This window comes from Archocentrus centrarchus, chromosome 24 (genome assembly GCF_007364275.1).
Source record: "Archocentrus centrarchus isolate MPI-CPG fArcCen1 chromosome 24, fArcCen1, whole genome shotgun sequence".
NCBI classification, from domain to species: Eukaryota; Metazoa; Chordata; class Actinopteri; order Cichliformes; family Cichlidae; genus Archocentrus; species Archocentrus centrarchus.
In genome coordinates, this window is record NC_044369.1 from 11,846,379 (window position 1) to 11,911,506 (window position 65,128).

At 39.8% G+C, this 65,128-nt stretch overlaps 2 protein-coding genes across 3 annotated transcripts; both read right to left on the bottom strand.

Annotated features, from left to right (window-relative positions):
• Positions 1 to 22,355: 22,355 nt before the first annotated feature.
• On the bottom strand, positions 22,356 to 26,206 carry hlx1 (H2.0-like homeo box 1 (Drosophila)). Of its 2 annotated transcripts, XM_030721854.1 has the most exons (4): positions 25,558 to 26,206; positions 24,881 to 25,060; positions 24,533 to 24,717; positions 22,356 to 23,294 (listed from the first exon to the last, which is right to left on the bottom strand). In XM_030721854.1, exons 1-4 carry the CDS (start codon positions 26,003 to 26,005, stop codon positions 22,965 to 22,967), a joined length of 1,143 nt encoding a protein of 380 aa, XP_030577714.1. In that variant the 5' UTR covers positions 26,006 to 26,206; the 3' UTR covers positions 22,356 to 22,964. The 2 variants fall into 2 exon arrangements, with proteins under 2 accessions (XP_030577714.1, XP_030577715.1); XM_030721855.1 differs by lacking the exon at positions 24,881 to 25,060.
• A 12,602-nt stretch (positions 26,207 to 38,808) lies between these two features.
• slc35f6 (solute carrier family 35 member F6) lies at positions 38,809 to 46,698 on the bottom strand. Its single transcript, XM_030721712.1, has 6 exons — positions 46,474 to 46,698; positions 43,409 to 43,481; positions 42,551 to 42,722; positions 40,929 to 41,144; positions 40,652 to 40,762; positions 38,809 to 40,041 (listed from the first exon to the last, which is right to left on the bottom strand). The coding sequence occupies exons 1-6, from the start codon at positions 46,548 to 46,550 to the stop codon at positions 39,557 to 39,559; spliced, it is 1,134 nt and encodes a 377-aa protein (XP_030577572.1). The 5' UTR covers positions 46,551 to 46,698; the 3' UTR covers positions 38,809 to 39,556.
• Positions 46,699 to 65,128: the final 18,430 nt, after the last annotated feature.

Below are 65,128 nucleotides of genomic sequence, written 5' to 3' on the forward strand. Positions count from 1 at the left end.
CAAGGATAATTTTTTGCATTAATCTGAAGCAACCTGGGCTACTCGAAGGTTTGTTGATGGAAAATAAGCCCGAAGGAACTTTATGGGAAAACAAGCTAATAAATAAGGTTTGTACTGTTTTACAATGTATCTTAAACACCAGCACTGGAAGATGTATGAGGATGTATTGGCGTTAGCGCCACACAATGCCCAAGGCAAGTCCATGTTCGGTATCCAGAGTTTCACAAAAACTATTAATGCCCCGGCCACAAAATTAAAATAGACTAAATGCTGATTTTTTTTATTTTTATTTTTTATTGTAACCAGTCAGTGTTATATATATTATATATTTTATAAAATATTTCTCAACAGAGATCTAAGTGATGCTTCTGTTCTCCTTATTCCTAACTGGCCAAAAACACTCACATCTGCAGATAATCAATACACCAAGTATGCGCAAGTCTTAAATTCTATTGAACAGATAATCTTATTGATAGTTTCTGCTCTGTGTGTCAGTGCTGGAAAGTACTTTTACTCAAGTTAAGCTGTTCACGTTTTTATTCAAAGCTCTGCTATATTTCAAATATGGTATTATTATTATTTTTTAATCCCACTACATTTAATAATAGCATCGGTATCGCTATATTTACTTAAATCACAGATCACAATGTGCAGCTTTCACTCGGGTTTAATAAATTTAATCCAAGAACAACAACAAAGATGTCACGGCATGACTAGCTGGCGCTATGTTGACTAGGTAAAGTAAAAATTGATTTATGTACCACGTTTCAAGATAAACGTCACATGGTGCCTCACTGCAAAATGCTTAAAACAAAGACAAAAAACGTTACCTAAAAGCAACTTTAAAAAGATGAGTTTTTAGCTTCTTTTTTTTTTTAAAGAGACCACCTAATCCACAGATCTCAAGCTCAGCAGGCGAGAGTCTGGGGGTCACCTTTGCACATGCTCTGTCTCCCTTAATTCTCAACCTGGTGTGCTGCACAACCAGCAGGCCCTGATCACATGACCTCGGGAACCAGTTGTCTGCTCTAAACATAAAAAAGTGGGAAAAAATGGAGTTGAAGCAGTGTGGTGGTATAAAATTAATCTCCACCCATTAGATTGCATCATAACCCAGTTAGGAAACTCTAAGCTCTTCAGTCATTCTTGTCATGTGATCACCAACATCAGAGTGAGTGACCCAAAAAACCTGGACCACCAGAAATTCTCTCAGCTATGGGGTCCTCTCTCTTTTCCTCTGGAAAGAGCCCCCCCCCCCCCCCCCCCCCCCCCCACCCCCCCAGAGCTGAGGTTTTCCGTTTAGCTTAGCATCTGAATTTCACTTTGCTGCCATCAGGCATGCGCCATACAGTTACCTGCTACTTTATTTTTACCCCTAAGCTTCATGCAGCACTGCTTCTCATAAAGTGGGCTTGGGACAGTTGAGAAGTAGATAGCACTCTTCTTCTTCTCTTCTCTTTTCTTCTTCTATCTTCTTCTTCTTCTTTCTTCTTCTTCACTCTTAATTTGCTGGATGAGAAGTTGTCAGAGTTATGGATAGCAGTTTCCATGGAAGGCAGTAGTAAAAGCCCTGGGCACTTTATCAAGCTAATATAATGTTAAACATCTGTGTATTAAAGTGTGGGTGGGTTGAGTCGTCGAATTATCCTCAAAATGCCATAAATTACATAGTATTGCAAATGTACAAAACAAAACAATCCGAACCCTTAAAATAATGAGAGGCCTTGATTGTGAACTGTCTAAGAAACTTTATGAGCAGGATAGGAGAAAGTCCATCTGGCTGTATTTAATGTCAGCCTTTCCGCCTCATTAAAAGATGTCCTATAAGCTCTTGACAACCTAGGACAGGGCAACCCATAAAACAAACCAGCTCACAGGTTTCAGCCAATATTAACGCTTGAAAAAGTAACTGTGTAAACAAATTACCTCGGCGAGAGCAGAGGAGGGGGGGTTTGTGTACTGCAGAGCTTGAGAGATTAACGTGACTAAAAGCTTGTGACGTCTCAAGTGTTTGAGGCATTATCTGTGAAGTTGCTCGATAAGCTGATGGAGATTGCTGTAATGCATCAGGCAAGGCCTCAGTGCCCATGGTGGTATTAAAAAAATAAGTCTACAAAGTAACCCAACAAGTGCTTGTGAAAATGCAAAGCTGCGTGCAAAAAACAATAGGTTTAGGTTAGTATTCTGCTTCTTCCTCTTTTGGGAGATGATTTTGATAGTGTGTCTAGTGTCATGATGATAGGATAGGGATCATGATGTAAACATCTTAAGAAAATGCTTATGAATTTTTTTGTACCAGCAGAGAAAGAAAGAAGTGTTTGAAAAATGGCATTTAAGTGCTTAAAACTACATGTTAATGTTAAGAATCAGAATAAAGCTGTCGTTATATTAGTTTATCAGGTATTAGATTGTCATGCTCAAGTGCACTTAATGATGCAGCAGTAGAATTTTAACTGCTTTATTCTGGTATTAAATTTCAATGCATCATATATTTATAAGTTGAAGCTTTTCTTCAAGTCTATGGGAAAAATTAACAGCACACCAATAGTGGTTTTGGTGTTTGATAAGTAAACTGATTTTTATTGTTGTATCTGTCAAAGTCAATATTGATTTTACTTGCATAATAAAATTGAACAGTTAGCGGCTCATACTGTAGTGTTTCACATTGTAAACAATGGGCTTGTGTCAAGGCGGACATCAGCATAAAAAAAAATCTGCTAAATCAAAACTTGCGGATAGGACCTGCTGTGGTGACCCCTTGTGAATAAGGTAGCTTTTTAAATTTACCCAGGTTAGATCAGCACAACTGGCTTTATTTTGACCAACCAATCAAGAATCCCCAATTACCAAGACTTGGATTTCAAGCTGCTGTGCAAACTCCAAAGGCCAAATGCACAAGGTTACAAACAAAAAGTTTCTTAGCCAGTACCTGTAGGCAGGAAATCATCCAACCCTTAATGTCATCTACTTGTACTGTTAGCGTGAGTTTCCCAGTTTTGGAGACACCGAGTGAATCAATATCTGCCTTATCTTGAATAAAATGGAACTAAATGGTGCTGGCCTTGTTGTGCTCAAGGTGCAAAAAATACGAAGGCTTGAAAAGTGGCTGAGAATGGTAGCAGCTCTATATGACATGTGCCAAAAAGAATGTACGCTTTGGTATGAGCTGAGTCATCAGCGGACATGGGCTGGCAGTGAAGTCCACTAATCTGTTGGAACTGCTAGATGAGTTTGACAGAACGAACCCATGCTCAGTTTGAAAAGGTCAGCAGCAGTATCTCTTTCCAGAAATCATGATGCAGTTGCTTGGAAAAAAAATCCACTAAACTTGTTGTGAGTAGTTTCATGGAGGAACTTTTTTTTTCCTCTCTACGTCTACTTACTAAAAGCGGTGTGCTGTTGGGTAATTACAGTTCATCTTAGGGGTTTTCATTGATGTTAACATCCTGCCATAAGCCTGAGGTGCTCCTCACAGGTGAACGCATTCTTTGATCTTCGCTGGTTAGGTAAAACCCATGCTCAGTGTGACGGCAGCCTTGTCTGGATAAAGAATCCGGCATATAAAAATAAGATTTACTGGATGAAAAAAAAACAAAAAAAAAACAGTGATAGTAACTAAATTTGTACCAGTTCTGAAGTTTTTAAATTTTAGATCTACTGATGTCTACTTTATGTCATGTTTGCTTTAAAAAAAAAATCAGGTATGTGAAAAATAACCCTTTTGTCATTGGATATTTTACCCATGTGTAACCCGTATATTATGTTAAAGCTATCGTGTGAAAGAGAAAGTTTTCACAGGGCTCCGTGCAGTCCTGTGAAAAAACAAGTACACCCCGTAATTCAGTAGCTTGTAGAACACCTTTAGATGCAATTACTTGAAGTATTCATTGTGCATATGACTTATTATAACTATCAGTCTCTCACATCGACACGTCTGGACTTTGGGCCATTGCAACACCTTGATTTTCTTTTTGAGGCATTATGTTGTAGATGTGCTGCTGTACTCGAGCTCATTGTCCTGTTCTTTGACCCAGTTTCAGCCAAGCTTCAGCTGTTGGACAGATGACCTCACATTTGACTCTAGAATATTTTCATGGTTGACTCAATGAGTGCAAGGTACCAAGGTCCTGTGGGTACAAAACAGACCAAATCACCACCGTGTGTTGCAGTTGATATGAATTGTTTGTGCTGATATGCTGTGATTTGTTTTGCTCCTAACATGGTGCTGTGCATTATGGCCAAACATCTCCAATTTGGTCTCATTTGTCCTGAGGACAAAGTCTACAAATCTTGTTCAGACTCAGCTTTGCAAAGCTAAGCCATGCTGCCATGTTCGTTTTAGAGAGAAGAGGCTTTCTCCTGGAAACCCCTCCAAACAAGCCATACTTATTCAAGCTTGAACTGAGGCCTGTATGAGTATGACATGTAGCTCTTGGGGATTTTTGCAGTTTTTTTGAGCATTTCACGCCTTGGGGTTCATTTGCTGGGACATCCACTCCTGATTGCAGCATGGTGTTATTACGCACCTGCATGCTCTAGACCAGCAAACTGCCAAAACTCTTGCTTTTATAGAAGTGCTCACACTTGCAGATGATCAGTTAATCAAGTGCATTTGGTCAGCAGCACCTGGCTGCTACTTATTCTCTCGATTCCTGTGGAAACGGTTAGAGTGTACTTAGTTTAGGACTGCATAGAGACCTGTGAAAACTTTCTGATTCACATGGTTGTGGACACAGATCTTTAATTAGATTAGTGTTTATAGTTTAAAGCTTTGTCTGTGACATCTGAACCATAGTTACACAGTCACGAGTCATTGTACACAGTTCCTATACTGTCACTGGAGCTGGAGCTGCCCACGGAAAACACTTATTCAGGAGGAATTTTCTGGATTAGTCATCGGTTTTTGCACTAAAATACTTTACATGAGGCAACAGTATGATGACTTAAGTGTGTTTCACTGCTGACATTTCATATAACACCCTAGTTGTATTTGCACATAGCATTATAATATCTTAGATCTTAATTAATGTTTTATGGCCTCTGCTGCACTCAGAGGTGTTAGCTTTTGGCTGGAGTGCATCAAACAAAATAGCCCAAAAAATGTGTTCATCATCAATGGAGCATTTTATTCAGTAACTACGGGAGCGAGTGTCGAGGTATGTTTGTTCCATCAAACGCTGATTTATGAGATCGGCTGGATCCCTTTTTCCTAAATGAGCTCTGAATCATCGGCATGAGAGATGACTTCCTCCTGAGACTAGCAAAATATTATTGCATGGTACAAAGCTTTAATTTGATACCAGGCCAAAATGTTTCCAGCCGCCCCCATCATTTTAATCCAATTCTCTGGAATAACCAGTATCAAGTCTTTTATTTATAGCCTTTTATTCCAAACACGGATGGGATTTTTTTTCCCTGAGTATTAGAGGAGAGTGTGGCTGAAGTTGCTATGGAGAAACAGTCAAATGCACATTAACTGACCACAGTGCCAAGGCAGAGTTTATGTCTGATATACTGCATGTGAAATTTAAATCACCAAAACAATCCCCAGAATATTTATCTGAGTGATCTAGATTCCCTTCCTCACACATCATATTAAGCTTCAGTAAATACACCACCAGTGTGTAAATCAAGTGCTTTTTTCTGAATACTTTGTGCTCAGGACTTTTCTGCAGCTGCACATGTACCAAACATGTTCACCAGCACTGAAATCCGACCCTCTTGTACAGAAGCTGTCGCCACATTTCCAAAAAAGCCACATTATTGAGTGCTTTTTTAACATGGTCGCAGTTTCCAAGCATCTTTGCTTTGCTTTCAAAACTGAGCCCTTGCCAGCAGTTGGGAGTGGAAGAAGAAGAAGAAAAAAAAGAGACATCTCAAGTTAAATTTAAAGATGTGTTTCTCTTGGAAGGCAGGCTGCGCTGCCATAAACCAAGGGAGACATTTTCATGCTCCACATTTTTCATGGTTTCTCTCTGAGTTTCCTCCCTTCCTTTCTCACTCCACCTTGGCTCCACAGTTACCTACTGCTGCACTGGCTGCAGACCGCAGCCAGCGGGGCACTGTGGGGTGGCCCATTCCTCCCTCTCAGCCTGAAAAGAAGCCTTCCCCACTGCATCCACTAAAAAGTTCTCCCGGTTGTCCTTGGATGGCTCACTCAGAGGAGAATCTCTCAGAGAATCTGCCACCTGGACAGCATTACTTAGGCTCTCTTTCACCACCCTTCTTAAATAATACACTGCCTCCACACTCTGAGCTGATGGCCAACAGTAATCAGTTACAAGCTAAAAGTCCTCTGACCTACCCTGCTTTTTAGGTGGCCATCAAGGAACTGTTTTATTGCAGACTGCAGACTGTTGTCTCGAGCCAACGTTGTGTGGTATAGGCTGTAATTTGTAAAGGGTGCAGAGGTTTGGTATTAATTAGGGCTGTGAAATGGCAGTGGTTCGACCGCCTGCCCGTTTCCATAGAGGCTGAATGCACTGAGTGATGTACACAGTGGGAGGGGGATTATGGCCGAGCACTGGCTGCCCACTGAGAGGCAAACACAAAAGAGAGGATGTAAAAAGCATTTTCATTTCACTGGACCTGTCATCAGCAGCAAATTTTCACTCTGCTGCCTGAAACCGGGCTGAACTGCCTGTGGCTTTTAGACTAACCATGAGCTGGGTCCCAGCATCAGATAGAGTTGACGTTATGTGTGTGCAAATGAGAGAGTTGCTTGCATATTCAACCTCAGCTCTAGCTTTCAGGAGGATGACATTATTATTTCTATTGGTGATGAGAATATCATATTATGAGGTTGAATTTTAGGGCTTAGTACAAATTTCAAAGGAGACACTTCAAAAGGGATTAGACACAAAGTTGAAGCTGGTTCAACTAAAAGAACAACTTCTCTTTCTTACAACTTTAGTAATTCAGATAAATGAAAATATATTAAGTATAAATAACAAAGCTCAGTCTTGAGAAACTAAGTTACTGCTCTACTGTTCGTATGAAATTTCAAGCTGACATTCAGTTATGAATTTTTTTTCCTTTTTTTTAGTATGTACAAAATGTTAGTTTGATCCCAAAAGCAGTTGATGTGGAGTGTACATAAGCTGTTCCAGCATGCAAGCACATGATGAGAGGATTTTTACAAAATAAAGGACCTCAGAGTCCAGAATGAATGGGGCCCTATGGAGCTGTAGCACCAACGTGTTCGTGGGTAATTTTTTAAAGCAAGTGTTTCAATGTGTTTGGAGACAAAGTTAGAGAGGGAAGGCTGAGATGGTTTGGACATGTGCAGAAGAGGGGTAGTGGATACACTGGACAAAGAATGTTGAATATGGAGCTGCCAGGCAAAACAGGAAGACCACAGAGGAGGTTCCTGGATATAATGACGAAGGACATGGAGAGGGTTGGTGTGACAAAGGAGGATGCTAGGGATAGGGTGAGATGGAGGCAGATGATCCACTGTGGGAACCCTAAAGGAAGCAGCTGGAAGAAGAAGAAGAAGAATGTTTCAATCTGTATGTTCAATTGAAAAACCCTTTGTGTAAATAGAGCACAATGAGCCGCTTGATTTTGAACATCAAACAAGCAGCAGAAGAGAAATCCTCGAAGAAGCCCCTGAAAACAGCCACCTTGAAACCCCCCCACCAGCTGCTACTCTGCTCTTAACGATGGTTGTAGTTATTGTTTAGAAACATATGCTGATGGGGAAGAATGTCCTGTTCTAAATCCTTAGCTGATCAGTCAATATATATTAACAGAATGCCAGCATTTTATGGTTACACTTCACTGTAAGAGAAACCAAAGGGAATCAGTACTGTTCCATTTAAACTCAGATGTTTAATCAATACTATATATAGTATAGCAAAACTAAACTAACATATGGGCTTTTGTCTAGAAGCAGGTGTAAGTAATTATTTTGTTGTTTAGCTCCATTCACTCCAATGTGTACCCCTTTGGTGAATTACAGCAAGTTTCAGTATAATTAATAAGAGCTTAAGAGGCACTGCATAAATCCTCTCCAGTCCTGTTTTGAGGCTTTGACTTGAGCATTTTGGTCGCTCATAAGCAAGCGATAAATTGGACTGAGAAACCAAGGACACTGCAACTTGTTAAACTCAAAGTATCCACAACCTGCTTTGCCTTCCTTTCTGATCTTGCTTGCCATCAGAAAGAATGTGTCTGACGATGAGCACAGGACACTGTGCCGACAAAATGCAATGCAGTAGTCATGCACATAGAAGACAATAGTGAATGGGGACAAGGTAGAGTCACATACCATTAATAGCACTTACAACTTTAATGTATATGTAAGGCTCTACTTTACTAGCTCTAAATGTTCAGCATTAGTTCACCTCAAAATGAGTCTGGGAGGTTACTATGGGTTACCCAGCCTCCAAATGGCACCTTGCCTCTCAGGAAGTGAAGCTGCATAGGGTGTCCAAATTGATACACCCAAGCAATTGCTGCTGTTTTGATGTAAAATATGTTGAAAGGTACACATGCTGACAATTTTGTGCACACACTGTGATTTCACACATTTTCAGTAAGTTCTCATTGGATTGTTTTCCTACGTTTGTTTTGGTGTCATTGACTCACTGGAGTATTTCCAATTATATTATTTTATTTTTTTTCATTGCTTGTTTTTATTTTGTGAATAAAATGTTAAGTTTATCTATTTGCTGGAATAGGGGCATGCAGGATTTTGACTCTAGAGATGGGTAATTTGCATGAAGAAGCCCATCCATGGGATTCTACTAATTTTAGTTAAAGTTAGAAGAAAATTAGGTTTTTCTTGTATGATGCTTTACATTGTATAGCATGAACAAGACATGTTGTACTCGCAGCTGAGTTCACCTGCATGGCCTCTCAGAAGATAAATGTTAAGTCTGCTGAGTATAGTCTGAGGTTTACTTATTTCCCCTTTTCGGTGCTTATCGTGGCTTGCAGATGCAGTTTTATAGAGAACAGCTAAAACGAAACACCAGTCAGTGAATACCAAGACCAACTGTATATCCCCTATTGCTGATCTCAAATGACTAACAGGGTTTTTGTCTCTTCACTGAATAAATGACAAGTCACCACATGTTCTCTATTTATCAAATCAGATGTTATCATTTAAAAGGAGCACAAATGTTCCTTAACCTTTATTTAACCATGAGGGGTGAAGCAGCGCTACTTTTAAATGGAAGCATGAGTTGATGGTAAAGAGCAGCATACCAACAAAGAGCTAGTTTCATCATTAAAATATTTTCAAAACCGCTTTTAAATCAGGAGTGTTTACATTTGCGGGAGAGGCGGCAAGCCTGCAGTATTTAGACCACCCCGGGGACCAATCACAATCAGGCATGTCACTTGCCTCATTGCTCATGCTGCTTTTATCTGATATTGCCCCCCTCATTATCTGACTGCTGCAGCATTAGACCTGGTTGCACTCCATTATAAATACATGCGAGTGTGTGTGTGTCTTTGATGTCAACACTCTGGAGCACACAGTTTGGACTGATACTGACTGATTATCAAGGAATTCCTCTTCACAACTCTGCTTGTTAAGGGGAGGAGAGGGCAAGAGTGGGAAAATAAATAAAACGTCACTTGGGTTTGTCTTGTTCTTGTTCCAAAATAAACAGAGAACTGCTGGGGCTTTCGGGTTTGCTGAGTTTTAAACAGCTCCTTTGATCAAAACAATTTGGATAGAGAAAAGCGCCACAAACTCGTCACCAGAGCAACCAGAGAGGAGACATGCAAGTGAGAGTGAACAGGTGATTTATAGAAATCGCTGCTCAGTTTCACATCCTTTATTCCCACTTCCTTTTAACAGATTTAGCAGACAGATTCAGATGCGGGTGAGAGAACATAATTACTGTCCTTATTTGTGTTTGTGCGGTTCCAGTAAAGCCATTTCTGATGCACTTACAGAAACTTTCATTTATACTGGTTTAATAAGCATAACATAGGCAAAGCTTTCATGCAAGCCAATCAGGTCACTGTGACTTTCTTGTTCTGCTATGTGTGTGCGTGTGTGTCTGTGCGTAATGTTTGCACATATTTAAGTGCACGAACAAGAGTGTGAGTACGAGCCCTGTAACCCATATGCGCAAGGGGTGAGAGTTCAGTTCCTGCAGGGTTTGTTTAGGAATATATGACACTGCGCAGCTGGCCTAATCATCTGTGCATATCTGACTATAAAACTTTACTGAGCGTCGCCAGAGCCAGCTGCCTTTATCAGTGAGAGATGGAGTTATTCCCACTACGGGCATATGGAGGCCTCAACCCCAGATCTGCTGCTCCTCTCCCAGCGGTCCTCATCAGGAACTGCTCTGCTTGGTCTACTGTACATTAAGATAGCTGTTAGTGCTAATACACGTCCAGAAAAATCAACTTCAGAAAAAGTGTACTCAAGCTAAGGAAAAAAAAACACCCACATCTCACCAAGACATAAAGGTTGTTAGTAAGTGGTGTGTCTAAAAAAACTGTGATTTGTGTTTATGTTTTCACTTCCACTGACTGCTTGTGTCTGTTGCTCCATCTGGCATTTAACTGCTGCATGAAAAGCTTCAAGAAGGTATTACAAAAAAACGTTTATAGATGTGTCTTACCATACAGGATTGTGCATTTGTGCACACAGTGAATCAATTTGAAACCCAACAAACAGTCACATTTCTGTAATCACAACTTTCGGATGTTTTTTTTTTTTCCCCACCATTTTCATTTACTAACACAAACCTTTATGTCTTGGTGAGATGTGGGTGTTTTTTTTTTCCTTAGCTTGAGTACACTTTTTCTGAAGTTGATTTTTCTGGACGTGTATTAGCACTAACAGCTATCTTAATGTACAGTAGACCAAGCAGAGCAGTTCCTGATGAGGACCGCTGGGAGAGGAGCAGCAGATCTGGGGTTGAGGCCTCCATATGCCCGTAGTGGGAATAACTCCATCTCTCACTGATAAAGGCAGCTGGCTCTGGCGACGCTCAGTAAAGTTTTATAGTCAGATATGCACAGATGATTAGGCCAGCTGCGCAGTGTCATATATTCCTAAACAAACCCTGCAGGAACTGAACTCTCACCCCTTGCGCATATGGGTTACAGGGCTCGTACTCACACTCTTGTTCGTGCACTTAAATATGTGCAAACATTACGCACAGACACACACGCACACACATAGCAGAACAAGAAAGTCACAGTGACCTGATTGGCTTGCATGAAAGCTTTGCCTATGTTATGCTTATTAAACCAGTATAAATGAAAGTTTCTGTAAGTGCATCAGAAATGGCTTTACTGGAACCGCACAAACACAAATAAGGACAGTAATTATGTTCTCTCACCCGCATCTGAATCTGTCTGCTAAATCTGTTAAAAGGAAGTGGGAATAAAGGATGTGAAACTGAGCAGCGATTTCTATAAATCACCTGTTCACTCTCACTTGCATGTCTCCTCTCTGGTTGCTCTGGTGACGAGTTTGTGGCGCTTTTCTCTATCCAAATTGTTTTGATCAAAGGAGCTGTTTAAAACTCAGCAAACCCGAAAGCCCCAGCAGTTCTCTGTTTATTTTGGAACAAGAACAAGACAAACCCAAGTGACGTTTTATTTATTTTCCCACTCTTGCCCTCTCCTCCCCTTAACAAGCAGAGTTGTGAAGAGGAATTCCTTGATAATCAGTCAGTATCAGTCCAAACTGTGTGTTCTCCAGAGTGTTGACATCAAAGACACACACACACTCGCATGTATTTATAATGGAGTGCAACCAGGTCTAATGCTGCAGCAGTCAGATAATGAGGGGGGCAATATCAGATAAAAGCAGCATGAGCAATGAGGCAAGTGACATGCCTGATTGTGATTGGTCCCCGGGGTGGTCTAAATACTGCAGGCTTGCCGCCTCTCCCGCAAATGTAAACACTCCTGATTTAAAAGCGGTTTTGAAAATATTTTAATGATGAAACTAGCTCTTTGTTGGTATGCTGCTCTTTACCATCAACTCATGCTTCCATTTAAAAGTAGCGCTGCTTCACCCCTCATGGTTAAATAAAGGTTAAGGAACATTTGTGCTCCTTTTAAATGATAACATCTGATTTGATAAATAGAGAACATGTGGTGACTTGTCATTTATTCAGTGAAGAGACAAAAACCCTGTTAGTCATTTGAGATCAGCAATAGGGGATATACAGTTGGTCTTGGTATTCACTGACTGGTGTTTCGTTTTAGCTGTTCTCTATAAAACTGCATCTGCGAGCCACGATAAGCACCGAAAAGGGGAAATAAGTAAACCTCAGACTATACTCAGCAGACTTAACATTTATCTTCTGAGAGGCCATGCAGGTGAACTCAGCTGCGAGTACAACATGTCTTGTTCATGCTATACAATGTAAAGCATCATACAAGAAAAACCTAATTTTCTTCTAACTTTAACTAAAATTAGTAGAATCCCATGGATGGGCTTCTTCATGCAAATTACCCATCTCTAGAGTCAAAATCCTGCATGCCCCTATTGCAGCAAATAGATAAACTTAACATTTTATTCACAAAATAAAAACAAGCAATGAAAAAAAATAAAATAATATAATTGGAAATACTCCAGTGAGTCAATGACACCAAAACAAACGTAGGAAAACAATCCAATGAGAACTTACTGAAAATGTGTGAAATCACAGTGTGTGCACAAAATTGTCAGCATGTGTACCTTTCAACATATTTTACATCAATAAACAGCAGCAATTGCTTGGGTGTATCAATTTGGACACCCTATGCAGCTTCACTTCCTGAGAGGCAAGGTGCCATTTGGAGGCTGGGTAACCCATAGTAACCTCCCAGACTCATTTTGAGGTGAACTAATGCTGAACATTTAGAGCTAGTAAAGTAGAGCCTTACATATACATTAAAGTTGTAAGTGCTATTAATGGTATGTGACTCTACCTTGTCCCCATTCACTATTGTCTTCTATGTGCATGACTACTGCATTGCATTTTGTCGGCACAGTGTCCTGTGCTCATCGTCAGACACATTCTTTCTGATGGCAAGCAAGATCAGAAAGGAAGGCAAAGCAGGTTGTGGATACTTTGAGTTTAACAAGTTGCAGTGTCCTTGGTTTCTCAGTCCAATTTATCGCTTGCTTATGAGCGACCAAAATGCTCAAGTCAAAGCCTCAAAACAGGACTGGAGAGGATTTATGCAGTGCCTCTTAAGCTCTTATTAATTATACTGAAACTTGCTGTAATTCACCAAAGGGGTACACATTGGAGTGAATGGAGCTAAACAACAAAATAATTACTTACACCTGCTTCTAGACAAAAGCCCATATGTTAGTTTAGTTTTGCTATACTATATATAGTATTGATTAAACATCTGAGTTTAAATGGAACAGTACTGATTCCCTTTGGTTTCTCTTACAGTGAAGTGTAACCATAAAATGCTGGCATTCTGTTAATATATATTGACTGATCAGCTAAGGATTTAGAACAGGACATTCTTCCCCATCAGCATATGTTTCTAAACAATAACTACAACCATCGTTAAGAGCAGAGTAGCAGCTGGTGGGGGGGTTTCAAGGTGGCTGTTTTCAGGGGCTTCTTCGAGGATTTCTCTTCTGCTGCTTGTTTGATGTTCAAAATCAAGCGGCTCATTGTGCTCTAATATTTACACAAAGGGTTTTTCAATTGAACATACAGATTGAAACATTCTTCTTCTTCTTCTTCCAGCTGCTTCCTTTAGGGTTCCCACAGTGGATCATCTGCCTCCATCTCACCCTATCCCTAGCATCCTCCTTTGTCACACCAACCCTCTCCATGTCCTTCGTCATTATATCCAGGAACCTCCTCTGTGGTCTTCCTGTTTTGCCTGGCAGCTCCATATTCAACATTCTTTGTCCAGTGTATCCACTACCCCTCTTCTGCACATGTCCAAACCATCTCAGCCTTCCCTCTCTAACTTTGTCTCCAAACACATTGAAACACTTGCTTTAAAAAATTACCCACGAACACGTTGGTGCTACAGCTCCATAGGGCCCCATTCATTCTGGACTCTGAGGTCCTTTATTTTGTAAAAATCCTCTCATCATGTGCTTGCATGCTGGAACAGCTTATGTACACTCCACATCAACTGCTTTTGGGATCAAACTAACATTTTGTACATACTAAAAAAAAGGAAAAAAAAATTCATAACTGAATGTCAGCTTGAAATTTCATACGAACAGTAGAGCAGTAACTTAGTTTCTCAAGACTGAGCTTTGTTATTTATACTTAATATATTTTCATTTATCTGAATTACTAAAGTTGTAAGAAAGAGAAGTTGTTCTTTTAGTTGAACCAGCTTCAACTTTGTGTCTAATCCCTTTTGAAGTGTCTCCTTTGAAATTTGTACTAAGCCCTAAAATTCAACCTCATAATATGATATTCTCATCACCAATAGAAATAATAATGTCATCCTCCTGAAAGCTAGAGCTGAGGTTGAATATGCAAGCAACTCTCTCATTTGCACACACATAACGTCAACTCTATCTGATGCTGGGACCCAGCTCATGGTTAGTCTAAAAGCCACAGGCAGTTCAGCCCGGTTTCAGGCAGCAGAGTGAAAATTTGCTGCTGATGACAGGTCCAGTGAAATGAAAATGCTTTTTACATCCTCTCTTTTGTGTTTGCCTCTCAGTGGGCAGCCAGTGCTCGGCCATAATCCCCCTCCCACTGTGTACATCACTCAGTGCATTCAGCCTCTATGGAAACGGGCAGGCGGTCGAACCACTGCCATTTCACAGCCCTAATTAATACCAAACCTCTGCACCCTTTACAAATTACAGCCTATACCACACAACGTTGGCTCGAGACAACAGTCTGCAGTCTGCAATAAAACAGTTCCTTGATGGCCACCTAAAAAGCAGGGTAGGTCAGAGGACTTTTAGCTTGTAACTGATTACTGTTGGCCATCAGCTCAGAGTGTGGAGGCAGTGTATTATTTAAGAAGGGTGGTGAAAGAGAGCCTAAGTAATGCTGTCCAGGTGGCAGATTCTCTGAGAGATTCTCCTCTGAGTGAGCCATCCAAGGACAACCGGGAGAACTTTTTAGTGGATGCAGTGGGGAAGGCTTCTTTTCAGGCTGAGAGGGAGGAATGGGCCACCCCACAGTGCCCCGCTGGCTGCGGTCTGCAGCCAGTGCAGCAGTAGGTAACTGTGGAGCCAAGGTGGAGTGAGAAAGGAAGGGAGGAAACTCAGAGAGAAACCATGAAAAATGTGGAGCATGAAAATGTCTCCCTTGGTTTATGGCAGCGCAGCCTGCCTTCCAAGAGAAACACATCTTTAAATTTAACTTGAGATGTCTCTTTTTTTTCTTCTTCTTCTTCCACTCCCAACTGCTGGCAAGGGCTCAGTTTTGAAAGCAAAGCAAAGATGCTTGGAAACTGCGACCATGTTAAAAAAGCACTCAATAATGTGGCTTTTTTGGAAATGTGGCGACAGCTTCTGTACAAGAGGGTCGGATTTCAGTGCTGGTGAACATGTTTGGTACATGTGCAGCTGCAGAAAAGTCCTGAGCACAAAGTATTCAGAAAAAAGCACTTGATTTACACACTGGTGGTGTATTTACTGAAGCTTAATATGATGTGTGAGGAAGGGAATCTAGATCACTCAGATAAATATTCTGGGGATTGTTTTTGGTGATTTAAATTTCACATGCAGTATATCAGACATAAACTCTGCCTTGGCACTGTGGTCAGTTAATGTGCATTTGACTGTTTCTCCATAGCAACTTCAGCCACACTCTCCTCTAATACTCAGGGAAAAAAAATCCCATCCGTGTTTGGAATAAAAGGCTATAAATAAAAGACTTGATACTGGTTATTCCAGAGAATTGGATTAAAATGATGGGGGCGGCTGGAAACATTTTGGCCTGGTATCAAATTAAAGCTTTGTACCATGCAATAATATTTTGCTAGTCTCAGGAGGAAGTCATCTCTCATGCCGATGATTCAGAGCTCATTTAGGAAAAAGGGATCCAGCCGATCTCATAAATCAGCGTTTGATGGAACAAACATACCTCGACACTCGCTCCCGTAGTTACTGAATAAAATGCTCCATTGATGATGAACACATTTTTTGGGCTATTTTGTTTGATGCACTCCAGCCAAAAGCTAACACCTCTGAGTGCAGCAGAGGCCATAAAACATTAATTAAGATCTAAGATATTATAATGCTATGTGCAAATACAACTAGGGTGTTATATGAAATGTCAGCAGTGAAACACACTTAAGTCATCATACTGTTGCCTCATGTAAAGTATTTTAGTGCAAAAACCGATGACTAATCCAGAAAATTCCTCCTGAATAAGTGTTTTCCGTGGGCAGCTCCAGCTCCAGTGACAGTATAGGAACTGTGTACAATGACTCGTGACTGTGTAACTATGGTTCAGATGTCACAGACAAAGCTTTAAACTATAAACACTAATCTAATTAAAGATCTGTGTCCACAACCATGTGAATCAGAAAGTTTTCACAGGTCTCTATGCAGTCCTAAACTAAGTACACTCTAACCGTTTCCACAGGAATCGAGAGAATAAGTAGCAGCCAGGTGCTGCTGACCAAATGCACTTGATTAACTGATCATCTGCAAGTGTGAGCACTTCTATAAAAGCAAGAGTTTTGGCAGTTTGCTGGTCTAGAGCATGCAGGTGCGTAATAACACCATGCTGCAATCAGGAGTGGATGTCCCAGCAAATGAACCCCAAGGCGTGAAATGCTCAAAAAAACTGCAAAAATCCCCAAGAGCTACATGTCATACTCATACAGGCCTCAGTTCAAGCTTGAATAAGTATGGCTTGTTTGGAGGGGTTTCCAGGAGAAAGCCTCTTCTCTCTAAAACGAACATGGCAGCATGGCTTAGCTTTGCAAAGCTGAGTCTGAACAAGATTTGTAGACTTTGTCCTCAGGACAAATGAGACCAAATTGGAGATGTTTGGCCATAATGCACAGCACCATGTTAGGAGCAAAACAAATCACAGCATATCAGCACAAACAATTCATATCAACTGCAACACACGGTGGTGATTTGGTCTCGTTTTGTACCCACAGGACCTTGGTACCTTGCAGTCATTGAGTCAACCATGAAAATATTCTAGAGTCAAATGTGAGGTCGTCTGTCCAACAGCTGAAGCTTGGCTGAAACTGGGTCAAAGAACAGGACAATGAGCTCGAGTACAGCAGCACATCTACAACATAATGCCTCAAAAAGAAAATCAAGGTGTTGCAATGGCCCAAAGTCCAGACGTGTCGATGTGAGAGACTGATAGTTATAATAAGTCATATGCACAATGAATACTTCAAGTAATTGCATCTAAAGGTGTTCTACAAGCTACTGAATTACGGGGTGTACTTGTTTTTTCACAGGACTGCACGGAGCCCTGTGAAAACTTTCTCTTTCACACGATAGCTTTAACATAATATACGGGTTACACATGGGTAAAATATCCAATGACAAAAGGGTTATTTTTCACATACCTGATTTTTTTTTTAAAGCAAACATGACATAAAGTAGACATCAGTAGATCTAAAATTTAAAAACTTCAGAACTGGTACAAATTTAGTTACTATCACTGTTTTTTTTTTTGTTTTTTTTTCATCCAGTAAATCTTATTTTTATATGCCGGATTCTTTATCCAGACAAGGCTGCCGTCACACTGAGCATGGGTTTTACCTAACCAGCGAAGATCAAAGAATGCGTTCACCTGTGAGGAGCACCTCAGGCTTATGGCAGGATGTTAACATCAATGAAAACCCCTAAGATGAACTGTAATTACCCAACAGCACACCGCTTTTAGTAAGTAGACGTAGAGAGGAAAAAAAAAGTTCCTCCATGAAACTACTCACAACAAGTTTAGTGGATTTTTTTTCCAAGCAACTGCATCATGATTTCTGGAAAGAGATACTGCTGCTGACCTTTTCAAACTGAGCATGGGTTCGTTCTGTCAAACTCATCTAGCAGTTCCAACAGATTAGTGGACTTCACTGCCAGCCCATGTCCGCTGATGACTCAGCTCATACCAAAGCGTACATTCTTTTTGGCACATGTCATATAGAGCTGCTACCATTCTCAGCCACTTTTCAAGCCTTCGTATTTTTTGCACCTTGAGCACAACAAGGCCAGCACCATTTAGTTCCATTTTATTCAAGATAAGGCAGATATTGATTCACTCGGTGTCTCCAAAACTGGGAAACTCACGCTAACAGTACAAGTAGATGACATTAAGGGTTGGATGATTTCCTGCCTACAGGTACTGGCTAAGAAACTTTTTGTTTGTAACCTTGTGCATTTGGCCTTTGGAGTTTGCACAGCAGCTTGAAATCCAAGTCTTGGTAATTGGGGATTCTTGATTGGTTGGTCAAAATAAAGCCAGTTGTGCTGATCTAACCTGGGTAAATTTTAAAAAGCTACCTTATTCACAAGGGGTCACCACAGCAGGTAGCTCCGCATGTTTGATTTAGCAGATTTTTTTTTATGCTGGATGTCCTTCTTGACACAAGCCCACATTGTTTAGCAAATGTGTAAACCACTACAGTATGGAGCCGCTAAACTGGTTCAATTTTATTATGCAAGTAAAATCAATAATTGACTTTGACCAGATACAACAATAAAATACAGTTTACTTATCAAACACCCAAAACCAACTATTGTGTGTGCTGTGTAATTTTTCCCATAGACTTGAAGAAAAGCTTCAACTTATAAAATATATGATGCATTGAAATTTAATAACCAGAATAAAGCAGTTAAAATTCTACTGCTGCATCATTAGAGTGCAACTTGAGCATGACAATCTAATAACCTGATAAACTAATATAACTGACAGCTTTTATTCTGATTCTTAACATTAACATGTAGTTTTAGCACTTAAATGCCATTTTTCAACACTTCTTCTTTCTCTGCTGGTACAAAAAAATTCATAAGCATTTTCTTAAGATGTTTACATCATGATCCCTATCCTTATCATCATGACAACTAGACACACTATCAAAATCATCTCCCAAAAGAGGAAGAAGCAGAAATACTAACCTAAACCTATATGTTTTTTGCACGCAGCTTTGCAGTTTCACAAGCACTTGTTGGGTTACTTTGTAGACTTATTTTTTTAATACCACCATGGGCACTGAGGCCTTGCCTGATGCATTACAGCAATCTCCATCAGCTTATCGAGCAACTTCACAGATAATGCCTCAAAGCACTTGAGACGTCACAGCTTTTAGTCACGTTAATCTCTCAAGCTCTGCAGACACAAACCCCCCCTCCTCTGCTCTCGCCGAGGTAATTTGTTGTACACAGTTACTTTTTCAAAGCGTTAAATATTGGCTGAAACCTGTGAGGCTGGTTTGTTTTATGGGTTGCCCTGTCCTAGGGTTGTCAAGAGGGACGTATAGGACAGCTTTTAATGGAGGCGGAAAGGCTGACATTAAATACAGGCCAGATGGACTTTCTCCTATCCTGCTCATAAAAGTTCTTAGGACAGTTCACAAATCAAGGCCTCTCAGTATTATGTTAAGGGTTCGGATTGTTATTGTTATTGTACATTTGCAAATACTAATGTAATTTATGGCATTTTGAGGATAATTCGAGACTCAACCCACCCAGACATTTAATACACGAGTGTTTAACAGTTAATATTAGCTTGATAAAGTGCCCAGGGCTTTTACTGCCTTCCATGGAAACTGGCTATCATAACTCTGACAACTTCTCATCCAGCAAGAATTAAGAGTGAAGAAGAAGAAGAAGAAGAAGAAGAAGAAGAAGAAGAAGAAGAAGAAGAAGAAGAAGAAGAAGAAGAAGAAGAAGAGTGCTATCTACTTCTCAACTGTCCCAAGCCCAACTTTATGAGAAGCAGTGCTGCATGAAGCTTAGGGGTAAAAATAAAGTAGCAGGTATACTGTATGGCGCAGGCCTGATGGCAGCAAAGTGAAATTCAAGATGCTAAGCTAAAACGGAAAAACCTCAGCTCTGGGGGGGGGGGGGGGGGGGGGGGGGGGGGGGGCTCTTTCCAGAGGAAAAGAGAGAGGACCCCATAGCTGAGAGAATTTCTGGTGGTCCAGGTTTTTTGGGTCACTCACTCTGATGTTGGTGATCACATGACAAGAATGACTGAAGAGCTTAGAGTTTCCTAACTGGGTTATGATGCAATCTAATGGGTGGAGATTAATTTTATACCACCACACTGCTTCAACTCCATTTTTTCCCACTTTTTTATGTTTAGAGCAGACAACTGGTTCCCGAGGTCATGTGATCAGGGCCTGCTGGTTGTGCAGCACACCAGGTTGAGAATTAAGGGAGACAGAGCATGTGCAAAGGTGACCCCCAGACTCTCGCCTGCTGAGCTTGAGATCTGTGGATTAGGTGGTCTCTTTAAAAAAAAAAAGAAGCTAAAAACTCATCTTTTTAAAGTTGCTTTTAGGTAACGTTTTTTGTCTTTGTTTTAAGCATTTTGCAGTGAGGCACCATGTGACGTTTATCTTGAAACGTGGTACATAAATCAATTTTTACTTTACCTAGTCAACATAGCGCCAGCTAGTCATGCCGTGACATCTTTGTTGTTGTTCTTGGATTAAATTTATTAAACCCGAGTGAAAGCTGCACATTGTGATCTGTGATTTAAGTAAATATAGCGATACCGATGCTATTATTAAATGTAGTGGGATTAAAAAATAATAATAATACCATATTTGAAATATAGCAGAGCTTTGAATAAAAACGTGAACAGCTTAACTTGAGTAAAAGTACTTTCCAGCACTGACACACAGAGCAGAAACTATCAATAAGATTATCTGTTCAATAGAATTTAAGACTTGCGCATACTTGGTGTATTGATTATCTGCAGATGTGAGTGTTTTTGGCCAGTTAGGAATAAGGAGAACAGAAGCATCACTTAGATCTCTGTTGAGAAATATTTTATAAAATATATAAATATATATAACACTGACTGGTTACAATAAAAAATAAAAAATAAAAAAAATCAGCATTTAGTCTATTTTAATTTTGTGGCCGGGGCATTAATAGTTTTTGTGAAACTCTGGATACCGAACATGGACTTGCCTTGGGCATTGTGTGGCGCTAACGCCAATACATCCTCATACATCTTCCAGTGCTGGTGTTTAAGATACATTGTAAAACAGTACAAACCTTATTTATTAGCTTGTTTTCCCATAAAGTTCCTTCGGGCTTATTTTCCATCAACAAACCTTCGAGTAGCCCAGGTTGCTTCAGATTAATGCAAAAAATTATCCTTGCTGTGCAAGACGCACGACACTGGAGCGCTTAAATATATTTATACTCACATTAATAAACAACAGCGTGACTCAAACTGTCATCTTACACAATCATTGCGCTGGCCTGCAGCTGGCCTGGAAAACACTTACACAGGAGGAATTTTCTGGAAAAGGCAGCAGCTTTTTTTTGCACCAGAATACATTACATGACTCTGACAGCTATGATGACCACACAAAAATGAATACTGATCTTTGTTAGGATATTTAAATAGAGTTTAAACCTGCAGAATGAGGAACAAAGAGTTCGAGGAGATGTCACTGGGTTTTAGTCAGAATTTATGAGCGCCTTATAAAACAGAATTACTCCTACAGACACAGATTAGACATAATAGACATGTAAGGGGGAGGCTGTGTCATGACATCATGCTATTAAACGTCCTTTAACCAGTGTTAACTGTCCTTTCTGTGTAAGGCTCAATCACTACAGTATTCTCATACGTTGGAGTATGAGCGGCATCATTTATTCGTCAGATCTGATGTGGAAAGTGACTGTAGATGCAGGTGATGAGCAGATGTTGATTGTATCTGTCTGGATGGATAAAATAAGCTCATTCAGGTCGTCGCTCTTATCTGGAGCCAGTAAATGTATACAAACTGTAAATTACCCTCTGGGTGTCTCACCCGTTTTCTGCGCTGCTAGAATTACAGCGTCCCGAGAAGCGAAACGCGCTTCCAGGAAGCTAAACACGTTCACGGTAGATTTATGACGACCATTCAAGATGTAAAAATAATTATGTTTTAAGACAAATGTTAGATTTGAAATGTTTAAACAATAATAAGTTCATTTGGTATTTGAAAATAATAAAAAATAAATGCCCTGCATATTTATTATTTTGAACAGCAGCTACTATTTACCCTCATATTTTTTAAAGATATTGTTGCCAGTTTACGTGCATGAACTTCTTCTTTCACTTGTTTAATTGCTGCTTTTTAAAAAATGTTCTAGTCCAAATGCAAATAAAAAATATTTTTGCATCAGTTTAAAGCAAAATTGTAGCCAAGCATGCCTCGCACAGAATTCCAACCGACCAATATTGTGACAATAATAATAATAATAATAATTAGTAATAATAATAATACGATTTCAAGGTAAGAAAACATTTTATTTACAACATTTTCAGTGCAACTTATTAACAAAATAGCAAAACTATATATATAAAAATACATGAACACTGCCGTGATGTTCTGAGATCTCATTTTTAACGTGAAACGAGTGGTTCATAACCTAAAATTAAACTCACAACCCCGTATTTCCTTCACATGAGGAAAACATCATGCACACTGAAGCTCTTGAGAGGAAAACGACAATAAGCAGACGCTGGAAGAGGCCGGAAGTCTGCCTTTAAAAAAAAAAAAAAAAAAAAAAAAAGAAAGAAACACTTTAGATGTGCTGTGGTTTTATTATAAGGCTAGACCAAAAGGAAATAAAATCTAGTAAAACTCACAGCATAATCTGGAGCATGCTGGGTGCATTTGGGCTAAAAATAATTTGACATGATTAACAAATAAAACTGTCTATTTCCTTCACGTGTTTCCAGGAATTGAACCGACCTTTCAAGTTTAGCTTCTCCACAGCATCAGGAACTGATACTGCCTCCTCAGTGTCTGAACCTCACTGTCGTTCTTCTGTCAAAAATAATAAAATCTCCTTCTTTTACTCATTGTTCGTGACCTAAATAAGCGCGCAGTCCTCATATTAGCACCTGTGATACCGCCGTGTCTGTGACTATAGCCGCTGCGTCCGCGCCGCTCGCCGGCGCGCTCCCGCTCATGATCACGCTGGTCTTGTTGTGCTCAGAAATGTCCAAGTGTCCATCAGCGCTTTCCTCCTCGGCCTCGTCGGATTCACACTCGCTCCTGCCTTCGCTCTCACACTCAGACTCCAGCTGCTCTTTGGGCTCCCTGCCGCCGGAATCGGACAGATTTTTCTCCCCCTTCTCGTCCTTCTCCTTGTCCTTCTGGGCCTGCGCCTCTTTGGAGTGTCTCCACTTCATGCGTCTGTTCTGAAACCAAACCTTTACCTGAAAACAAACAGTCAAGCAGTGTTAAACTGTCTTCTCCTTCTCTCAAATATTCCTTAAACTTTCATATAAGCTGGGGCAGCATTTCACGAGTTAAACGGGAGTTGTTGCAGGAAACTCTCTTTTCTTTCCTCTCTTGTTGATAATGAAAATTAGGGTGCAGTCAATACACTTCAAAGCAAACCACTGCCCAGTAACATTTCACTTAACCAGGTGAATCCCACATGTACTGCTCTTACAAGATAGCAGTCCAAAAGCAACACTATAAAAAAAAAACTATAACAGATGACAAAATGTTAGAACTCCAAGAGAACCCTAATATAAAATATATCCTCAAATGTGGTATAATTTAAAAAAAAGAAAGAAAGAAAGAAATATGAGAATGTGTTTCTATCTTAGTTTGTAGCATTAATGTTCCTTGGTCAGATTAAAGTCTCCAAACAAAAAACATGTGGTGAGGTGTTACTCAAGATATGGTGAGGTTTTGGCACCTGGTAGGAGGCCTCTTAGCCAATCAGGTTGCACCATACTGTACAGTAACAATGGGGCCTGAGGTGGAGGGTCACAGCTTGTTTGGGCTTTAGTTTTATTATTCATCTCAATTTTTGGTCCTGTATATAAATCTATGTGGGAACCAAGGTAAAAAAAAATAAAAGTGCTGTTTCATGAAAACAATATTTTGGGAGATTATGAATGTATACACAGAAGCACAATGTTCGCTTCACACCTTCATTAGTGTAGGCCACTGTGGGTAAAATACCCACAGTGAGAAACAAACACTGTGGGTATTTTACATTATGTGTGCAATGATTTCGAGGGCAGGGAAGGCAGCTTTTAGAACAGGGGAATTAGGAATAAACATAAAATAGAGGTTAGTTTGTCAGGGCAATTGTATGGGTTCATAACTCCTGGCTATCTCGTTTGTTTGTTTTTTATGATTTTTTTTTAATGATTCATCACAACAAGCCATTACCTTGACTTCTCCATATTAAAAGAAAACCTTGCATGACATAGAATAAATAATCAAAATACCACTTCACCCTATAAACATGACTATACACAGATAAACCTTTAAGATAAGGCAGGTTTAAATGAGCTGATGGTAAAAATAATAATCTGCAGATCTGTCTCCAAGGAAAATAAAAATAATAAAAAAAATAAAAAATAAAAAAAGGGGAAACAACATCTAAAACAGGCCAGTGCAGGCCTCATTCTCCTAAGTTAACACTGCATCTCACCTGAGCGTCTGTCAGTCCCAGCATGGCAGCCAGCTGCTTTCTGTCTGGCTTGGTGACATACTTCTGTATTTCAAATCTCTTCTCCAGTCCTTTTCTCTGCAGGTTTGAAAACACTGCCCTGGACCATGACCTCTTCCTCTTGTACGTCTGGGGCATCGTGTCTTTTGTGAGGACAGCATATGGACCTAAAAGGGAAAATAAAAGCGAGAGAGAGAGACAAAACACGATGAAGTTGAAGCAAATAAAGGCCAACAATCATAATGAACATTCTCAGCAGGTGTCTCACACATTAAAATAGAGATATAAGATATTTCTCGATCTGCTACAGTCCTACAGTGTGATTTCTACCTGGGAAGGTGTCCTGAAACTGATGCTGGCCTGATTGTCTGCTGCTGCTGCCTAGTGAACTCATCATGGAAGATGCGTCGCTCATCCCGGGGTCTATGGAGGAGAAGAACTCGCTGGCTGGAGGCTGAATGGGGACGTGGATGCCTGACTGACGGTTCAAGCTAACGATGGATGCGAGATCTGTTACAGAGCGAGAGATGAGGGGCTTCAGTCAGCACACAGTTATCGCAGAGACACACACTCACATCTCCGCTCTTTTTTGGTGGGTCAAGTTTAAAATAAATGGGGGACTTTTCTGACTTCATAGACCGGATTTGGTTTGGTTAAGTACTTCATAACAATCTTCCAGCTGCATTGCTGCTGTTTGTAGCTGATCCTGACCTCTGACCTCTTGTTAGGGGGCAAGAGAGGAGAAAATTTCCCCAAAGGACTCGTTAAAACGAGACTATTTGCGCTCTGACTATGTGACCAATCTGTCAGTGTTATAAAGTGGAGCAGGTTGCTTCTGGTTTCAGTTTCTAAACTTTGGATGTGATTTTGTGTTGTCTTGTTGTAGAACTATATGGTAGCATACAAGTGTTTTAGGAAATAAACATACCCCTTTTTTGTTGTTAAACCTTCTCTATAAATATATCCTCTAAAATGTAAATTGAATGGAATAAAACCTCTCCGCTCACCTCTTAGTGACGACTTTTCTTTGCACTTTGGATCAAAGTCTGTAGACAATATCCGATCAATTCCAAATTTGAGGTCTTTGCTTGAAGGCGGGGGGGCTTGTTGGGAGTTAAATGCCGTTCTGGGAACTGAGGTTAGTTGTAGTCCGTGTCTGTGGTAGGGAGACGCCGGATTCACCCTGGCACCGTACACTGACGGCTCCGGCGCAACAGGAGAAGGGCGCAGCGGAGAGTTGCCCGAGTGCCCCTGCTGCGCGCGGTGGTGGTGGTGTCCCATGTGCACCATAAGGGCCGACGATCCCGGGATGTTCTCCGCATCTCCAGCCTGCAAAATGTCTGCTATGCAAAACGAGGGTTTCTTCATGGTATCCACAGCGAAGCCCCCTGCGCAGTACGCAGACCAGAGGCTAAAGTTTGATGCATAAAACGGATTGAGCCCGGCCGTGTACATCCCGGAGCTTCTAACGCGTCGTGTTCTTACTCAGAAGTGGGTATAAAAGGACAGGCATGTAAAAAAGCACGGGCAGCGTTTTAGGAGGACAGATGATCGTGCTCTTTGTGTAAGTGCCAAATCGCTCTCTCAACTCTGAAATCCTAACCCTGCAGTTCCACTCTGAAGTTCCTCCGCTGACACTGATTGGTCGCTGTCTGAGCCAATGGATGTTTTGCATTTGCTCACATCACGCCCTTGTAAATGAGGATGATGTGTAACACAGTCTCTCTCTCTCTCACACACACACATGACCGGGGACTCTTTGGAGCAATTTTGATCCTTAGATGATGGATTGATCACTTAAAGAGAACCTCCTCCTCACTCATATCACCACACATTACACACAGGGACTGTCATGTTAATTTCGATTCTTCTTCGTGGAAAATGACGTGGACTTTAAATATAGTTCTGTTTTTTAACAAAGTGAGCTTGAAATGAAATCGAAACATTGGCCACGCAGTGATGCAAAATTACTATCAAATAATGAACTGTCAGCTCTTAAAGTCCCGGGCCCAGGAGAGTCTCTATTAGCTCCGTCTCATCCTGTTTTTGATGGGCTGTGATTCGCATTAAATGAGCGGATGTGCCTGCGAGATTTGCACCCAAAATAGAACATGTTTTAGTATTTTAGGATACAGCAGAAATCCTTATTTCTTCCGGAGCAGAGGGGGGGAAACTTTATAATGACTGTTAGAACTTCCCTTTTTCAATATTTGTGCAACTTTATCTCAACCTGCAAGTTGCACGGTGACGCAAATCCGTCCCCATGCTCATAATAAACAGAGGAAATCTATTCCCCTCTAAAACGAAAACACAATTAACTTCAGAGGCGATACTTCATCCGCAAGGCCCCTCAAGATTCACACACGCTGGGTCCTGGCCAATAAGATTTTATAATCAAGGACTTCACTTGCCCTTATTATAATTTATCCTGCAGCTTCGGTGCGGCTTGGTTATCCCAAATACAGACTTTTAACATCTCTGATGATAACATTGTTTTTGTAAGTGTGACTTTGTGCGCTTTCTGTATTTTAAGTTTAAATAAACTCCCCTTCACTTTCTTCTCCTCTGGTGCTGCCGTGTCTTGATACTGTTTTCGGGTCCCCTCCTCCTTCCTCAAACACTCCGATCGCATGTTTCTCTTGCATGTGTTGAAACAATGGCTTCTGAAGCTCGCGTTCATTTAGTCTTGATTCGTGCGGGCGGAAGGGCCAATGACCCTGACTGCCTGCTATCATGATGTTTTCGAGTGACACTTTTCCGGGTTAAAATTAGAAATGACATTTAACGTTTGCCCTCCACCGTGCAGTCAAAACAATCCAGGGAAGAGGATGTAGCAGACGCAGCACGCCTCGAGTTATTTCAGGTGCAGCTGATGAGCTTTGCGGTGGGAAGTTTATAAGAAAACAGGCCTCAGATCGGCCTTTGCGCACAGTCGTTGTCACTGCGTAAATTATGAGTGGCAGGGAGAGGGTGGAAACGACCAAACTCATTTTAGCCCAATCAAGTTTGATAGCTCGGGAGAGACTGCTGCTTTGAAAATATAATTTCTGGTGCACATTTATAAGTCAATCCCCAATAAATAATAAGAAATTGTAGAAAATAATTTTGAGAGTAAGAAAGCCGCGTGCAGAGGCACGGAGAGAAAAAGATTTTGAAGACATGAGTCTAAGAGCTTTTCATGCCAAACAGATTTTCATCTAAGCGATTATTAAAGTTCTTAAAGAGACGGTACCGGTGTTCACCTTCCGAGGGTGAACACGGAATAATAAGTAAACTACAAGCGTCCACAAATGACTCATTTGTTCCATGAGACATCAGTGAAATGTGTGAAATCATGGTTTGTTTGTTTCTTCCAGGACCTTGCTGGATACAGTTATTCACCTTTATTGCCCTTTTCTCGGTGAGGCTGAATAAACGATGGCAGGTGGGATCCCAGTGCCAGCGACTCCTGTCTCTGGTTACGGGACTGTGAGTACATGAGACTTGCATCTGTCTTGGAAAAAAGGAAAATTCACAGTGTGATTAGGTTTTTCTGTCTGGACACAGAATATATCATCCAAAGTTCGTGTGTGTCACCGCTTAGTCAAACGGTAGAGGTTGGGACTGTCTTTTTTTTCCCACTATTAGTGTCTCTTCACAGTCACGCACTGTACTCCAAACCGCATACTTCAGTATAGGACGCAGCTACTTTTATTTTATTGAACAGTTAGGAATAGGCCTACTTTACAGTCTAGGAATTTATGTTAACGATGATGATCCTATAAATAAAAATATTCAATATTTAATCAACCTCTTTGATTTGTACCCTCTAATAAAACAAATAAATAAAAACTCGAAACATTTACTATGCTTTATTTAAATAACAATGTTACGCTTAAAGAGGTCAAACTCACCCATATTTATTAGATTTCTTGAGGATAACTTTGTTTTTTCTTCTTTCTTATCCCATAAATCATCTCTCAGTCAGTCACCCTAAATCCTCACTCATAATTTCAGTTGCGTGCGGTCTTGGCTGGGCCTCACCCTTGGGTGTAGGTTTTATGAGTGATTTCACTGTGTGCATGCAGTGTTATGGGTTAACATGAACTCTGGGTGTTGCAGGGATATGGGCATTTGATGTGTTTGCATCCTTCTAAGGGTGGTGCGTGCATTTTTGGGCTATAGAACTATGCGTGCGGCAGCTGTGAAACAAAGCTCGTCGTTTTACTTGTATTTTCTGTGGCTGCGTTTTGCTTTCAGGTCTTTGACAGATAACGAATTATCACATAACACATAATACAACAGTCTGTGGATTGCTTTTCTGCAGTGTGCATAAAGTTCGATTTTTTTTTTTGACTACATTAATATATGATACTGCTTCTGTGCTCATAAATAGAGTTCCTTTACTTATAATGGGAGTTTATTATTATTATTATTATTATTATTATTATTATTAAGAAGTAGTATTGTACTACAATAAAGGTTTTGAAGACCTCTCCCATCACTGCTAAAATCTCCTCAAACTTTGAGCTTATTTTAAAAAGTCCAAGAAACGTGGTGATCATTTTCCATGAATCACTAAGAGCTCACTGCCTATTAAAAGACCAATAAAATATGTTGGCGGATTAAAACTCTAATGAGGGCTTAGCTGAATAATCAGCTGCAGAGTGTAATCAGAGCTTAAACAAACAACATGAACCACAAGATGTCGAAGCGTTTATGAGTCACATGCTCGCTGTGGGTGAAAACAAAAGCCGTGCAATCGTGCACTGTTGACTACCTGAAGTTTAAAGCGTCCGACGGAGCCCATTGTTGTCGCCTGATTGCTCGCTCTGTGTTTTTCAGGAAGTCTTATCAGGCGGAGGAAAACTGAATGAGCACCACGCACCGTAGCTCTGCAGGATCACATGCTGCTGGACAGAATTAAACGATTTCCATTATTACACTGAGAATTATTGCTCCCCTCTCATAAGGCTCTAGCTCAGGCCAAGATTACTATTTCTGGCAATGTTTGCCTCAGGAAGGAACTTTCGCAGATTTAATGGGACCTGGGCCATTGTACACAGCCTTCTGTATGGCACACTGCCAGCATTTCCACAGAGAGAAAAAAGAACTTAGGGATATGTCTAAAGTCAATTCAAAACAAGCCCGTCCCGTTTGTGTGACCCTGAACACATCCCGTGTATTTCAGACGTGAACTCTATTCCAGGTTGAAATGAATGGTTTCTAATTTGCATGCAGGAGGTTAAATGTCAAAGTGACAACAACCGCTGTCTGCTTTTTTTTTTTTTTTTTAATGAAACAGGACTGACTGTATGTTCAGTTACAGCCGCTGTTCGTCATAGAAAACATGATTATGGACAAAAGTATTTAATTTCTTTTTTAAATTTAGTAATAAGTAGCAGTAAAATGCATTCAAAATTAAGTATCAAAAACAAAGGTACTCTTCAGGCAGAAAAAAAATGGTTAATTTGTATTAGCTATCATACAATATTTTTCTCATGAATTAATCATATGTAAATTTCATTTTATTTATTTATTTTTTGTCTAAGCTACATCTATGCTTTCTTTTATACTGATTTTATATTCAGTTAATCTTTGTATGAAGATTAATAAGATAATGAAGAGGATGAAGCATAAAGTAACACATACCAGTAGTAAGGATTAAAAATACAGACACTTGTGTAAATGTGCTTTGGCCTTTTCAACTTCTGATATTGAATGAGCAAATTATACAAATATCTACTGTAATCATTTACTAATTACTAATTTAATGACACTATAAATAGCTATATCATTAAATAAAACCCTTTCAAAATCTCCATACAGATCTTGTCATCATCTGGTTTTGAATCAAATAGTGTTCACTCACACAGATATTATGTAAAATATCTATCTATCTATCTATCTATCTATCTATCTATCTATCTATCTATCTATCTATCTATCTATCTATCTATCTATCTATCTATCTATCTATCTATCTATCTATCTATCTATCTATCTATCTATCTATACATATATGTATACATATGCATGTACACCCACATTCACTTACATCACTACACATGCCATATATGTAACATATGCACCATTTGATACCTGATGAAGTCCTTCCTCATCCATATACTTTTTAACTTACTTTTGATTTTTTTAAAATATTTTTTTAAGCTAGAAAATGTTTGAACACTGTTGCTGTTCTTATGAATCTATTCTGACTTCTGAATATTTTCTGCACCTTATGTTTCTTTCTGCTTGAAAAAGCATTTTATGTGTTGTTAAAAAACAGTGATTTTATTGTGTTATTCTGAAAAATAAACCCATTAGACTTACTTTAAAAAATGCTTTCTGTTCAAAGTTGATGCTTCGTTTCTATACTTACCAGTTCCAATCCCCAAATCAAAAATACATCCCAAACAAGAGCTTTGCTCTCAGGATTTTAAGGTTACTGTTCCGTTAGAGGAAAATTTATTTTGCAGCAACTATTCACAAAATGCCACAAAGGAAAAACGCATACCAAACAAGAAAAAAAAGTACAAAAAAACTCAGTTTGTACTTGTGTGAATAATACATATATTTGTAATATTATGAAGATAAACTCACATTTAGCTGCTGTTTTTGCTTGTTTTCCCTTTTCTGTCCACGTCTATGGTGTAAAATACAGTACATTTACTTCATTTCAGAGGTGCTTGTATGTTACATGAGTACTTCCCTTTTATTGCACTTTTTTAATATGCCACATTTATTGCAATGTAAATATGAGACAGGACACAGGAAAGCAAGAAATTAAGGTATGCTTACACTTTAATGCAAAAATTATCACAGCCCAGTAGATACAAGATCCATATTTGGGATATAAGGTAAACCTTTAGGATTTTTGGCTCTCGGTAAAGTCTAGAGTTAATCACATTTGCTTTGAACTATTTCAGTTTTAAAAATCTTTAAATCTGCAACTTTGACTCCTTGTCTAACAACCTGCTGATCACCCACATGTTTTTATAACTATTTTAAGAAAGTGTTTAAATCCACTATACTGAGATCTGATGAGAGTAAAACCCTTTACAGCCCTGTGTTTCCTTTTGTGGTATCTGGGTTTTCACTCTTTGCTCTGCGCAGTCATAGTTGGACACATTAAGTGGTCATTAGCTGGACATTGGAGTGGTAGACTAATCACACTCACCACAGCCTGGCCTCTGCTGTAAACAACCTAAGGGGCTGCTTTAATGGAGGCTTTTAAAATATGATGGTGACTCAGTGCCTTTGGGCAAAGCCGTCTGTTTACATTAAAACAGATTAAAGTCGCTTCTTGTGCAGAGGTTCAGTTCCTTCTGCGGCTCCAGTGTGCAAATGTACACACGTATAAATCGCATGCACTGTAAGCAGTGTTAGGCTGAAGGCTGCAGGAGAGGAGCCCACTAATAGAGACACAAAGGGTCATAATAACAAACCATTAAGCTCGCTGCTGCCTCTCCAGAGGGGTGCCACGAGGAGCATGAACCATCAGGCCAGTTCAGTCAGATCTGCCTCAAACTGTAATTTTCTAATTAAGTGAAAGGAGTCAACTTGTATTTCTTAATGATGAACCAGATTATAGTCAAAGCAGATAACACACACACACACACACACACACACACACACACACACACACACACACACACACACACAAAGAATAATTACCTTCATTTGATTGCACTGAATACCAGCTTAAATATGATAAAATGTGCAAAATCAGCTGCAAAAATTGCACACTGTGCAGAGAAATGGTTCTGCAGATGCATTGAGGGCAAACAGTTGGATGTGGAGCAGAGCAGCTCAGCCTGCAGCTTTTAATATCTTTGAAAAGGTTTGGAAGAATTTAATTTTTTTATCTATCTATCTATACATATACATGTACACACACATTCACTTACATCACTACATATGTATGTATATGTGTATCTATCTATCTAGTTTTTGGTTTACTTGCAGCTCAATTTGTCTCTGGGGAGGACACATGGGTCACACTGGGACAAATCGTCCAACAAAAGCAGCTACTGGAAATAATTTTCCACACTGTCCCAGGAGTGTGTTTTACTGCTTTGGCCTTTTAAAAAAAGGCCCTGATCCGGCTGTCTGAGCTGTAAACATTTTGCCTTATATACATTTTTTTTTTTTACATGCTTAAGAAAAAGGTCTGAACTGGCTAATCTCTCTTTCTCTTATAGAGAATTAAAATGTCTGGGTTTTTAGTTAAAAATACCTGCTTATGAGAAAACAAAACTCCACATAAATTCAACTTAACAGATTCCTTTGATATATCTTCTCGGCACATTTAACAAGCTTCACTGTGGGCTGCTTATTTTTTTGGATTTTGGATGTTGCCTGTCTCTGCCATTCTTTGAACACATTAGGAGCTATAGCTATTACCCTATAGTTATTTATTTTACAATCTGAGTATCGCAGTACTGCAGACAGAATAATGCAGGCACTGACAGGGTCGGAGGCAATGACTAAAAGCAGCCACACACGCTGAAGAGCATCTTTCTATTTTCAGCAACATGCTGCCATCCAGCGGCCAAGTCCTTCTTTGCTGAGACAGACTCTGTGCTTGTCTACAGTGTGTGTGTGTGTGTGTGGCTGCTTGTATTCGTCATGCTGTGCAGCATGAATCCCCCTCCCTTATTTTTTAAGGACAAAAAGCAGGTCTTGATAAGAGTTTTAGATAAGTAGAAATTTAAGCCAAAGTAAAAACCATTTAAAAAACTAGACTCAAAAGACTTTTTAAAAAAAATAAAATTTAATATAGCATTTCTCATAGATATGAAAAGGGTGGATCATGTCTCTAAAACTGCAAGCCACTTCTCCTTGGTCAGGGTGGAGTCCATTCAGTGCCTGTATTCAACTCCCCCAACCTTGAATGTTCCCACCACCATATTTCACTGAGGGCTTGATACAGTGTGGGTATATTTCTCTCTCCTGTCAGTCTCCTTACAGTATATACACCCTTCGATTACAGCCACAAATCTCAGGCTTCAAATCATCTTTAAATGACTCTTTTTTCCATCATCTACTGTGAAATGCTGGTATGTCTTAGCCTGCCATGAGTTTTTGGCCTTGGGACTGTACTTGTCCTCTGAGACCACTAAAAGGCAGCCTTCTTTGGACAGAACCTTTGCTGATTGGAGTCTTATGTTCATCATTTAGCCTATTCTGTATCAGTGATGTTTTATGAATGAACAAAGCTTGATGGTTTGATCATCTACTGGTCCACAGACTGCTGTAGCCACATTTGGTTTGCCTGATTGTGGATTTAACAGATCCAGTTTCCACAAAGCAGATTAGCGCAGTCTGCGTGGCGCTGCCCCCTTAGAAACCTCCAGTTTAGCCTTGATTTGACAGCATTATACCCTCTGTAAACTTGAGATAAAGCCATAGCTATATATAAAAATGTGTCAAAAGTATTTAGTTAAACAAGCCTTGATAAAATCCAACTGAATATCATCTGAACATTGCTTCAAAGGAAGAATACAACTCAAAAAACTGAACTAACCCTGACATTCAGAGATTTTGGCCCATTTTGACATGATAGCATCACACAGTTGCTGCAGATTTCCTGGCTGAACATGCATGATACAAATCTCCCATTACAACACATGCTCTAATGGATTGAAATTCATTGTCATGTTCAAGGGGCCAGTTTGTGATGACATTGTCATGACATTGTGTGCTATTCTGCTTGAAGCAGCCATCAGAGGATGGGTACACTGTGGTGATAAAGGCATGGACATGTTCAACAACAACACTCAAGCAGGCTGTGGCATTTAAAAGATCCTCACTTAGTAATAATGGATCCCAAAGTGAGTCAAGAAAATATCCCCCCCCCACACCGTTACACCACCATCACCAGCCTTTGATCAAAGTCAGGATGGATCCGTGCTTTAATGCTGTTTACACCAAATTCTGAATGTTGCAGCAGAAGCTGAGACTCATCAGACCAGGCAACATTTTTCTAATTTCCTGCTGTCCAATTTTGGTGAGCCCGTGTGAATTGTAGCGTCAGTGTCCTGTTCTTTGTGACAGGAGTGGCACCCGATGTGGTCTTCTGCTGCTGTTGCCCTTCTGCTTCAAGGTTGGATGTCTTGTGCATTCAGAGATGCTCTTCTACATACCTTGGTTGTAACGAATGGTTATTTGAGTTACTGTTGCCTTTTTGCCAACTTGAAGCAGTCTGGCTAGTTTCTCTTTTTCTGACCATTCTCTGTAAACCCTAGAGATGGTTATGTGGGAAAATCTCAGCATTTTCTAAAAAACTCACACCAGCCTGTCTGACACCAACAGTCATGCCACATTTAAAGTTACATAAATCACTATTCCTCCCCACTCTGATGCTCAGGTCATCTTGACCACATCTATATGCCGAAATCCACTGACTTGCTACCATGTGATTGGCCGATGAGATATTTACATTAATGAACAATTGAACAGGTGTACTTAATAAAGAGGCTTGTGAGCACGTATGATTATTTCTACATAAAAATTATGGGTTTTCAGTGTAGTCTTGGACTTTTGGACTACACTGAATATAAATTAAAATTTTCAAATGCCAAAGATCTGTCTTTACCTGTTTTACTATATGTACGTACGCTCATAAAGTACAACAGTGAGTAGAGCCTTCCTTTGCTCTCAAATGTCACCTCACAAGAGGTTAGGAACAGCCTTTAAGATTCTGCTCCTGGTCGACATGATCATGATCAGCTAATTTCTGCTGATTTGTCAGCTCATGCTCTAGATTCAGATCTGCTATCTATGCAGGTCACTGGGAACTGAACTCATTTGAGGAAACTTTGGATAATTGCATGAATGAAGCAGGTGTTCCTAATAAATTGCTCAGTGAGCATATATAAAGTAAAAAAACAATGTTTGTTTTGTAAAGTTCCTGTATCTTTCTCTGTTGTTTTGATTACAACAGAACGCAAATAACAGAAAAATAAATTACAATAAATCAAAATGTGAATAGGTGCTGCTGTTTAAACACAACCCGCAATACTTTATTTTTTCTTCTTGTGTTCATGTGGTCTGTTAACACATTTTCCTTCATCCTGCTCTGCTACACATATAGAGATCTCTGGGGATTTATCAGTTTAACCTTTGAGCTCCCTTAGAAGGGCTGTTGACTTGACTCAGGAATTGAAAGCAGGTGTCAGCTGCTGTTGTTGGTGACATTAGAGCCTCTTAATGATGCCCTTCTTTAACTTGAGGGTTAGACTTTAGTTACATGTTCATTACATTTTTTTTTTCTTATTTGCCACTATTATATCTAACAGGAGATAATCAACTACATGGTTGGATCATAAGTGCAATGCCTACAATTAAAAAAAACAGGGTTTTCTGTTGTTTATTATAGTTTACATGATCATATCTCTGTTTTCCTTACTGGCAAAAAATTAAAAATGGAAGCAGCTTCTGGGTCTAAAAAGTGAAGCTAATTACACCTGTATTCTTTCTAAAGGCCAGGAGGGGGCGACGCTTCTTGTTTTAAAAAGTCCAATTGTATAGATGTCTGTGGAATAAGTGCCTTGATCTCTTCATGCCTTCAGGAAAGAAGATTCCTGGTGAGTTTATGACCTCAGTCACTAGTTTAAAGTCTTATTGAATACATTGCTATGTTCATTTTATAAATTAAGGTCTTCCACATACTCAGTCAATCCCTTTCCAATCTCTTTGGTCAAAGATTGCCTTCCTACAGTCTTCAGTCATAACAGAGATATTTAATTCCTCCTTCTCCAATGCTATGGCCTCTATCACCCCTGTTTTGTTGTGTTTTTTGTTTTGTAAAACCTGGTCCAACAAACTCAATAACTTTAGTCCCATTTCCAAACTTCCATTTGTCTCCAAAATTCTGGATTGCACTGTAACATCTCACCTCCGGACCCACTCACTTTACAGCAGCCTCTATGAATCAATTCAACCTGGTTTTCATTCTTGACACAGCACTTGTCAAAATCACCAATGACCCACCAGTGACCCAGTATCCTCATTGTGGGCTTTCTCACCATCCTCATCCTTCTTGACCTAAGCACTGCTTTTGACTCCATCTTCCATTCTCTTCTTTTAGATCAGCTGACCTTCATTGGAATCAATGACACAGCATTACGATGGTTTGCATCATACCTATCTGAAAGAAAGCACTTTGCTCAAGGCAAGATTGTCTGCTCTTCATCAGCCCCAATCACACAAGGATCAGTGCTGAGACCTCTGTTAATTATAATTTATCTCCTTCCTCTTGGAAACATTCGCTACCATTTTGAAATACAGCTTCACTTTTATAGTGATGATTCAACTTTCCCCCCTGTGCCCTCACCACTTGCCTTCAGGCCATCATCACCTGGATGACAATCACCTCAAACTAAATGGCAATTTAAAAAAAAAGAAAAGAAAGAAAAAAAGAGAATTATCCCTATTGAGTAAAAGACCACACTCCCTAAAATATACCTGTGGTGGTGTGGTATGGTTTGTTGTCTTGGTTGAAGGAGGGAGAGGTGGAGCAGGATGGTTCAGGGTGTGGCAAGGGTCAGGAGAGTGGCACACCTGGTGTGCATCTGCTGATTATTTATTTAGTAGGTGCAGGACCGGAGGAAAAAGAAAGAACGTGCAGAGTGGAGTATAGCAGGTGGCTGTGCAGGATCTAGAAGCACAGAAGCATTTTTCCTGTATGGGGTTACTGTAGCTCAGGAGGAAGAGCAGGTCATCTGCTAACTGGAAGCCTTGGTGGTTCCATCTCTGGCTGCTCCACTCTGCATGCCAAAGTATCCTTGGGTAAGATACTAAACCCCAAGTTGCTCTCCAATGTATTCACTGGAGTGTAAATGTTAGATAGAAAGCACTTAGGTGTAGAAAAAAGTGCTTGTATGAAGGGGTGAATGAAGAAATGTTGTATAAAGTGCTTTGAGGGCTCAGGTAGAATAGAAAAGTGCCGTACAAGAACCACCCCATTTATAATTAAGAACTGTGTGTGTGTTCTTTGCTTACTCAGCACAGTACACAAGTTCTTGTTCAAGCCCTCTTGCTTAGATTACTGCTTTTCTCTCTGGTCTCACCCAAAAAAAACCCAAAAAACTTCTTAATTGGCTCCAAATTGTACAAAACTCTCCACTGAGGATCATCACCTGCACCAGGTCCACCAGTCACATTACACCTCTCCTCATTGAGCTTCACTGGCTCCCCATTTTCCAGCGTATCCAGTACAAGATTCTGCTTCTCACTTTAAAAGCTCTAAAATATCCTTCATCCTCACACCCTTTCCTGTGCTCGGCCTCAGCTGCTCTCCGGACTGCCCCCTTGTTTCACTTTCAGACTTAGCACCATGGGTACCAGAGCCTTCAATTACTCTGTGCCTCAGTCCCATCCACTTCTTGCTCATCACATCCAGTTTCAAAACACCAAGATGGCAACACCAAAAATACTCAGCTTGTGGCTTCACAAGCAGGCTTTATTAACATCCATCTTGCACATACAGTCTGTACTTAAAACCCACAGTCCAGTTTATACTGACTTAAAGAAAAGCAGCAAACCTTCACATTAGAAAGGCTGCAGCCAGTGAATTGTCACTGAATTTCATTATATTAAACCAACAGATTGTACTGCTCTAAACACACCTGAGTAAAAATGCAACAACATTCAAGAAGTGTAATTTAATGGCAGTTCCCTTTTTTTTTCTGTACATTACAGCCAGCACCTTTGATAGAGAAGCAGGATTTACAACACAGCGTGCAACTCAATTGTACAGTCTTGATACGTGTCAATCAGTACAAATAAAACTAAGAGGGCAACATAAAGACACTTGCTTTAAATTCAAAGATTAGAAAACAACTATAGTGAGATGAGGGGAATGGGTGTACGGTGTGAATACAAAGGATATGTTAAACTAATGCCTCTGTAGTGTCGTCACAAGGATGTAAATTAAGAGCATCAGCATTTGGAAAGCATTTTGGCACAACAAATCAAACTGCAGTCTGCAAAATTATAAGCACCTGGATGATTAAAAAAAAAGAAAAAAGGAGACAGCATGATGATGGTCTATCATTCTGCAAAAAATGTAAAAGTGATGTTGACAGTATATTTTGGATGAAAATGTGGCTTAGCTATTTAGCACTGAAAATTAAAAAAAGTTCAAGTTCCTTCAAAAACATGTAAGAAGGTCAGGAAAAATATTGACATTGGCTATAAATGGTTTTTTATATATATATATATATATATATATATATATATATATATATATATATATATATATATATACACACACACACACACACACACACAGTTCAACAGAAAAGTAAGAATCCCTTAAAAACCTGTAATATAAAATCTACTCCAGGCCACCTTTTCTACACACTGTTTCTTTGATCGAAAAATGTGACATTTTGTAAAACAAAAATCAATTTTGCAGATTGTTAGATGAGAAGATTAATAAGACTCATATGTGTGGTAAATATGCAGCTGTTTCATTTTGCTTAGTATGACAGGAAACGGCTAATCAGCCTATTGACACTTCTGAAGCTCATCAATCAGCACAGTCATGTTTGCTTGGATGTACTGAAGGAGAGAAAATGTGCAGATAGTTAGTGTGGCAGAATGATGCAAGGGATAGGATGAGATGAAGACAGATGATTCGCTATGGTGAGCCCTAACAGGAGCAGGCGAGAGAAGAGGATGCTTGTTTGTATTCAAACAAAAACTATGGAAGTCATGTAGCAGAGAGTTTCTCAGCTTGGCAGATTTTGTTGCATTTGGACAGAAGCAGTGTTTCCTCCTGTTCTAGCGGTATTAATAATCTCAGCTAACTCTCTGAAGAGATGGAAATGAGCACATTTTTCTCCAAAATGTCAAACTTTTTATCTTTAAGACAGTTTTCACACTCTCACCTGTTACAACAGCATGTGACAGAAAATCTGAGGTGTGAACAAAAGATTTTTAATAGTAATTACAGCAGCGTCTCTCACAGACCATCCATTAACCCAGGACTGTCTGTGCTGTGTGTGTCCACAACTTTTAGCTGTTGTCACCAGACTGCACCCGGCCATCATTCAGCAGTCTCTCTCTTTCTACTGAGCTGCCTTCCTCTTCATTCACCAGCCTAGCACAGCATGGTATCCTGCCCAGCAGGGGGCGGTGCAGTCCGTTGTAAAGCCCTGTACCCACCAGCAGCACCACAAAGCCCAGAACCTGCAGCCCGTGAAACTGCTCCCAGCCCAGTGCCAGGCTCACCACCCAGATGACCAGTGTACGCAGGCTGTCCAGCACCATGCGGGTGGTGGCGCTGATCTCTTTAGTGACGCTGATCCCTGCGAAGTTGAAGAAGGCGATGCTGACCGTGTTGCCGAGCAGAGCCAGCAAAATGAGAGGCCTGTAGCCGATCTGACAGAAGGCATCCAGTGCGTCCTCCAGAACCTGCCGAGGGTTGTTGGCAAAACTTCCAACAGGGATGAAGTACATGGGGATGAGCAGCAGCGACAGGACAAAGAAACCAAAAAAACCTGCAGAAACAGAAACAGAACTTATTTCAGCCTGTAGTGTGTGATTTTTTTTTCCTTCTTACCATCAAGCCTAGTAACAGCCTTCATGAACACCTGTGAACAGTCCAAAAACAATCATCCCACTCATTCAAGGAAAAAAAAATCAAAAAAAAAAAAAAAAAAAAAAAATCACTGTGGTTTTAAAAAACATTTTTGCAAATCTATTTTGCAACTCATTACCCATAACTCAGTGGGGTAACTTCCACTGTGGGAACCACTAGCCTCTAATTAAGGTGAATCAGCTGTTAAAAAGAGCAGAAATTAATCAGAAACAATGTTATGATATGTCTAAGATGTACCCAAGCTTCGATAATATATGACAGCTAGTGGGATCAGAATTACTTCTTGCAATGTGACTTTATTTTATCTTCTGAAGGTTGACCGTTGCCCTCCTCACTACTGGCATACATTAAACACTGATAATTCAGTTCACTCATTTTGTTTTTGCAGGTTTGTGGTTTGTGAGGATACACATCAATCCTCAAAGGATCATCTCCAGCACCAGAGATCTGATGTTCTTGTAGCAAGAACAGAAACACGTGCTTCGCGTAGCTACTTAAAACTGCTGTACCTTCAGTTCCAACAGCTCGGAGAGGATGGACGTCATGTGTGTAGACAAACTTTTCCTCAAGGACCATCTGCACTGACACAATGATCTGAGCCATGATGATCAGAAGATCTCCTGCGGGACAGGAAAAAAAAAAAAATCCAAATTGACCACAAAAGTTAATCACATCTAAACTGGGTCAAAACCACATTTTCATGCAAATTCAATCATATCAAACAAACAAAATGACCCAATCAGACAGCCTTCTTATCAGGAGTTTAAAAAAAAAAAAAAATCTTACCAGTGATCACGTCACTCAGTTTGTGTGAATCATCTTTGTTCCCGCTGACAAAGTCAGCCAGGCCCACTATCACCAGGCCCAGGATGGTAACAAAGATGCCGATCCACTGACTGAGTGCCAGGCGACGCCCCAGAAAAGCCACCGAAAGTAGACCGGTGAAGATGATGACGGCTCCACGGAGCATCTGGAAGCTGGAGGCACTTGTCATGTTCAGAGCTGAGGGAAAAAAAAAGAAAAAAAAAAAAAAGGTTTTAATGGGACAGATTTAAAAAAGGACTGTTTGCCAGTCTGTCACTGGGCTATCTGTCCAGGGTGTACCCCACCTCTCATATGGCAGGCCATTTTTCCGTAATTACATTTCAGATATCTAAAACTGCATTTTGACTATCCAGAATGGCAATTTAAGATATCTGCAATTACATTCTGACTAGTAAGAATAATAATTCAAGATATCGTCAATTACATTTTGAGAAGTCAAAATTCCTTTCAAGATATCTCAAATGACGTCACCGGATTCGTCATTTGACAGGTCACACATCCCTAATTACAATTTAATATATCTCAAACATAATTGACTAGTCAAAATTACGTTTTAGATATCTGAATTAAGCGATTGCATGTAAGCCCCCTTGTGCTGTAATGAGTTGTCCAAACATGTATGTAGAATTTCAGGTGGCTGCAATGGTGCTGGCCGCTGTGGAGAAAAAAGGTAATAAAATGCAACAATATAGAAAGAGCTCCTCAGTATGGGATATGCGGAGAGCGCGAAAATAGTGTACTTAAAGACTGCTTAAGAAATCTGCAGAGAATCTCTGATTTTATGGCAGACCATTTTAACAAACTGCCTTATAAACATTCTGCCAAAATGCTCTGTAATTCAAGATATCTCAAACATCATTCTGACTAGTCAGAATGTTAATTTAAGATATCTTAAATAGAAAAGCCGTCTAATTCAAGATATCTGTAATTCATTTGGAGATATCTTAAAAGGCATTTTGACTAGTCAAAATTACAGTTCAAGCTATCTCTAATTTAGTTTTGCCTAGTCATTATTTACTTTCAAGATATCTAGAATTTAATTTGCACTAGTCAAAATTATTTATCACCTATCTAAAAATACATTTAAGATATCTTGAATTATGGTGTCATTTAAGATATCTAATCATAATTATGACTAGTCAGAATAACAAACGAGATATCTCGAATTAACTTTCTGACTAGTCATAATTCAGTTGTAGATATCTGAAATGTGAGTTTCAGATAGTCAGTAATTCATTGAAGATATCTTGAATTGAAGCCTCCATTCAACTCAATGGTAAATCTGACGTCATTTCGACCAGTCAGAATGTAATTAGAGATATCTTAATTTGCTAATACGTCTAGTCATAAATCAATTTCAGATATCTGGAATGTAAGTGTGGTGAAACGGATTTTATGTTAAAACGGCCTGCCATACCTCTCACGCTATGACAGCTGGGATAGTCTCCAGCCCAGCCATGACTCTGATGTATACAAGTGTATATACATTACACTATACTGTGTAATGTAAAAACTAAGGAAAACTTTAAATAAGATTTAACATTTCCTTTCCTATTTATTAGATGCAGGCTGTGGACACTTACCGACATACATGATGGAGGTGGCTATCATGTCGCACATGGCAGGAGGGAGGAAGAGGAAGGGGTTGAATCTCTGGCCAGGATTGATTCTAGGTTCTGGTCGACGTTTGTCTTGGCAAACCAAGAGGTAGAAAACTGCAAGACAGCTGAACTCGCCCAGAAACATCCACACTGCCTGGACAGTGAGAGAGAGGCAGAGACAGACAGGAGGTGATGGCATTTATTTTGGGAAGAAAACTGAAGACATGCACTGGTTACTGTTTAAAACCAAATGTATCATTTTGTTTTCAAAAGGTTCCTGATGAATCTTAAATAAGTTTGCTACTAGCCACCAAGCAGTTGCAAAGAGGTTTTAGCTGCAGCACAGTATACCTGTTTGCAACTAATTTCATGCCAGCAACCTCCTGCATTCACTCTCCAACTGAACAAGGAATACATACTTTTCTCTAGTGACCACACAACCAGCTGGATAACACACATTCACTGATGTGTGAAGTCACTGCCCCATGCTGAACCAGGAAAAAAACAAAAAGAAACCCCAAACTACTGGGTTAGGTTAATAGAGCTGGTGGGTTTTGTTAGGTACAGCTGTGAAATGCAAGTAATACCCTTGGACACTTAACACAAGAAAACCAATTTAAAAACAAATTATTGTTTGAACAACAACAACAAAAAAATCTGTTTATAAGAAATACATCAAAATTGGACAGATTTTTCATTTAAAATAAGAACTATATAAGTATAATTGACTTAAAAAAACATTAAAATCTAATTAGATTTTGAAAGTGTTCAACACTTCAACACAGACAAGATTTTAACTGTGTGTTCAACACTTCTGTTGCTACCAATTTTATAGCATACCTGTAGAAAGGGGTGAGAAAACGCATGCTCAGGCCCATCCTGGCAACCCTTTGCTTTAAACATATCAGCCCATCTGTCAGACAAAAGAAACAAAACAAAAAACCCAACATTATTACAGCTTAATTATGGATGTTTAAACCAATCAAACATAAAGTGAAGAAAATGACAAAGTGGATTACACACGCAGGGTTTTTTTTTTTTTTTTTTTAAAGTTTGAGAAAAGTGGAAATTACTTTTCTTATTTTGGATTCTTTCACATTATGTCTTCTTTTGGTGTGAACATGTGGTGACGTGTAAATTAATTCCACTTCACTCACATCACATTTGTTTCACAGCCTGCTGAAGGGAGACAGAATGATTTAATGGCGTGTCTTTTAACTCGTGAAGTTAATGAGTGCTTAAGTCTGCATAAACCTTTGATTTTTACTGTCAGACAGCATGACTGGCATGTGAGCGTCCCGGCGGCCTCAGTATGACGCAGGATTGTGGTCTTTAAAAGTGATGACATAGCACTTTCTTGAAACCTCTAAACTCATCAATACACAAAGGAACCTTGAGTGGGTCTGTCAGCTTATCTAAATCTGCTCTTACTCTTCCTGTTATTTGTGGTCTGTGTGCTTTGGATTAAATCTCTTTAAATGGTAGATAGTTGCATGAAAGAAAAGATGGAAGTTCCACTAAAACTATCATCCTCCAAGCTGTAACTGATCTCAAGTTGTATGGCTTTTAAGGCAGTGAGGCAGCACAGAGATGGGGCTGGTTTCAGGTGAATGTTGTGAAACTTGACCTGGAACTTGTCAAGCTCCTCTTAAGTAATACGACATGGCCCGTTTTGTTTGACACAAACTGTGATTAGCAGCAGAACTGAGATCTGTTCAGCTGACACAACCCACAAAAGGACAAAGAAGTGTGTGTCAGCAAAGGACAAAGCGGACGTCCCAGATTATTGGAGAAGTTAAAAAGCTGAATTTCTTGTTTCACTGAGATGACAAACCTATTCCTATCGTGACAGCAAAACAGAGCTTAAATACAATAAGCATTCATTCTGATAATCTATGACATCTAATCAAAATTACCACCAATTTATATATTTGGATTTTGAGCAAAAAAAAAAAAAAAAATTAAAGACATTTGTAAACAGAATTATTTAATTAGACAAAAAAAATCTGTGATTAATTATGATGCAGTCAGTGGGTGACTGAGCACATTGTGGCAATCCTGATAAAACAGAGAGCAGCATTTTGGTTTGGCAAGTTGGTTTATTGGAAACAGTCTAGGCTTAATGTTTTAGTAAGTCCTCCATAGAATGCGGAGTTCCACAGGGTTCAATTTTAGGCCCACTTGTGCTTTCATTCCCTTATCCCCAACTGGTCACAGTGGATGGCTGCCCCTCCCTGAGCCTGGTTCTGATGGAGGTTTCTTCCTGTTAAAAGGGAGATTTTTCTTCCCAGTGTCGCCAAGTGCTTGCTCAGAGCGGATCGTGTGATTGTTGGGGCTTCTTTCCAATATTGTTGGGTCTTAACTTTACAATACAAAGCACCTTGAGAAGACTGTTGTGAATTGGTGCCTTCTATATAAATAAAACTGAATTGAATCTGCTGTTTCCTCTTATTTCACCTTCATGTTTTAATGTTCAGCAGACAAGGAGGACACTCTGTCTAAAAATTAACAGTGAGCTCAAAGTCAGCCAAAGGACTGAGCGTCCAGGTTTGTCTAACACAGACATCATGATAATGATGTCATATAGTTGCAGTTCTTAGAAAAGTATTTGCATACTATCAGGAACTGCTTCTCTTGTCTTGTTCTTTCTTGCATGCAGAAGTTAAATATTCTGACAAAACTTCTTGTGCAGAAAAAGTCATCTAAAATTTTGATTAACCCAACTTTGATGATCACATTAAGAAAATTTATGTAATATGCATTTTTTTTTTGCATTTTCTTATATTTTAATGACCAAATGATTAGCAAAAACAATGATAGTTGCCAACCTAAAATGTATGATAGCCTAGTTTTCACTCCAGCTACTGCATTTAACTGTAGTCTATAAAAATAGCTCAACCAGACTTTATCTCTGAGACCTGAGTGAACAGATAGCATGGTGATAACGCCACACAGTTGCAGTGCTACTTTTTTATAGCCTCAAATTTAGTATTTGCATCCCTCACATCCCAAAGTTTTTCTACAAGGGTCGATTCCACATCATTACTGAAAAAGTCTGTGATGCTAAAATGGCTGTTTCATTGCAAATGATAAGTATTATAATTAAATTTAAAAATTTATTTTAAATGGGTTTACTTTATCAGCAGCAAACCCAGCAGCCAGACCTCCCTCTTTTATTTGTTTTGACGGACATTTATATGACATCAATTATTTTAAGTATTTCAGTGACTTTTTAAACATTTTATTTCTTTTAAATTTATTACATTTGTAATAAATTTAAAATAAATAAATTATGGCAGCTGGTACAGACTCCTATAATTCCTTAATAACTTCAATGTGATGCATATTTTTCAAACATAAATGAAACAAGCAAATCCAGTGTGTTTTAAATTTATATATCAACTAGTTCTTATGGATTTAGTTGTTTCATTTAATTTTTTAATTTTTTTTTTTAATGTAGATGATTCTCGATGGATGAAATGAGTTGGACTACTTTTTATTCCCCTTTTTCTGAAGCTGACAGACGCCTGACCTTTACTTGGAAACGAAATAAGTAACATCACTGTGCAATGTCCCCACACTGATTAGTTTCACATGAGAACAGGAAATTATGGCTTCGTATCACACACAGCTTGATAAATGCGTTAATGTTAGCCGCTTGGAAAGCTAACAAGGAAACGCTGTTGTTACCAGCTAACCGGTTAGCTGGCTGTCACAGCAGCTCTACGTTACATGCTGCTTTAATAAACGAACAAGCTCGATTTGTTAACGTCTCTAAACAATTAGCAGACGAGCACTACTCATTCACATTTTTATGTTGAAACACTAGTTCAGCTCGTTTTGTGGCTTCCTAGCAGTAACGGTAAACACACGACAGGAGAAATAAAACAATTAAATCCACTTACTTGGCCGACAGAGTGTTGATGGAGCCGGTCGTGAGCATGAGTCCCGCGAGGAACATCTGGTATTTTGTCCAAGCCATGATGGACGTGTGAGAGGGTCGAGCAGCACCAGGAAAGGGAGACCACCGAGTTGTGCTGTGCTGAAATTTACCGCTGGTTGTTTACTCACGCTCCGCTGGCTCGCCTTTGCCTGTGAAGGCCACATGACAGCTCAGAGTCAGCTGACTGTTGAGCACACTGCGTGCTGCCTTCACGACTCTTCGGAAATAACGTAACCTATTTCTTTTGACTATGGAAAATGAAAGTAAACAGGCCTATTTTAAGAGTTTTAGTTGATTCAGTAGACATATAAATAAATAAAGCTGATTTCATTATATAAAGGAAATTAATTGAAATACAAAATTAGAGCAATTACAGTTGTCGGAACTAGTGGATTTAAACTGCTGCTGTGCATTTGTGAGTTAAAGATGTGAGAAAATATGAAAATCCAGTACTGTGCAAACGTCTTGAGCCACCTCTCATTTCTTTATATTTTGCTTCCAAGGAGCTAGACTTTTCTTTAATTTTTAAAGTGCTCTTGAGCAATAGTTCTCCAGGCTTTCTGAAGGTCTTTTTCTTTGGACATTAGCTGCTTTTAACTCATCTTAAGTCCAGTCTTTGTACCTGACCATTTTAATGTTTTGTTTGTTTGTTTGTTTAGCCACTTAACACTGACCTGTGAGATATTCAAGGATGAGAAAGGCACCTAAGTCAAGGAACAAATCAGTGTTGTGTCTACAAATGACAGACAAATTAGAATAAAATAAAATAAACTGTATCGTTAGGCACTTTGTCACTAACAGCCTGTGGCAAAAACACATAATTTGCTCCCATTTCTTTAATTAAACCTATCATAAGACAGGTGTAAAATAGTAATTTTGCAGCAACAAAGAGCTATTAGCCTGAAATTTTGGCATATCTAGGAATGGTGTGCTCTGTGTCCTTAAAAAATTTAAGAGAACTGGACAAGTGGAGGACAAAAGAAAAAGCGGCAAGCTTAAAAAAAAAACAACCCAAAAACCTAGCTACAGCAGATGAACAGTATTCAAAAAATCATGTGCTTAAAAAAATAGGAAGAAATCCAGCAAAAACCTGGCATAGTACCTAACAGACTCATCTGGTCCTTCAGCTGATCCATCTACTGTTCACTGAAGCCTCATCAGAAATGGTCTCAGTGGAAGGGTGGCTGTCAAAAAGTCATTCTTAAGAAAAGGAAACAGGAAGAAAATGCTGAGGTATGCCAAATTACACAAGAAAATCAGTGGGAACAGGTGTTATGGAGTGATGAATCCTAATTTGACAGAAGATACCTATCCAGCATACCTGGATATAAAAACACACAATGGAACACTATCAGTCATGGATTGGCCTCCCTAGAGCCCGTACCTCAACATTAGTGAAGCTTTGTGGGATCATCTTGACAGAGAACAGACCAAAAGACAGCCAGCATCCAAAGAAGAGCTTTGAATGTCCTGGAGAACTATTCCTGAAAATTTCTTAAAGAAATGACAAGAAAGCTGCCTGAAAGACTTCAGGCTGTGTTAAAGAATAAAGGTGGTCACACCTATATAGATAGCATCCTGCTGAGTCATGAAAAATATCCAGTATACTATATTTAAGTTAAATACTAACATGGAAAACTGCAGTAGCCCAGTGTCTGTCCTTGATATCAGTAGTTTTATTATACAGTGCTGAAGCAGTCTTAACTCATGACCAGATTTTAATGGATTTAGATATTATTTGAACTGAAATCCCTCTTTTCATTCAAGTTATCACATCTGATTCATCATTGCTTTCCATCCAATGCACTTAAAGTCAGTGTTTTCTAGGTTCCCTAAACGTAGCATGGCAGGCACCGTGGATAAACAGCAGGTGGAGACAAAGATCAGACAGACCAGCTAAGATCTCAAACTGGGACCAGAGTAAATCCCCCCCTCTGTGGCCTCACATTGATTAAAATTAGAACATGCATTCCACTTTCCATGAGGATGCTGTCCCATATTAGGTCATTCTATGACTTTTCTAAACCTATAAATAAAAGATCAGCGTCATTTAAGAAAGTAGACTTACAGTTAAATTAGGGACTCGGGGTATAGATTCATCACCACAGGGTGCCATATCAGCTAAATGAACCCCTTTTTGTGTTACTCGGACAATCCTCGCTGGAAACACTGAGAACATCAAGCTCTCGCAGCTTCTATTTGCTGCAGGGATATTTTCAGCTCTTCTCGTGCTTTCGCTCCTCTGGCGTTAAAGGGTGCTAAACAGAATTCTTGGTGGCTTCCCAGACAGCTGATGAGAACAAGGAGTCATCGCCTCAGTGACTCCCTGTGAAGTGTCTCATCTCTCCTGCCTCTGCACACAGCCGTAAAACCTCTCGGCTCCTACCACTTAACATTTAGTTATCGCAAGTTTGTTCAAGTGCCGCCATGAATGAAAAAAAGGACAAGTTCTTGATATTGCTTTTAGACAATAAGAGCACACCTGCAATAAAGACAGCAGGGATGTGTTGCATGACTTTACTGCAGCCAGACTGTGCTGCAAAATTTAACAAAAAAGTCAAAAGCCTTTCTGCTGCCCTCTGCCAAGGCTCCAAAATATAACAAGTTGTGCTTTTGCCCCTGCTCCATCTCTCTAACTAGTTTCAGTGAATTTAGTTTAATAGTTTTCGTGCACTATAATAATACTTTGTAAACACACCTCAACCTCCACTTTCATCTTGGTGGAGAAACTAGAGAAACTACAATGTCTAACTCGGTAGATCACAAGAACTATAAGGATACGTCTGCAGACCATGAGCACTTTCTATACTTTGCTGTGCCCAAGTGCTTTTTAAAATCTAACATTCAAACACACTCTGCACGCCAATGAATGCATCTGGGGCAACTCAGATTTCAGTATCTTGACCAATACTTTGACATTCAGACTGGGGGAGCTGGGGATCAAACCACCAACCTTCTGATTAGTAGGAGATCCGTGCTAAACCTCCTGAGCCACAGCAGCCCTCATTTTTCAGTTTGATTCATTCATTTGATTACCCTTTATTTAATAGGTAAGTCAGTCTGAGTGTTACATCCTCAAATTGATCTAGGGTTAAGGGGAGTGATATAGTAAAAGCAAAAATTAAAATACAAGACAAACAACTTATACATAGTTTCATGGTCCTGGGTTTTTGTGTTGGATTTGTTGTTTTGGTCCCTATTAGATTGGTCTGTTGTGTTTCTGGTTTCTCCTGCTCTCCTTGTTTGCTCATCTCTGTCATTATATTCAGTCTTAGTCTTCATGTCTCTGTTAGTTAGGTTTTTTTTTTTTGTCTTTTGGTCACTTCCAGTTTTACCGTTTTACTTTGAAAGTTAGTTTTCTTGTGTGTCCTGCTTTAATTTTCCTTCCTAATTTCGTCCCTCTCATGTGCATCTCTGCCCTGTCATCATGAGGGTCACCTGTGTTTGATTACTTTCACCTGTTTCTCACCCCAGTCATCCCTGTGAGTATAAATAGACTTTTGTTTCACTTTGTATTTGTCAGGTTGTTTGTTTGCCTTGTTTCCCCTCTCCCTCCCTCCCTCCCTTTTCTTTTTTTTTCTTTTCTCTGTGCTTCTGTTAGTAGGGCTTTTTTGTCTTCCCTTTGGTTTGCTCTTTTTGTTCATTTTGCCAGCTGTAGTGTCCTGTGTTTGGGTCCTTCCTCCTGCTCCTCATGACACCAAAGTCTAAATTCTCTTAAATGCAAACAGGAACAATTACTCTGCAATGTTAATATTTGAACCCGTCCTCCATTTTCAAGCACAGTGCTGTTCAATATCCCTTTACCTCTATCACAGAAGGACACCATGAAGAGTGAAATATTATCAAGTTCAAATATGGAATATAAAAAAACAAATTTTGGAGATCATTCCTCCAGGTGGCTGGAATATAAAACACAAAGGCCATTCTGATATCTGTTCATGAATATCTGACAATGTGTGTCAAGCCATTTTGCTTTGCACCTAAGTGCTGCATTAATAAATGAACAGATGATCAGAGACTTTTGACCCTACAGCTTGCTGTAGCTAAGGCTGTTTGTACATTTGAATGTAAGGACTACAGGATATTTATTTAAAAAGTGCTTACAGTAAACTTGTATTTTCTCTAAATGTGTCCTTGAAGAGTTACAGCATCTGTGGCAGCCAAGCAAAAAGTAGATTTCATGCTGAACAGCCTGGAAACATTTAATTGACATTCAAGCTCCAGTGGTGGGAGGTTGGACTTGTGGTAGGAAGTGGTGGTGGAGAGAGCAGCTTATCTGAGGCTGCTGAAATGTCACGTGCCAGGATCAGCTGAGCAAACAGAGGTTTCATGAGTGACCTGTTCACCTTTCAGTCCAAACCGTACTGAACACAGAATTATTGATGATCACCTGCGCATGCTTCGCTGATATGTGACTCAGTGACGCTGTGCTTATATCTGTCCTGCGCAGAGAAATTAAAATGTGGAATGTTTTCCCTTCACACATTATATGTTTAACAGGTAAATCAGTTATTTCAGTTATTTTAAAGAATAATATCCCACAGCACTGCACACTCCATTATGTAATGTCTCTTAACATTAAGAAAAAATAAGGGTTGAGGGGTTAATTGAAGGTTGGACTCTATTTTATTTGATTTTTTTCAGCCTCTTGCTGTACTAGCTGTGGAATAACTCACAGATGCCTTTTATTGTTAATGCCATATTTCAAAAATCACATTGATTGTAGCAAATCAATAAATGGAACTATGGAAGCAGATATTGTATTTCCTTATGAATACCTAACCATAAAACATCAATTTCTCAACAAGACAATCAAAATTGGCTGTCACAAATGTCCTTGCCCTCAAATTTCTTCCACTTTGGAGGTCGCTGTAGTCGTATCAGATAACAAAATCCAATCTGATGCAATTTTGAGAGGGTTACTGGGGGGGGCACGTTCTATAGTGATGGAGCTTTATCATGCGCTGTTTAAAATGGATGTACCATTTGTCCTGCTTTATTTCTGTTCCATCAAATTTACTTGAGTTGCAGCTGATAATTCTTAGAGTTGGAGTTTTCAAACCTCCCTCTGGCCTGGTTCAAAATTCCTACAAGTGTCTCTTTTTTTGTAGAGCGCAAGTTTGCAGCTGTTATGGACTGCATTTGGGTGTTTTTTTTTTCAAGTGGATATTTGAAAAACACTGCTTGAGGTATCTGAGGTGAAGTGTTGCAGACAGCAGCGATAAATTATAATAAACATAGAAACAACTTATTTAGCCTACACTGTGCTGTTACTAAAATATGTCTTTTGCTGGACATGTTTGAGTTTTCCAGATGACGCACATCAATTAGCTAAACTGCAGGAATGTCTTAAAGACATAAAGGCCTGGATGACCTCTAATTTCCTGCTTCTAAATTCAGACAAAACTGAATTTCTTGTACTCACAAATCTTAGAAACATTGTCTAACCAGATACTTACTTTGGATGGCATTACTTTGGCCTCCAGTAACACTGTGAGAAATCTTGGAGTCATTTTTGACCAGGATTTGTCCTCCAATGCACATATTAAACAAATATGTGGGTCTGCTTTTTTGCATTTGCACAATATTTCTAAAATTAGAAGCTTCCTGTCTCAGAGTGATGCTGAAAAGCTAATGCATGCATTTATTACTTCTAGGGTGGACTATTGTAATTCATTATTATCAGGCTGTCCTACATGTAAAAGCTCCCTGAAAAGCCTTCAGCTGATCCAAAATGCTGCTGAAAGAGTACTGATGGGCACTAGAAAGAGAGAGCATATTTCTCCCACATTGGCTTCTTTTAATTGGCTCCCTGTTAAATCTAGAATAGAATTTAAAATTCTTCTTTTTACATACAAGGCCTTGAATAATCAGGCCTAATCTTATCTTAAAGACCTCAAAGTACCCCAACAGAGCACTTCGCTTTCAGACTGCTGGCTTACTTGTGGTTCCTAGGATTATTAAGCGTAGACTGGGAGGCAGAGCCTTCAGCTTTTGGTGAAGCTTTTGGTGAAGCTCAACCAAAAAGGAACTATAAGCTCCTTTTTGGTTGAGCTTATAGTTAGGGCTGGATCAGGTGACCCTGAACCATCCCTTAGTTATGCTGCAATATGTCTAGGCTGCTGGGGGCTTCCCATGATGCACTGAGTATTTATTTCATTCACCTCTTTTCACTCTGTTTATACCCCACTCTGCAATCATTAGTTATTATTAATCTCTGGCTCTCTTCCACAGTGTGTCTTTTGTCCTGTTTCCCTGCCCTCAGCCCCAACCGGTGGCAGCAGATGACTGCCCCTCCCTGAGCCTGGTTCTGCTGGAGGTTTCTTCCTGTTAAAAGGGAGTTTTTCCTTCCCACTGTCGCCAAGTGCTTGCTCATAGGGGGTCATTTTGATTGGGTTTTCTCTGTAACTATTGTAGGGTCTTTAGCTTACAATATAAAGCACCTATGGCAACTGTTTGTTGTGATTTGGCACTATATAAATAAAATTTAATTTAACTTTCCCAGCCTGTAACTGCTCGGTGTTTACTTTAATATCTGTTCTGTTACGACAACTTTACAACCACCCAAATGTCCATTAGTTACCCTTTATATTCTTGCAACTAATGTAACATAGTTAATGTCTTCTAAACCATTTCATTCACCTGTGCTCTTACTGTTCTCCATACCTGAGTGAAACTGCAAAATATCACAAAATCTAACCTGAGCTATGGTGGCCCTGAGAGATCAAATGCACTGCAACTTAAGGAATCACCAGCACATAAAAAAATGCTACAAAAGCGCACAAAACAAAACATATTTTGAATAAAATGGAAATGGAATTAAACACAACCTCAAGAAACACAACAAAAGTGTTTCTAGGGAGACAATAACAAGCTGCGTAAGTGATAGAAACCAAAACATGCAAAGGTTTGCTTACAAGAAGTGGATGATTCATTGGTGTTGTGAGGGAGAAAAACATGCAAGGTGATGTGTTTTATTGCATGATTCATTTAATAATGTAGCTACATGTTTGCTATTAGCCGTTTACTGTTAGTTTGTCACTTCCGCAGCTGTTCTCTCACATCATTGTCTCCCTAAAAACGCTTCTTTTGTGTTTCATAAGTTTTCTCCCTTTTTTTTTTTTTTTTTGTGGCATTTTTTTTCTATTTCCGTTGTGTTTTATTCAGCTTTCTCTGTGTTTTGTGTGATTTTGCAGCATTTTTCTATTTGCTGGTGCTTTCTTAAACTGCAATGTGTTTGACCTTTTAGGGCCACCGTACTGATGCCATAAAAAGCCACAACCTCCAGGGCTGAAAAATGAAGCAAACACTCACCACTAACTGCAGTTTCTGGTTTGACCACTTGAGGCTGGTTTCAAATTCAAGTCTGTTCCCAATGTCTAAATTTACACTGGAAGTAAATATATTTACAGCGGAGTACAAAAAATAATTGTGGTTCATATAACTAAATTCTGCCTTTGTAACAGGTGGACAGGGGGTGAGCTTTTATAAATAAATCACGCGGTTAAACTGTATGAAAACTTTAAATTTATGCATGATTAAGGGCATAGCTTCTTTGAGGTTGGCAACAGGTTGGTGCAGACATAGGTGACTGTAGCCACCAGCTCTTTCCTACATCTTCTAACTTTTCAAAGTGGAGAGAACTGCTGTGTGCTTTAATGGGGTTAACTGGGATCTGTGTCATTGTGTCGCACCCACACACTCTGTGGATGCACTTTGGTAATCAAGCAAGAGAGCTATGAATTCAGCACTCCACTCTCTTGTCCAAATAGAGTAACATCTGGCAAGCAAACAAACAAAATCAAGATGCCAATGGCCAAATCCATAAAGTTAAGTTACTTGTGGCAGTTTTACAACTTTTCACTCTATTCTTTCATCTTTTTTTTTCATTTTTTTTTTCATATTCCTGGACACAGTTTCATCTGAATGGTCTCTCATGTACTGATCTTTGCCCATGTGCATGAAATGAATATTTTCCACTTTTGAGGGGTGAAAAATTCTGCATTTGGAGGCAGAAGGAGTTGGCAGTAAACAAATATTTTCACCAAAAACTACAGTTTGAACCCTTCACAACTACCTCGTCAGGTTTAGGCAATAAAAACAGCTCAGTTAGGTTCAGAAAAATCATGTTTGGTTTAATATGCAGCAGTTGCCACATTCTTCAAAACTTTTTCTTGGTTGCCATGGTGATGTATACCCCCTGAATACTCTGGACAGCATACCTGCTGCATACCTACTGCAGACACAAAATCTACTTCCCACTTAAACACATTAGTTTCAAAGTTGTGCTGAAAAAAAGTAACAATTTGTGTCCAAGAACTTGAACAAATACATTACTTTCTTGTGGCTGTTTTGACATGAGATCAGACTGTGTCACAAAATGCAGTTTACGGCACACATGGGCTAAATGCAGACCTGGCCCGTGGACCATCTTAATCTTGTAGGGGTTCAGAAAAACTGAAAAAAATACCTATACTAATGTGAAAGGTCCCTCTGGGTATAATTGGATTATATTTGTTCATGTATTAATAAGCATATGACTCAAAGCATATAGCTTTTTCTATGATGAAAACTGAACCTCAGGACTCAGATTTACCTGTTACATCTACCAAAATTCATGGAGTTCAGTGTAATTCAACACTATGTGCATCATGTTTCATTTCAGTTGTTCAAAGTATGGCCCTTCACGAACCTTATCTTAGTCAGTACAGCCCTCTGAGAAAAAATGTTGCCCACTGCTGGTTTATGGTGTTTCTAATATACAGTTTATGACAACAAAATCTGTTTCTTTGAAGTCTTTGTGAGCTGTAATGGAAAAAGAAAAGGCCTAGCACATGATAAGGCCTGGCTGTGTAAAGTAAGCAACCGGAGGCAGCACTCAGTTTCTGCTTTGTGTCATTTTTAGTTGCTTAAAAATGGCAAGAATTCTTTTTTAACCTTGCTTTTTTCCACAACACAGCAATTTCTATTAGAAAACATAGAAAAAACAAAGCGTGAATTTGACATATGCAATGTAAACATTCATCCCCTCAATCTGACTGTTTAATATCATGTATATAATTTCAGTGAAGCAGCCAAAGGTCACTCAACAGCTGGAGCAATATTGATTAAATTAAAAGAATCAACCGATCACATTAGCAGGATCGGTGTTTGTGTATTATCCGATACAGAAACAGAATGAATTCATTTATTTGCTTTTGTCTGTATTTTCATTTTCTTTTAACACCATCACTTAATCAATGTCTTAACCCTATCACCTTGTGGAAATCAATACCAATTTTGCCACAGTCAATAAGTAGACTAACTAGTTAGAGCAGGGGCCTAACAGAAGTGCCAGACACTACATCACAATATTTAAGTGGTATCATTATTTTATGGGACTATGGGGAAAATGCTGTGATGCAGGCTACGACCTCATTTAAGAGCCAAAAATAAACCTGTTTATACACTGCTCAACAAAACACTCTGAAAACATCAGATCTCAGTGGCAAAAAATAAAATGAAATAAATCATGCTGGATAACTATACTGATATGGACTCAGTAATGTGTTAGGAATGAAAGAATGCCACATTGTTTGATGGTAATGAAAATTATGAGCCAACAGAGGGCTGAATTCAGAGAGACACATCAAAAATCAAAGTGAAGAAATGAAGACGCAGGCTAGTCCATTTTGCCAAAATTTCATTGTAGCAACTCAAAACATTTTTTTTTTTTCCCGTTTTTATGCACCAGGAGAAACCCAGGACCCACTGCACTTGCATAGGGTCTGACAATGGGTCCAAGGATTTTATCCTGATACCTAATGGCAGTCAAGGTCCTGTTGCCTAGCCTGTGGAGGTCTGTGTGTCCCTCTATGGACATGCCTCCCCAGACCGTCACTGCTCATCCTGTTTTTCCTTGCACAAAGGAGCAGATTCTGAATTAAGGACCTGCTCTACTAGGGTAACTGCCTGTATCCTGGAATCTCCTGCATGCTCTTGAGACTGTGCTGGGAGACACAGCAAACATTCTGGTAATGGCACATATTTCCCTGCTGCTCACCCCAGCATACACCCCCCTCAGACGGAGAGCCAGGCCTACTGTAAAAACCATTACAACCTGGCCTGAAAACGCACTCTCCGACCTACAGGACTGCTTTGCATACACAGACTGGGACTTATTTGAACACGAGGACCTAGAAACATTCACAGGGACGGTACTGGACTACATTAAGTTCTGTATCGGAAATGTGACTGTTAGCAAAAACATCCGGGTTTTCCCTAACCAGAAACCCTGGATGAACAGCCAGGTCCGTTCACTCCTCAAAACCCGTGATGCTGCCTTCAGGTCAGGCGACAGAGCTCTGTACAGTGCTGCTCGAGCTGACCTGAAAAGAGGAATTAAAAAAGCCAAAACGGACTACAGGAGGAAAATAGAGTCCCATCTGTCCAGCAATAACACACGGGAGGTGTGGCAGGGCATTCAGAACATCACAAACTTCAGAGGCTGTGATGTGACTGCAGGAGACCTGAGTGTGTCACTAGCAGAGGAACTTAACTGTTTCTTTGCTCGCTTTGAGATGCCTCAGGACCACCCATCTGCTCCAGTCCTGCCCCCCCCCACCAGGCTGCACCCCACTCACTGTCCAGGAGCATGAGGTACGGCGCGTGCTCCTGGCAGTGAACCCCAGGAAGCCTGCCGGACCAGACGGAGTACCTGGCAAGGTGATCAGAACGTGTGCCCACCAGCTCACCCTGATTCTCACCAGGATTTTCAACCTCTCCCTGGCCCAAGCAGTCATCCCCCCCTGCCTAAAAACAGCCACAATCATCCCCGTGCCCAAAAGGTCATCTGTCACCAGCCTAAATGATTACCGCCCTGTGGCCCTCACACCGGTAATCATGAAGTGCTTTGAGAGGCTGGTTCTCCAGCACATCAAAGACCATCTGCCCCCCACTTTCGACACCCATCAGTTTGCATATCGTTCAAACAGATCCACAGAGGACGCCATCGCTGTAGCTCTCCACTCTGTGTTGAGCCACTTGGAGCAGCAGCAGAGCTACGCTCGCATGCTCTTTGTGGATTACAGCTCAGCGTTCAACACAATCATCCCGGACATTCTCACCACCAAACTGCACACCCTGGGCCTCCCCCCTCTCACATGTTCCTGGATCAAGGACTTCTTAACCAACCGGCCCCAGACTGTGAGACTTGGCCCCCATCTCTCCTCCACCCGCACACTGAGCACTGGCTCCCCACAGGGCTGTGTGCTGAGCCCCCTCCTGTACTGCCTCTACACCCATGACTGCAGTCCGGCCCACAATAACAACCTCATCGTCAAATTTGCTGACGACACCACAGTGGTCGGACTCATCTCAAAGGGAGATGAGGCAGCTTACAGAGAGGAGGTCCTGAAGTTGACAGCCTGGTGTTCAGAGAACAACCTGGTACTGAACACCATGAAAACCAAAGAGATCATCATCGACTTCAGGAAGCACAGGACTGACCCAGCTCCCCTCTACATCAATGGCGAGCGTGTGGAGAGGGTCCACACCTTCAGGTTTCTTGGTGTCCTCATCTCTGCTGATCTCTCTTGGTCAGATAACATCACAGCTGTTATCAAGAAGGCTCAGCAGCGACTTCACTTCCTGAGGGTCCTCAGGAAGAACAACTTGGACTCAAACCTGCTGCTGACCTTCTACCGCTCATCCATTGAGAGCCTGCTGACGTACTGTATCACAGTATGGTACGGCAGCTGCACTGAGGCAGACAGGGTCAGGCTTCAGAGGGTAGTCAAGACAGCACAAAGAATCGTTGGCTGCCCTCTCCCCTCCCTGATGGACATCTACACCTCCCGCTGCATCAGCAGAGCCAGGAACATCATCAAGGACAGCTCACACCCTGGCTTTGACCTGTTTGACCTGCTGCCCTCTGGCAGGCGCTACAGGTGCATCAAAGCCAGAACAAACAGACTCAGGAACAGTTTCTTCGCCAGAGCAATCACCACCCTGAACTCACACACTCACCCACTGTAACTGTGCAACACCCACATCTCTGTGCAATATTATATTATTCATACTGAACAATATCTAACATTCCTATATTGTGTAATATCCAGTATTCATTCACTAGTGCAATATTCATTCACCAAGTGCAATATTCATCATCTTCATTATTATATGTATACACGCATTTACTTTCTTACAATGTACAGATGCACCAATGTAGGTATGTATGTATATATTTTTATACATTCTATTTTTTGTATATTTTACACATTGTTTATTTTCTGTATATCTCTTGATCATATTGATTATACTAGATTATAATATTTTTATAATATTTTTATTTTCATTTAGAGAGTTTGATTTTCTGTTACATGACACTGAACAGGAGTGGCCCTCCAATCTCATTGTACATCCTGTATAATGACAATAAAGGCATTCTATTCTATTCTATTCTATATTGATGTGCCATCCAGGATGGACTACCTGGCACATATTGATGTGCCGGGTAGTCCATCCTTGAGCAGTTGGACTACCTGTGCAACCTCTGTAGGGTCCAGGTATTGCCTCAAGCTTCCAGCAGTGACACTGATCCTAGCCAAATGCAAAACTAGTGAAAAAACAGTCAGAAAAGATGAGGAGGGAAAAAATGTCAGTGGTCTCCACCCATAAAACCATTCCTGTTTGTTGCCCCTCTAGTACACCTGTCGAATTCATTAAAACCAAAGCAGCTGGAACTGATTAACACCCCCCTCTGCTACTTAACTGACCAGATCAATGTCCCAGAAGTTTAATTGAATTGATGCTATAGTCTGATTAAAATGTATTCCTTTAATTTGTTGGAGCAGTATATAAAGATTGAATGCTATATTTATCTCCAAGTCATTTTGTCTATTGGGACAATGTCAATCATTTTTTATTGTCCAATAAGTAACCCAATAATTGTAACAGAAAAGCGAGACAATTTAATGACTGAGCCCTCCCCAGATACAAGTACTTTAAACTTTGAACCTGCCTTCATGTGCAGGGGGCTTGGGTGAAGTGGATAAATGCAGCCTCTCTTGGAATCCATTTACAGTCTTCAAACAAAGCTCACCTGGAAGAATTAAGTGTAAACACAAGCCTGCATGTGCACTGCTTTCTGTGCAGCTGAAGGTGCGCAGAACATAACGGCACAGACGACTCTTTTTTGACATTCGTGGAACATGCCAGGAATCATTGTGAATCATTAAAAACAATAATAACTGCTGTTCCCAACACAGACATATTCCCAGAGGGCCTCTCACTGCCCAAATGGCTTGTTCATGTGAAACTGGAATGAACATCAGCTGGAGACCATCACGACTCATGTGTTGTTGACATAGAGTACTAGCTCAGCTTTAATCATGAAGTGGCTATTGTGTGACACTTTATGTAAAGGACAGACCCCTTCATCTCTTTCACTGTTTAAAACATGTAAATGAGGCAGAAATCTGCCACTATTGAGCAAGTTGTTTTTTATTATTGAACAGTGGTACCCTGACATACACAGTATACTTTTCAAATATGTTTTTATAGGCAAAATAAAGACTGCTAGCATTTTTTTAAAACAGTGTTTGATCTGTTAAAATTGATCTAAATGAGGAAATTGTTTCTATTACTGTTAGTATTACTACCACTCAGACCAATACTACATTCCTTTTTATCAAATTACTGTTTTGGTTTTTTTTACTTTTTAGTGTTTTTGAAGTGTTTCTACATTATCCAGCTTTCTACTTCTACTGCACAAAAGCTAAAGTCACTTATTTATTTATTTATGAGGTGACTGTAATGTGGTGGCTGTGGCTCTCAGGAGGTAGAGCAGGTCGTCTACTAATCGGTAGGTTGGTGGTTCAATTCCTGGCTGCTCCAGTCTGCATACCAAATTATCCTTGGGCAAGATACTGAACCCCAAGATGCTCTCTGACACTCCCACTGGAGTATGAATGTGTGTGAATGTTAGACAGTAAGGGCTTAGCTATAGAAGGAAGTGCTTGTATGAATGGGTAAATGCAAATGTGTTGTATAAAACGCTTTGAGTGCTCAGCTAGAGTAGAGAAGCACTATATATGAACTAATACATTTACCGTTACTTATATTGAAATTTGCTTGACATCTCTTTATCTTAAAAGGGAGTTCTCCCACCTCATTAACTCTTCATCTGCAAATGTGAGCAACTTTATTAAAGTAGAAGTTTAGGTAGTTTGCAGGTCTTGAGGAGGTGTGTGTTAACACAATGCCACAATCTTCCCAACAAATTTATGTCAAGGTAGAGAAATCACAAAAAAAACAATTACATCTCAGACTCTATAGACTTCAGTTAGCCCAGTGTTTCTCAAAGTGTGGGGCATGCCCCACTGGTGGGGCGCAGGGTCATGGTCAGGTGGGGCATGAGCGACCTGGGAGAAAAGTAATGCGGAACAAATGTTGAACATTGGATTAATTCTAATGGTGGATCAAGGAAACATTACCAGGTACGTTAGCACAGCGAATAGCAAAACTCTCCACCGTCACCGTCTGCTGTGTACATAGAGCTGTTGTGCTGCCACTTTGCTACCGAGCCCCCACCCGGATTGTGCCTCGCATGGACTGTGAAAAGATTTCATCCAGCAAAGTGGGGCGTCAAGGAAAAAGTTTGAGAACCACTGAATTATCACGTGAAATGTTAAAGTTCATGGCAGTTGGAGAAAATCACATAGAGCACATAAGCACAAACCTCTCATCCAAAATGTCAAGCAAACTGGGCTTGTTTTGTAGTCATGGGAACTTGGGCACCTTGCCATCACTGAGTTGATCATGAACTCCTCTGTATACCAAAGTATTCTAGACCCAAATGTGAGGCCATCTGTCCAACAGCTAAAGCTTGGCCAAAACTGGGTCATGCAACAGGACAATGATTCTAAGCACAGCAGCAAATCTACAAAAGAGATGTGTATAAACTATTGCCCATGAACCTCTATGTTGCAAAAAAGAGTGGGACGAAATTCCTCCACAACAATGAAGTCATACAGGAAAGGATTACTTCAAGTTAATGCTGTTAAAGGTGGTTCTACGAGCTGTTGAATCATGGGCATACTTAGTTTTTCACAGGACTGTGTAGAGTCCTGTGAAATCTTCTTTTTCACATAATTCTAGACATATCTACCCAAGGCTGCACATCGGCTTGAAAAGTGCATTCTCACTGTATTTATTTCTATTCAGATATTCTGACTATATGTAGAAGCACACATGATTAAACAAGTTTGTACCCTTATATCAACAACAGAAAATCTAAGGATGCATACTGCTATTACAAACTAAGTGACTATTGTAATTGTGAAGATTTCAACTGTGATTTCAACTATGAGGCTTTTTACTTTCACATGATTTACAGTTTGAATTATATGTTATGCAGATTGGCCTGATGCAATTCCAAATTCATCAGGAAATGTTCACTTGGCCTATTTTGCTGAGTGTTTTGATAGTTTATTATTTTATCATTAATTGTAGAAAACTTGTTTATGATATACATACAAATTTGAACTGTTTAGAACATCTGCTTCATTATTTTCTTAACACAGTTAAATTGTTTTGCCATAAGGAAAACTGAGTGTAGTTAGTTGCATTTGTAGTATAATTTACTTTAAAAAATAGTTTAGGCCTATGCTGTAGCTGTAATATGGCCTTTCCTGTTGAAAGGGTGGCTGGCCATTGCTTACACTGTTTAAACGTCAGTTTACTGGACTGAAATGTAGTGCATTAGCTTTGAATACCAGGAATGGAAAATACAACAGGTACCATGAACTCGACAGAGCAAGACTTCCAGGCAGAGGTAGGCTTTTTAAATATCATTCTTTCCATATTAGAAATCTTATGAGTAAGAGAAAGGTCAGATTAAAACAGGAGTTAATTCGGGAACAATGATTAAAAGTGTCCTTTCAAACTGTAGGAAGCCTATTTAAACCTACTTAAATGTCTGAGGCATTATTCACCATTTTCTATGTAATTTTCTATGTCATAGTTTCTGAGTTCAGAAACCTATCCATATTTGGCCTTATAGGTACAGATTCTCTTTTTGTAAGGGTGAGTTACAATAATCTCAATTGGTGTCTTACAAAAACCAGGACTTGTTAGATCATAGTGGACAGGCTTTAGTGTTATCTGACAGATTACACTAAAGCCTGAACACAAAGTGCGTTCAATGTACATTAGAAGTCATACAGCTTTGCCTAATTGGATGGGTTTTTTTTTCTTTTCTTTTCTTTTTTAATGGGGCACAAACTACAGGCTGTGGCATTTCCTCTCTCACAGCAGCTTTACTGTTGGGTTTGCACTTTTTTTAAAAAAATGCTGCACATTTTAAAATAACCAAAAACCTCTGATACAGACAGTTGTGACCTGTGACCCTCTGTCTTGCCTGTCCACTTGTCTTCTCTAATATCTACTGTATCAGCAGCTCAGCAGGACAGTTGTCGTGATTATGTATCAGCCGCTGAGGGCCGTCACTGGTTATGCAATCTCTTTCCAGTGGTGCTCATTGTTCTAGTAGCCAGAACTGGGGCTCTGTTAAGTCCCTGAGTGACCTGAAGAGGCCTTTGAGCAAATAGCATGTAAAGAAAATCTACCCCTTGGTTTCCACGTTGGGATTGAATTTGTATCATTCACCTTCATTTTGCATCAAATCCACTTGATATTAATGTTAAGAACTCAGAGGTGTGGTACTGTTTTAGGCTAATCATGTATCATGAAGACATTATTTGATTTTAATTGGCTCTTTCTATGAGAAAACACTCGACAGCCCTCTCGAATCTGCAGTAGGAAATTAGAAAATTCAATCAGTAACAGCCTCCCTGTCTGTCTATTGTTTTTACCTTTTTAAAATAAATATGACTACTTCATTGGAGGTACTGGATAAGAGACATGTCAAATGCCAATCAGCAATCCTTTTAAACACCTTTTTTGGAGCTCAGTTTCTGGTACTCTCTTCCATGGTGTTTTGTTGGCTATTTGGATTGTGGTTTTGCAACATACAATAGTGCATTCACCACTTTTAAACTCATAAAAACACTTCTGACTGTCTTCTTTTTATGTTAATATGAAGTTGTTTCCCCTGTTTGGCATGGTTGGTTTGTGACTAGTGGGGGCTTGTCCAGGATTAGGATGCAGGGCCTTTCAGTAGTTGTAATATTGCTGATTATTGGTTTTCAGGGAAAACTGTGCTCAGTACCTGGAAAGGTGATACTGACACGCGCTTCTCTGCATGCAAATGTTCCTCATGTATGGCTATAGAAAGCTTCATCATAGTTATTTTGAGATATGAAAAAAAGTCAAACCTTATGAAAGAGCTTAAGACTGTGTCCATTTAACAATACTTTTGACTCTTTAATGAAGCAATGAAAATATGTGTCATATGTGTTTATTGTTTTTATACTTATTCCTTAACTGTGCTGTAGAACAAGATTTTGCACAATTGCAATTAAAACATCATTATTCACTATCCAAAAATACTTTACATATTCTTTGTTACTGATATTAAATCAGTGAGGTGAGGTGCTTCACAACATGGCTGGGGTGTTCAGTGTACAGAGGGCCTGGCAAATCTTCCTGCAGATCTTCTTGGAGGACACCTAATCACAAGTGACACAGGAGCAGCACTGCAAATTTGATCTTAATCCATCCTGAAGTCAGAAACATTTCCAAGGCTCTCAGCGGAGCTTTCTAGAGAAAAGGGCAAAACTGAAATTATGCCATGAAGGCTGTGATGTGACACCCATTTCACCCATTTACATACGGTATGAGTAAGGAGCAAAAGTGAAAAGAGAGACTGTATGCATACCAATCTCCCAGAGGGCAAAGCTGAGAGCAGCTTGCTTGCATGCAGGTTTTCCCTGTCACTCTGGCATGTGGTGCTCCGCTTGTCACTGAATGTCAGATTTTGTTGACCTTGAAGAATGTGTAAGCATATTTTACTGCTAGTTGTTAAGTCTCTACACTGCACTTTGTCTGTTTCCATAGCAGAATTGATTCATTAATTCAAAAATGTATAAATTGTAACTTTGATGAACTGTGGCATGGATTAAACACACATACAGTACCAGTCAAAAGTTTGGACACACTCACCCTTTCATTTGAATGGGCGAGTGTGTCCAAACTTTTGACTGGTACTGTACACACAAACTTTTTTTTTTTGGCTGTCAAAGCAGAGTTGAGTTTCCAAGGTTGACATATGACAGAGATTCCCTGCAGCTCTGTTGTCCACTGTTGTAAAAGCTGGTGTTGCTTTTTCGGTTTTGATCTCAATGCACTGTGACACTGGAGAAAGAATAGAATAGGTAAGAAGAACAAAAGATACATCAAGACCAATTTAAATTAAGCTGGAGATGAATTTTGTCATGTCCTGGGCCGTTGGCCCAGCGTTTTGTGTTAATAGTTTATTTCCTGAGTTTGTCCTCCCTGTATGTTTGTCATGTTCCCAGTGTTGTGACTTGTCTGCGTGTTCCTTGGGTTATCACTTCCTGTTTTATTTTGCCAATGTGATTTCCTTGTGCTTTGTGTTTAGCTTTGCTTCCCCTGTGTAATTAGTTTCATTTGCCTCACCTGTTGTTCCCTGCTGTTTCCTGTTGCCCTGATTACCC

What these genes read in the sequence shown, in the direction of transcription:
- hlx1 (XM_030721854.1), bottom strand. Translation starts at nt 26,005, where the DNA reads ATGTACACGGCCGGGCTCAATCCGTTTTATGCATCAAACTTTAGCCTC. An exon ending in GTTTCAGGACACCTTCCCAG is followed by an intron (nt 24,718 to 24,880) that starts GTAGAAATCACA and finishes TTTCCCTTTTAG; the next exon opens with GTCCATATGCTGTCCTCACA. An exon ending in TGGGACTGACAGACGCTCAG is followed by an intron (nt 23,295 to 24,532) that starts GTGAGATGCAGT and finishes GTTTGTTTTCAG; the next exon opens with GTAAAGGTTTGGTTTCAGAA.
- slc35f6 (XM_030721712.1), bottom strand. Translation starts at nt 46,550, where the DNA reads ATGGCTTGGACAAAATACCAGATGTTCCTCGCGGGACTCATGCTCACG. An exon ending in ATCAACACTCTGTCGGCCAA is followed by an intron (nt 43,482 to 46,473) that starts GTAAGTGGATTT and finishes TTTGTCTGACAG; the next exon opens with ATGGGCTGATATGTTTAAAG. An exon ending in TTTCTCACCCCTTTCTACAG is followed by an intron (nt 42,723 to 43,408) that starts GTATGCTATAAA and finishes CTCACTGTCCAG; the next exon opens with GCAGTGTGGATGTTTCTGGG.